This window comes from Abramis brama (genome assembly GCF_963993115.1).
Source record: "Abramis brama genome assembly, chromosome: 24".
NCBI classification, from domain to species: Eukaryota; Metazoa; Chordata; class Actinopteri; order Cypriniformes; family Leuciscidae; genus Abramis; species Abramis brama.
This window is the reverse complement of record NC_139986.1, coordinates 21,021,767-21,084,950: the sequence shown is the minus strand read 5'-3', so window position 1 is coordinate 21,084,950 and position 63,184 is coordinate 21,021,767. Positions and strand designations below refer to the sequence as shown.

At 39.0% G+C, this 63,184-nt stretch overlaps 2 protein-coding genes across 3 annotated transcripts; one reads left to right on the top strand and one right to left on the bottom strand.

Moving 5' to 3' along the window:
• The first annotated feature begins 4,443 nt into the window (after positions 1-4,443).
• On the top strand, positions 4,444-16,658 carry LOC311075726 (uncharacterized protein). Of its 2 annotated transcripts, XM_084103289.1 has the most exons (11): positions 4,444-5,557; positions 6,531-6,662; positions 8,362-8,446; positions 9,272-9,463; positions 9,574-9,642; positions 9,822-9,923; positions 11,385-11,510; positions 13,906-13,938; positions 14,080-15,164; positions 15,407-15,550; positions 15,743-16,658. In XM_084103289.1, exons 4-9 carry the CDS (start codon positions 9,344-9,346, stop codon positions 14,269-14,271), a joined length of 642 nt encoding a protein of 213 aa, XP_083959415.1. In that variant the 5' UTR covers positions 4,444-5,557; positions 6,531-6,662; positions 8,362-8,446; positions 9,272-9,343; the 3' UTR covers positions 14,272-15,164; positions 15,407-15,550; positions 15,743-16,658. The 2 variants fall into 2 exon arrangements, with proteins under 2 accessions (XP_083959415.1, XP_083959416.1); XM_084103290.1 differs by lacking the exons at positions 4,444-5,557; positions 6,531-6,662; positions 8,362-8,446; ... (1 more) ...; positions 9,574-9,642; positions 9,822-9,923 and having other exon boundaries at positions 15,743-15,951; positions 16,227-16,658.
• A 14,523-nt stretch (positions 16,659-31,181) lies between these two features.
• Positions 31,182-46,608, bottom strand: LOC311075005 (ephrin type-A receptor 3-like; the record flags this gene model as incomplete). The annotated part of the gene is made up of 4 exons (XM_084102058.1): positions 46,290-46,608; positions 35,715-35,779; positions 33,943-34,612; positions 31,182-31,252 (listed from the first exon to the last, which is right to left on the bottom strand). The coding sequence occupies exons 1-4, from the start codon at positions 46,375-46,377 to the stop codon at positions 31,182-31,184; spliced, it is 894 nt and encodes a 297-aa protein (XP_083958184.1). The 5' UTR covers positions 46,378-46,608.
• Positions 46,609-63,184: the final 16,576 nt, after the last annotated feature.

Below are 63,184 nucleotides of genomic sequence, written 5' to 3'. Positions count from 1 at the left end.
ACCTCCGCTCTGACAGAGTACATGTCTACATTCTGCTGTCACTTCTCTAAAAAGTGAGACATGTTCCCCTGCAAAGTCTGGTGTCTGGTGTAATATTAGCTGTCACATGAGTTTAGCAGAAAGTCCAGACATTATGAAAATACTTATTTGGCTCTCGCTGCTTTTATAGTGTTAAAACCACAATGTTTAGCTACGCTTGCAGAATATGAAACCAAGAGGCCAGAGCTGATTCTTAGAAAATATATTTTTGACATGATTAAAATACTCTTCCTGATCTGATCTGAACTTTGGTCTACATATTTGCAAAGCTCATGCATTGCTCTGCTCTTGCATCTTAAAGACAGAACAGAAACAGGTTGTGATTCGTGAATTCACAGTTAATTTCCTGGTCAAAACTGAGAGGCGTTTTTACACCTAACGCCACATGGAAACACGGACACACAGTCAGTGAACAGTATGAGTTTGACTCTCAACACGAGAGACGAGAAACAAGCGTATTATTTTACTCTCCACATATAGATGAGAGCAGTATTATTGCTGTTTGAGTTTCAGAGAGTCGTGTGAGGAACTACTGAGAGTTTCAGACTGATTTTCTGAACTGAACTGATGAAGAAATGAAGTTTCCACTGATAGTTTGTGTGTTTCTGCTGACGGGTAAGAGCTGAAGATCTCTACTAAAAGTGTTTATTATCTAACATTATGGTGTATGTTATCAGTGTACACGAGTTAAGCAGTGTGTGTGTGTGTGTGTGTGTGTGTGTGTGTGTGTGTGTGCGTTTACTTATATCACTTTTGGGTACATTCACCAGAATACACACCGGTAAACTGAGGACCACCCAAAAAATTGAGGACATTTTGTATGTCCTCATTTGTTTGACTATACAGTGGCATTCAGCATGCTCTAAAATGGTGTCCAGGCTTAAAATCTCACTTGTCCCAAAAAATCACTTTTAAGTGATTTGTGTACCTGAAGTGTGTATGCCCCCCCACTAAAGTGTGTATAACACAGCGCCCTCTAGGAGTACTGCACTTCCGGAAAAGATACACACTTCGGGGATTCTGACCAATCAGAGCGCAGGAAGCTACTACGAGAGCGGGAATTCATGATCTGACCAATCAGACGCCAATACGTCATCAACAAACATGGCGGAGGCAAAAAAAATCATGATTAATGAATGAATTGACAGAAAATTATAGATAAATTCCCAATAATTAGTATTTAAATAAAAATAGACTAATTTGCCCTGAGCTGGAGCTCTCGCGATTTATATGAGCATGTTTCTAAACTTTAATCCTCGCAGTTTTGCGCTCGCATCAGAGTCTGCTCTGTGTGTGTGTGAAGATCGCGCTGCTGCCCCGCACCCTATACAGAGACTATACGTTACAGCACGTACAGTAACTTACATAGGAGTTTGTTAATCATATAGGAACGAGTTTGAAGCGGGGAAGGGACAGGCACATTACGTCATGTGAATTTAAAAAGTACATATTTCCTTCCAAAAGCGGATCGAGGGACAATTGTTTAAATCTGTCAATATGTGTGATGATTTATTCATCTGAGTTTGTTCAATAAAAATACACAAGCCACAAAAAGATGTGAAAACATGCAAAAATCGCTTGCTTTTATGAGTGATTTTATTTGTTTTAAGTGTTTTCTCCTACTTTGCGCTCTGCCGTTCCCTGTCATATTATGAGCGATTTCCCTGAGCGGCCGCCGCCCCTCCCCCACCCACCGAGCTGGAGTCCGTTACCACAGCAACACATTCACTTACAGCAAACATTCTTATTATATTATATTATATTATATTATATTATATTATATTATATTATATTATATTATATTATATTATATAGAGGAGATCAGTTACAGCAAACATTCTCTTTATATTATATTATATTATATAGAGGAGAGCAGTTACTGCAAACATTCTCTTTATATTATATTATATTATATTATATTATATTATATTATATTATATTATATTATATTATATTTATTGTATTATATAGAGGAGAGCAGTTACAGCAAACATTCTCTTTACATTATATTATATTATATTATATTATATTATATTATATTATATTATATTATATTATATTATATTATATTATATTATATAGAGGAGAGCAGTTACTGCAAACATTCTCTTTATATTATATTATATTATATTATATTGTATTATATAGAGGAGATCAGTTACTGCAAACATTCTCTTTATATTATATTATATTATATTATATAGAGGAGAGCAGTTACTGCAAACATTCTCATATTATATTATATTATATTATATTATATTATATTATATAGAGGAGAGCAGTTACTGCAAACATTCTCATATTATATTATATTATATTATATTATATTATATTATATTATATTATATTATATTATATTATATTATATAGAGGAGAGCAGTTACTGCAAACATTCTCATATTATATTATATTATATTATATTATATTATATTATATTATATTATATTATATTATATTATATTATATAGAGGAGAGCAGTTACTGCAAACATTCTCATATTATATTATATTATATTATATTATATTATATTATATTATATTATATTATATTATATTATATAGAGGAGAGCAATTACTGCAAACATTCTCTTTATATTAACGTATATTATATTATATTATATAGAGGAGATCAGCTACAGCAAACATTCTCTTTATATTGTATTATATTATATTATATTATTATATTATATAGAGGAGATCAGTTACTGCAAACATTCTCTTTATATTATATTATATAAAGGAGAGCAGTTACAGCAACAATTCTAATGATACTATATTATTATATTAATTATATTACAGTTTTTCTCAGTTGCTTTGGTGCATTTCTCAGATCACAACTAAAATTCTTACTTGTTCAATCTCCACATTATCTACTTGTGCACCTCATAAAAGCAATTTCTCATTCTTTTGAACAAATTGCAGTACATTCATGCAGTTGATTATGTGCAAATGTATGCTGTTTCTTACATTATTAATTGCTTATGTCATGTTTATAAAAATGTATTATACTGGTTCTCTGTTGAATAGTCTTACCCCACAAAACATATAGGCATTAGTTCCATAAGTCATTAAATGCAGAATTGGTTGAACTAGTTGTCATAAACTGTCAAACATATTTTCTATACAATTCTATTAGACTTTTTTTGTCCTGAATTGTTGAATTGCAGAGGTGAGTTCTGAATTTCACTAATGAAGGGGAATGTAAAGCATTAGATCAATCAATGATCAACCAGTTCTCTATAATAGCTCAGAGTGCATCTCATGAAGCTTCATCTGGGATGCATACAGAGCACAACACGTTACACACTCTGAGAGAGGAAGAACAACAGGGTGAACAGCCGAGAAGAAGAAGAGGAGCAAGGATGTGTGGTGGAAGGGTAAGGAGGTAAAACAGAGGAACAGGCTAAGATTGTGTGTTTCAGAAGAAATAAGTGCCATTATTGTAGATCATGTTCTCATTCATGACCTTATGGCCGAGGCTGGATGAAGGGTGCAGCCGAATGTTGGGAGAACAACCGTGTGTCTTCAATCATTCAAGCGTTTGTAGACAGAACAGGTGTGTAATCAGACAGTGTTCACTCTACTGCACTGTACTGTTCACCATAAACTGTAGACTTACTGTAATGCTATAGGCTATTACAGAAGTCTACTTGCATTATACATTATACAGTAAATATACTTGATAGAGACACGTACATACAGTATATGTGTGATAGTCTTGTTTTTTATATCACAGTGCCACTGTACTGTAATCTTTTGTCAGACCAACAGTAAAAGTGCATATGTGAATCCTGTCCAGTCTCCTCTAGAGTAATGCGTATATGTGTGCTGTTTAAATTTATATGTCATTCAGATACAGTGCAGTATTTTGTATTTTCAATCATTGTCATCAAAATCGTAGCCATAGTTTACATCTGAAACTAAGCATTTTGACATTCTTGTTTGTGAACAATGACACAAGGATATGTTCTTTGATATTGTACTAAGGATTTTGAGCAAGTTACAGGAGTTTGATGGTAGGCTAATCTATTGTGTTCTGCTGTTTGTACGAAATGCACTTAGGTACTGGTGTGCAAATCTTAAGGATGATTCAATAAATGTACTAAAGTGACTGATAATAACTGTTAATAGAGCAGTTACAGCAAACATTATGTAACTGCTGTCTCTCTCTCTCTCTCTCTCTCTCTATATATATAGAGAGTCTCTCTCTCTCTCTCTCTCTCTCTCTATATATATATATATATAGAGAGAGAGAGAGAGAGAGAGAGAGAGAGAAAGAGAGAGAGAGAGAGAGAGAGATAGAGACAGCAGTTACATATAGTCATAATACAAAAGAAAAAAAGTGTTTAAAAGAATCATGAATCAAGCTGACACGTTTAAATGTTTGTTTACAGATGTATTTTGTTCTTACTTTGATTTTAAAAGCCATTGGATCTACACTAACCCTAACCCTAACCCTAACCCTAGCTCTGTCTCTGCCTGTCAGACTGACTGAGATCTGCTCATACTGTGATCAGCCGCCCTTCCCCCACAGCACTGACTCTGATCGCGCGCGCGCCCTTCCCCCACAGCACTGAGACTGATCGCGTGCGCGCCCTTCACCCACAGCACTGAGACTGATCGCGTGCGCGCCCTTCCCCCACAGCACTGAGACTGACTGCAGAGTGAAAGAGATGAGATGAATGAACTAACAGACTGACCAGTGACAGAGAGATAGGTAATCAGCAGTGCTGCTCAAAAGATGACAATCTGTTGTGGCTATGCGTTTTTAAAGCACTTTTACATTGTCTAACAGCTTCTCCGCCCTTTAATGTAAATACCATTCATTTATTAAATACATAAAAAGATAATGCTGTTAAATTACACGTTAAAGTTTAATTTTGAGCCTCGAAATAATCCACACTCCTTCCCCCTTCTTAACTCAAATAAATTCTGAAGTAGTTGTGGGACACTGATGAAATGACAACAACACAGACAAGTGCAGAACTGGAGATATACCAGCTCATATCAGCCCTGCTGTATATTTGCAGACATCAATTTACTATTTTGATTAATGATATTAGTAGAAAATAATATGCCTGTTCAAGAGATCTAGGTTGCTCATTTAGGCATTTTTTGCTCTTTTAAACCTGTGTTTGTACGCACATGCGCAGTGGTTCCTAGTTCGAGGCGGGTGGATTCGTTTAAAAGTGATCATGTGCTCTGTCCACTAGAAAAGACCGGAAAAGACACTCTGGAAAGACTCACTTCACCACAGGTTTTTTTGTTTTGTTTTTTTTTAGTTTGAAGAAAGAGTACTGTGATTAAAACTGTGGAAAAAAAGATTCTTGCCATCAGATAATGTTCTATTAGGTTAAATAAATGTAGTCACAATTTCAACGTGAAATCCAAATACGTAATTACGTCATTTACGCAAGTCTGCGACCGTGGATGTGTTTTCCCGGGAAATGCAGACACGTGACAATGGGACGCGAAACAGACGACGACAACCCCCACCACGCACGCATTAAAGGCTAAAGGTGAGATCTAGACTTGTCCTCAAAATGCATGATAACTAAATACATTGTGAAATATGAAAGTTAGTAAGATGTGTTTATTTTAGTTGTTTAATTATTTTTTCCTTAGGGTTTTATTTACTTCTCGACTGTATTTGAGTTTGCTTCTAATATGATGATTTGCTGCAATAAAGAAAAAGTTTATTGCCAACTTGTAGGCAATGGCCAGTAAATAGAATTTTGTTATTTTTTATATAATAGTACTTTAGATTCTGCAAATTAATCTAAACAACTGAGTCAGTGATAGTCTACTAGCCTATATCATTGTTTTTTTTTTTAATCAAAAGTGTTGTCAACTATCAACAGTAATTTGTATAAATAATGAAATAATGAATTCCATTTTTTTATATCATTATTATTTGATAATTTTTATTTTATATAATATTTTTTATTACATTATATGCCTGTTCTTATTATTATTTATCTTTATAGAGCTTTTTTGCCCAATGCCAGTACATAGACACTTTATAGTATTTTTATTGTGTGTGTCAAATCCAAAGCAGACCAAAAGCACATTAAAAATAGCCCCTATGAATCTAGCTGGTTACTGACTGAAAATCTCCCATACGCTCTTAAATCAAATATGAATATACAGTAGATTGATGTCAATTGTGGTCACAAGGCACACAAGAACTAATGGTTTTTGGCATCATTGACATTGCCTTTTTTATCTAAATGCCTGTTGTTGACTGGTCACATGTGCTGTCATTGAATAGAGCTCTGTTGATATAATATAAAGATATACTTTAGTGTTTAACAGAAAAAAACACAACACAGGTTTGGAACAACATGAGGTTCAATTGAAACAACAATTAATATAATTGTATGTTAATTATGTATGTTTTTGGGTGAACAATTCCAGTAAGATCAACAAGATTTTTTTAAATATGCTTATTTATTTCATTCACCTTATATTTATTTTATTTATTTTTTTCAGTCATTTCAAGAAAGAAATTCAGCATGCTGGGAAATAAAAGGCGTAAAAAACCTCTGCAGGACGCTGAGCATCACATTACCTGTGAAACCGACAAGCCTGGGCTTCGAGAGCAGTTCATCAGCAAATATAAAGGCAAGTATAAATTACTAAGCAGTTTAGTAATAACGTTAATCTACAAAACTGAGAATTTAATGTGAGGTGAGTCATATGGTTGTTAGGCCAACTAATATCCATGTTTCACAAGTTAAACAAAACCAGTTACATTTTTGCATTTCTGGTTCCATCAACCCAAAGTCAATGTTTATTTGCACATTCTGAACCCAGTTATGCATAATAAGCCGACAGTGCATGTGGTCATGTAAACGCAGACTAAGGTCACCATAAACAGCATAAGCATAAACCAATCGACACAGATAGATTTTTGCCCCTTATTTGCAGATTTGCCCGGCATGTAAACACATTAACCTCTGTGTTCTGTGGCTTATTGAAGGGAGCATGTGTGATGTGTGACAGGAAAGTGTCCTTATTTTGGATTAAAGCACATCCAGACAGAGCGAGTGTTTTCTTGACCCAAGAACCTCTTAAAAGTATTCTCATCTCGTTCAGAAGTGGTACAGTCAAAATCCTGCACCCGATACTGCATGAGAGGAGAATATGAGTCTGGAAGTTTTCCTCTGAAATTCTGGAATACTCTTGGGCTTTATTTAACATCACAACTGACATGACATATGAAATACACAGTCAGATAAACGAATGGTTAGGTTTTGACGTCATTAACCTGATTTACTTATAAAGTAGTGGTTTACGTGGTTATTGGTTTGCATGTAAACCTGGATAATGGATTATTTCAAGAAGGTGATTTTATTTTGTTATCAGCGTATCGGTGTGCATGTAAACATGATCAATGGGTTTTGGTTAAATTCCTGAAATAAGATCCATGGTTAGCACAAGATCAAGATATTTTCACGCTTTACTCCACAACATAAAATAGTAATACTCTCTTGTGTGTTTTTTTTAAAAGCCTTTACTTGTCTGGTAAAAGGCAGTTGTTAACAAGTGTCTAAATGGGAGACGGGTTGTCTGGGACATTAAACGTCATCAGCTGAACAGATTAACTCATCTAGTCACTTTCACAGCCTCGTTGTGTTTATAATCGCACTCTTGCAAACTATTCTAGGTAGATGTAGGGATGGGGATGTATACATCACACAATCAGTCAAACATGCATTATAATAATGCAGAAACATTATAAATATTACACAGGGAGATGGATTTTAAAGCTTTAGAGTTCCTGGAGGCACATTTATCAACAAAAAAAAAAAAAAACTCTATACTTTTATCTAAACTATAGAAGCCACATAAAACATCCATATACCACAAAGAAAAACTACCTGAAAGAGATGCAAATAATAAACAAACAGAATTGTCTTTTAAAATAATGCAACACAGTTGTTGAAGCTTCATCGTAAGGAAGTTGAAGTTGGTCAACCGTGGTGTAGTTTATAGATTAACTTTAGCTTATTTTCTGCAAATCCCAGTGGGTTTTTGTGGAGGAAACCAGGGGATGTTCAACTACTACCGGGTTGGCCTGCAAAAATAGGTTTGTGTAAGAAAATGTATGTAATTTTAACTGTATAATTTTAAGACTTAAAAGTATAATGTAAAGTATAAAAAGCAAATCATGCTTTGAGATTAGCCTGACTTTTGACTATTTTCCTTAAGTAATTTCCCTTTCACATCGTATAATGTACGTCATATGGTAGAGAACTTTTAGTAATAAAATAATAGTTGACATTAAAGAAACTGCAGCTAATGTATTTCTCCTCTTTAGAGCTTTCTTCCGACCGAACTGAACACTACACTGAAGCTGAGAACACGTTCCTGTTTGATTTTCAGTGGCATGGCAAAAATTGGTGGTGAGTACAGAACTGTTGGATTGATGTAGTAAGGATGCTAAAATATCTGGAACTGTAAAATACTTAGGATGTGTTCATACCTGGAGTTCTGTTCGCTTGGTTCGTTTGGTCCGGGTCCGCTTAGTGTTCAGATTGGCATTTCTATTGTCAAACCTGTTATGCTTGACCAGTCTGTCCTTTTTAGGGTCACATCTTCCTGTTTTTGGTTCGTTTACATGTCTCTGGGTCCATGTTACATTCTTTTTTCATTCGAACCGCACCAGAGTTCGTTTGGAAGCCAACTGAGACCTATTTATTCAGCATCTGGATCCTCTTGTTTGGTGGCACCAGGTTTCAGATGGCAGTGTTCACACTTATTCAAATTAACCACACTAACAGTCTAAACAAACATGCCAGGTGTGAACACACCCTAATAATTAAAATTCAACATGAACTGACATTAAGAGTACTGAGTGCAGTTTCCTTGAGTCATCTAAATTGGCTTTCCCTGTATTCCCTAAAGAGAACAAAATGATTAATTTTAGATGCCTTTATCTGAGAGCTGAGAGGATGTTGCAGTGCGCCATTTAATCTCATATATCATATAGATCAGTGGTTCTCAGACCCTCCTCTCTGCAGATTCTGTATGTCTCCTTCACCTGACACACTCAGATGAGTTCATAGAGCTGTGTTCTGATGATGAACTCCTCATCTGAATCAGGTGGATTAAAACACCAGACATACAGCATATGCAGAGTGGTGGGTTCCCAGGACTGGGGTTCAGAACCACTTATAATAACTGTACATGTCTAGCTAGTACTGAGTGGTCATTTTATGTCTTTATAGCATGGATGCATCTAAAGAAGACTCGTCCTTGGGAAGACTTATGTAAATGATGAGACCAGAAATACTTGCAAAATGAGAACCGTTGAAGTGAGCAGAAAACCTCACCTGTGTCTCTTTGCTGTACGAGACATTCTACCAGGGGAGGAAATCACTTACAATTATGGCGACTCAGATTGGCCATGGCGAGTCAAGGTACTATCAAGAAAATGCTAAAGAGATTAATCAGTAATTCTCACAAATCTCATAATCTTAACTCTCATTCTGATTAGTTACCATGTGATTGTGGTCTCATATTTCTCAAGCCTTTGAATAAAGCATCAGCAGAATCCACTGATAAAAAGCCAGCCAGCAGTTTGGGTCTGCAGAAATCGGTAAGTCCACTTTAAAACATCTGTATCATTATATTATTGACTCTTTCAGCGTAGAGTTGTGTGTGAAAGAAATGATAGATAACGTGTAGGACAGCTAGAGGAATGAACATGAACAAGTTTTTCTGTCCTTTACAAATATTCTGATTTTGATATTCACTGGTTTCTTTTCTGACATCCAGCCCCATTGTTCAGCTTCTGTTTCTTCTCCTGAATTGGACAAGGTGAACAGCAATGGTCCATATAAGCAGTCAGGCAAAGCAATAACATCAATGAATAAAACGGTAACCATCTCATACATGCAGCAACTATCTACTGATGTTTACTGCCAGCTAGTTGAAAGTGCAGTGAGTGATTTCTGAGAAACACTATTGATATTTGAAATCGACACCCAAACAGACACACCCCTCCCTTCATTGCTCGGCCCCCAAAATAATGAACACGCAACACAGGCAACCACTAACAGCTGGCGCTCAGGTGTTCAACTCGAAAAGATCTTTATCGCTGGCAAACCATAGGATGCTTTTTAAAGGTTTGGTTTTAGTTGATTGTAGGTGCATATCCACTTCATCCAGCACACGTGTGTAATAGTAGTGGGAAGTTCGGATCATTTTACTGACTCAGATCTTTAAATCTCGTTCATCAAAATGAACAAATCTTTTTTCAAGTTATTTCGTTCATTTCAGCAGAATGTATTTAAAATGTTACATGTTAGCCAAATTCCCCAAACACATCAAATGTTGATCGCATTTAGAATAAGAAAAAAATTGCAATGCAAGAAAAAGGCCATATTATGAGAAACAGTTAATTTATTTATTTGGGTCTTCAGGCTATGCATTCTGTTAGTTTACCTCACCTCCCGATCTAAGCCGTTCGATCATCCCGTGATCCTCATAAACTGAGCTTTGCAGTCTGTAGTACCAGATACAGTATTGATTAGTTCACGTTTCGAGTCTATCGACTTTGGGTTCAAGTCATTCGTGCATCACGTGACAGCCCCATATAGGCTGAGCTATGCAGTCGCTACCGGATACAGAATTGATTAGTTCATCTTTTGAGTTTTCGTGGACTTGATAGGTGAACTAATCATTTATCTTTCCGGTACTGACAGCATAGCCTCTGTGGGACTGACCGGAAGAACGAAAGACTTGGACCCGAAGTCTCGAGAGATGAACTAATCATTTCTGTTTCCAGTACAGAACCCATGGGATGTTGGGCATGTGCGGTCAGCGCAAAATGAACGAATCACTCTCTGAGACAACTCGGTAGTCCCGAGTCATATTAAAGATTCGTTCATGACGACCCGTCACTAGTGTATAAACGCTTCAAATGATACAAAATTGTATTGCCATTAGAAATGTACTTATGTACCCACACTTATGTAAAATGTACCCACAATTAAAACAAACAAACTAAAAATGACTTGGATGGTATGGAGTAAATGTAGCGCCTTACTACCAACCTCTGCTAGTTAAGTATAGTTATTGGTTCAGAGTTTAAATGTCTGACTCTGAACCAATGTAACTATTAATGTGACTATTGTCACAATTTGTATGTAAAGTTTGTATAAATGTTTGTTTAGAGTTTTTATTTTATTAATGATCTTTGCTTTGAAATGTGCAAAACATTTTTTGTTCACTCCTACAGTGTGTTTGTTCTTGTCTGAAATGGGTGCCACAGTTTTCAATATTGCTAATGTACATTTTATTCTTGTTTAAGCTAAATACCTCTTTATATATCTGCAGAAGCGGTTTCAATCAAGATTGGCAAAATTAAGACAACATCATGAAGATTGCTATGAACGTTTTAACAGAGCAGAAATTGAAAAGGAACACAAGATTGCTAAACAGCAATCACAAAAAGTTTGTTTGGTGAGTAATATGTGAACATAATCACACTATTCTGTGATCAACGCCTCAGTCAATTAACGGTTAATTATTTTATTATTCATTTATTTTATTAATTAACAGTTTGCTTAGTCCTTTTGCTTTTAGACCTTATATTTTTATTCAAATTATATTTCAAGCTGTCACAGTCATCCTCAGTCGCATCCACATCTGATGCACCCTCTTCATCGGCACCCTGTGCTTTGTCCACCTCTATAATGGCCTCATCAACCTCATGCTCTCCTGCCCTGTCCTCATCACCGTCACCAGCTCCTGCGCCACCCATGCCACCTTCATCCTCGCCTGGGCAGCCTTCATCATCATCATCTTCGCCTGGGCAGCCTTCATCATCCTCGCCTGGGCAGCCTTCATCATCCTCATCCTCGCCTGGGCAGCCTTCATCATCCTCATCCTCGCCTGGGCAGCCTTCATCATCCTCATCCTCGCCTGGGCAGCCTTCATCATCCTCATCCTCGCCTGGGCAGCCTTCATCAGCTTCGCCTGGGCAGCCTTCATCATCCTCGCCTGGGCAGCCTTCATCATCTTCGCCTGGGCAGCCTTCATCATCCTCGCCTGGGCAGCCTTCATCATCTTTGCCTGGGCAGCCTTCATCATCCTCGCCTAGTAGGCAGCCTTCATCATCCTCATCCTCGCCTGGGCAGCCTTCATCATCCTCATCCTCGCCTAGGCAGCCTTCATCATCCTCGCCTGGGCAGCCTTCATCATCCTCATCCTCGCCTAGGCAGCCTTCATCTTCATCATCCTCATCCTCGCCTGGGCAGCCTTCATCATCCTCATCCTCGCCTGGGCAGCCTTCATCATCATCATCCTCGCCTGGGCAGCCTTCATCATCCTCATCCTCGCCTGGGCAGCCTTCATCATCATCATCCTCGTCTGGGCAGCCTTCATCATCATCATCATCCTCGCCTGGGCAGCCTTCATCATCCTCGCCTGGGCAGCCTTCGTCATCCTCGCCTGGGCAGCCTTCATCATCCTCGCCTGGGCAGCCTTCATCATCCTCATCCTCGCCTAGGCAGCCTTCATCATCCTCGCCTGGGCAGCCTTCATCATCCTCATCCTCGCCTAGGCAGCCTTCATCTTCATCATCCTCATCCTCGCCTAGGCAGCCTTCATCATCCTCATCCTCGCCTGGGCAGCCTTCATCATCCTCGCCTGGGCAGCCTTCATCATCCTCATCCTCGCCTAGGCAGCCTTCATCATCCTCGCCTGGGCAGCCTTCATCTTCATCATCCTCGCCTAGGCAGCCTTCCTCTTCATCATCCTCATCCTCGCCTGGGCAGCCTTCATCATCCTCGCCTGGGCAGGCTTCATCTTCATCATCCTCGCGTGGGCAGCCTTCATCTTCATCATCCTCATCTTTGCCTAGGCAGCCTTCATCATCCTCATCCTCGCCTAGGCAGCCTTCATCATCCTCGCCTAGGCAGCCTTTATCATCCTCGCCTGGGCAGCCTTCATCTTCATCATCCTCGCCTAGGCAGCCTTCATCATCCTCATCCTCGCCTGGGCAGCCTTCATCATCCTCGCCTGGGCAGCCTTCATCATCCTCATCCTCGCCTAGGCAGCCTTCATCATCCTCGCCTGGGCAGCCTTCATCTTCATCATCCTCGCCTAGGCAGCCTTCCTCTTCATCATCCTCATCCTCGCCTGGGCAGCCTTCATCATCCTCGCCTGGGCAGGCTTCATCTTCATCATCCTCGCGTGGGCAGCCTTCATCTTCATCATCCTCATCTTTGCCTAGGCAGCCTTCATCATCCTCATCCTCGCCTAGGCAGCCTTCATCATCCTCGCCTGGGCAGCCTTCATCTTCATCATCCTCATCCTCGCCTGGGCAGCCTTCATCTTCATCATCCTCGCCTGGGCAGCCTTCCTCTTCATCATCCTCATCCTCGCCTGGGCAGCCTTCATCATCCTCGCCTGGGCAGGCTTCATCTTCATCATTCTTGCCTGAGCAGCCTTCATCTTCATCATCCTCATCCTCGCCTGGGCAGCCTTCCTCTTCATCATCCTCATCCTCGCCTGGGCAGCCTTCATCTTCATCATCCTCGCCTGGGCAGCCTTCATCTTCATCATCCTCGCCTGGGCAGCCTTCATCTTCATCATCCTCGCCTGGGCAGCCTTCATTGCCTTCCTATGCGCAGCCTTCATCATCATCATCATCATCTTCTCTTGCTCCACCCTTATCTTCACTCTTATCAGTGATTCAAAATCGCAGATGTCTGAGACACTCTCATTAAGGGAGGTGGGTAGATTAATTTGCTTAATTATTGGGATGGTCTGGCTGTATTGCACTTGTAGAACTAACAATAGATTATATGAAATTATATATTATTTATATTTGTTTGTATTTCTCCTCTTCCAGATATCCTCTTTAAGGCCATCAAGAAAAAGACAGGTATGTGACTTGCCATGTGATACTTTATATGCTCAATTTTTTTGGCATAATTATGACTTTGCTTGCCAGTATCCACAATGCGATGAAACATAATGTTACAGGAACCACTGCCTTGAGTAAGTGTTATATTCTCTCATTCAGTATTCAGGAAGTACCGTCTGTGACACAGACTACAGCGATGTCACAGACTACAGCGATGTTGACCAAACATACCAAAAATCAGCTCAGATGAATCGGATGGTAGTTCTTCTGGACATGACATGGTCAAAAATGGCCAGACACCTTGAGTTTGTCCATCGCAGAGGGAACACTGCAGCTGGCAAAAATGAGTAAAGTCCTAATGGCCATGGAGAAAGGAACACTGTCTGACTACAAAGGAAAGATGCATCTGTCAGTATGAACTACACGCGAAACTTCATCATAGTTCATAAAGGACACTATTTTCTTGAAACCTTTGCTCACTTCTAAGCCGACTGGTGTGTTTAGAGCACACAGAGGTCGAACTCTTTTCCTGCCCTGGGCATCATCATCTTTAGGTTTCAGAGGACAGTTTTTGATATGTTTCCAAAGGCTACGCTTGTTATAAGGCCCTTGGCAGTAAATGCAGTGAATAAATTCTTTGGCTCTTTGTCTATTTTTTGAACGGTAGTAGGCAATCATCTCCCCATGTCCTTGTCTCACCACATCTGTGTTGTGGGCAAAGTTGCCCCTTTTTCAAAGGAGGTTCAACTGTACTCGTCTTTCTTTGGAATGTTTTGGAAATGCTATTGCCTTTACAACCCCCACTTCGTTGCGATGGACAAATTCAAGGTGTCTTGCCATTTTTGAATATGGCTTAGAGCAATTAAGGCAATACTGCTTCTTGTACGCCTTGCGGAGTTCCGTCTTTGGTGATGGCATTGACTGAATAAAAGTCTTATCACCAGACAAGGTGTTTGTCTCTTTAGATTGGCATTTCATCTTTTTTGGTGATGGTACAGTCATAAATTGATCAGATGAACTACCTGCCTCGTTGGGAGATGTTGGATGTATCAAAGCACTTTTGACAATGTCATGTCCAGAAGAACTACCATCCGATTCATCTGAGCTGATTTTTGGTATGTTTGGTCACATCAGACCCCATCCTGTTGAACAAGTGCTCTCCCAGCTGCTAATGGCCATGGAGAAAGGAACACTGTCTGACTACAAAGGAAAGAAACTTGATGACATTGAAATTGACCCAAATGGTACGAGTATACTTGGACTGTCTGTGTGTATCTGTTCTTTACATATTTGCAAAACAATGTATATGTTACCGGCAAAGTGTGTAATCCGGAATTCTATAGAATGCCCTAGGTAATGTAGGTAGGTAACTTAGGTAACCATCAGGCATTCTATACAATAACGGGATTTCACACTTTGCCGGTAACATATATAATCATGTCACAGATGGTAAGTATAAGCAATAAAGTGTAAATTTTTTTGTCAGTGAATTATTTAGAGCAACTTGAGGCCCAAGGTGATTCCATGTCAAGTGATGAGGAGGATTACAGTGACCTATCTCAGAAAACAGCACCAGCAGAGACTGATCAACTTGTTCAATCTGATCAATCTGTTTCATGGGAGGATCAAGGTAAGAAAAATCTCTAAACTACACAAACAACAATAATCAAATAAACATGAATCAGCTCCATGCAGCAATATCCAGCCAAATGAAAAAAATATACACATTAGGACACATTAGTCTTGATTTGGTCTTTACTCACCAATTTAGTTGTAATGAGAATGTGTAATGAGTATTTACTTGTTTTTAACTATTTCATAGGTTCTTCAAACGCTCCAAAAAAGAAATGGGAGGACAGTGAGGTAAAAGCAGTAGAGAGACACATGATGAAGTTCATCAAGACATACAAAGTTCCTGGTAAGCAAGACTGTGAAAGATGCATTCACGCAGAGCCAGAAGCTTTGAAGCAGCGAACATGGACTGGTGTGAAAAATTATGTGCGGAACAGGATCACGACTCTTAAAGAAAAGGTGGTTTGTAGGGTGGCACAAACACTTTAACACTTTGCACATTATGCTCTTTTTGTAAGAAATGGAGCTAAATTAAAAGAAATGAGGATATAGGTGTAGAAATATTTTGAGGATGGAATGAAACAGAATATAAAGTGCAAAGTTAGAGTATAAGAAGGCTAATGAAGAAGTAGAGGATATTAAGATAGTCAATTTTCATTATTCAGTTTTCTTTGTTCAGTTGCAATGAAGTTGGATGGAATGTCATGTTAAACTTTTTGATATTTCTGTCATAGAGGGAGGAGAGAATGTTAAGAGGATAAAAAGGGAAGAGTGAATAGGTGTGTTGGACATGGGCCGTGGCTGGATGTAACCGATCGGTGAGAGTTGCAGTGTGCAGGCGGGAGGAGCTGAAAACAGACACGTGAGTCGGACACTTTCTGCTTCCCGTAGTGACGCAGAGCCAGAAGCTTTGAAGCAGCGAACATGGACTGGTGTGAGAAATTATGTGCGGAACAGGATCACGACTCTTAAAGAAAGGGTGGTTTGTAGGGAGGCACAAACACTTTAACACTTTGCACATTATACTCTTTTTGTAAGAAATGGAGCTAAATTAAAAGAAATAAGGATAAAGGTATAGAAATTAAAATTGAGAGACGCTCACGCTGTGTTTGCATACTTTACCACAGCTGAAGTGAAATAAATGCATTATTTGCCAAATACACAGATATTTCAGAGACATTTTCATGCAATACATGTACTGCTTAATACAGCATCTGTTTGTACAAGAATAAAGTTCAACATAAGCCTAAATACCGATGAAGTGGGGTCTACATTGTATCAGTTTTATTTGGATAAACATGACAATATAACAGCGTGACTACATGAAAGGGGATTTCACTGTTATAAAAACAGATTTGTGAGCATTAGTGGAACTAAAGGTGTGAGAATTAACTCTTAATCATTGTGTTGCAGTGGATTCGGCCAATCGTGGATCAGTTGTGTCGTCATCAGAGCTCATGAGTCGCTCTGGAGAAGCTGCGCTGGCTGAGTCCTCCTGCTCTCCAATCGCTCTCGCCGTACTCTGATACCATACGTCACAGTCACGGGGCTTCGCTGTCTGAAGTCGGACACAAGTTCTAACCGGCATGCACTGCTCAAGTCAGCCGCTGATCGGTCTGCGCAGCGCTGCATGAAGTCCAACAAGCCTAATGCTCTCCTCCCTCTTTACATCCCTTTACATTCTCCTCCCTCTTTACATCCCTTTACATTCTCTCCTCCCTCTTTTCATCCCCTTTACATTTTCTCCTCCCTCTTTACGTCCCCTTTACATTCTCCTCCCTCTTTACATCCCTTTACATTCTCTCCTCCCTCTTTACGTCCCCTTTACATTTTCTCCTCCCTCTTTACGTCCCCTTTACATTCTCTCCTCCCTCTTAACATCCCCTTTACATTCTCTCCTCCCTCTTTACGTCCCCTTTACATTCTCTCCTCCCTCTTTACGTCCCCTTTACATTCTCTCCTCCCTCTTTACATCCCCTTTAAATTCTCTCCTCTCTCTTAACATCCCCTTTACATTCTCTCCTCCCTCTTTACATCCCCTTTACATTCTCTCCTCCCCTTTTACATTATCTCCTCCCCTTTACATCCTCTTTACATTCTCCCCTCCCTCTTTACATTCTCTCCTCCCTCTTTACATTCCCCTTTACATTTTCTCCTCCCTCTTTACGTCCCCTTTACATTCTCTCCTCCCTCTTTACGTCCCCTTTACATTCTCTCCTCCCTCTTTACATCCCCTTTATATTCTCTCCTCCCTCTTTATGTCCCCTTTATATTCTCTCCTCCCTCTTTACGTCCCCTTAACATTCTCTCCTCCCTCTTTACGTCCCCTTTACATTCTCTCCTCCATCTTTACGTCCCCTTTACATTAGGCTTGTTGGACTTCATGCAGCGCTGCACAGAACGATCAGCGGCTAACTTGAGCAGTGCTTGATGGTTAGAACTTGTGTCCGACTTCAGACAGCGACGCCCGTGACTGTGCCATAAGGCATCAGAGTACAATGAGAGTGATTGGAGAGCAGGAGGACTCAGCCAGAGCAGATTCTCTAGAGCGACTCACGAGCTCTGATGATGACACAGCTAATCCACGATTGGCAGAGTACACCGCTTGACAACGATCACGTGCGTTTCATGTTTCTTCTCACACCTTCAGTTCCACTAAGGATCACAAATCTGTTCTTTATAACAGTAAAAGCTCTTTTCATGTAGTTGCGATAAATGTTTATCAAAATAAAACAATGTAGACCCCACTTCACTGGTATTTAGGCTTATTTTGAACTTTATTCTTGTACAAACAGTAGTGCATGTATTGAATGAAAATGTCTCTGAAATATCTGTATCTGGAAAATAATGCGTTTATTCCACTTCAGCTGTGGTAAAGTATGCAAACTTAGCCTGAGCGTCACTACGGGAAGCAGAAAGTGTCTGACATCACATTCTCTCGTCTGCACACGGCAACTCTCACCAATCGGTTACATCCAGCCACAGCCCATGTCCAGCACACCTAATATAAGGGATGAATAGAGGGAGTAAATGTAAAGAGGATGAAAAGAGGGAGGAGTAAAGCGGGTAAAAAGAGTGAGGAGTAGAGTTAGAGGATGAAGAGGAGGAGTAAAGAGGATGAAAAGAGGGAGTAGTAAAGAGGGTAAAAAGATGGAGGAGTAGAGTTAAAGAGGATAAAGAGAGGGAGGAGTAAAGCGGGTAAAAAGAGTGAGGAGTAGTTAGAGGATGAAGAGGAGGAGTAAAGAGGGTAAAAAGAGGGAGGAGTAGAGTTAAAGAGGATGAAAAGAGGGAGGAGTAAAGGGTAAAAAGAGGGAGGAGTAGAGTTAAAGAGGTGAAGAGGAGGAGTAGAATTAAAGAGGATAAAGAGGGAGGAGTAAAGCGGGTAAAAAGAGTGAGGAGTAGAGTTAAAGAGGATGAAGAGAAGTAGAGTTAAAGAGGATGAAAAGGAGTAAAGTGGGTAAAAAGAGGGAGGAGTAGAGTTAAAGAGGGAGGAGTAGAGTTAAAGAGGGAGGAGTAGAGTTAAAGAGGGAGGAGTAGAGTTAAAGAGGATGAAAAGGAGTAAAGCGGGTAAAAAGAGGGATGAGTAGAGTTAAAGAGGGATGAGTAGAGTTAAAGAGGGAGGAGTAGAGTTAAAGAGGGAGGAGAGAATGTAAAGGAGGAAGTAGAGAGATTTTGAAGAAGGGTGGATGGAGGAAGTACAGAGGATAGTTGGGCACTGAGAATCATTCCCACCTCCAAGTTAATTGATTTTTCATTGTTGTTCTTTTAAAAAAAAGAATAATTTGAAGTTCTGTCATTAACTGCAATGTGCACTTTCAACACAATGTGTCCAAGACTGTTAATATTAAAGAGTCATTTAATCGGAGTGTGTGTCACTAGAGTCCCCAAAGAGTCGTTCAATTGGAGTGTGTGTGTGTGTCACTTGAGTCCCCAAAGAGTCATTTAATCGGAGTTTGTGTGTGTCTCGAGTCCCCAAAGAGTCATTTAATCGGAGTGTGTGTGTGTGTCACTAGAGTCCCCAAAGAGTCATTTAATCAGAGTGTGTGTCACTAGAGTCCCCAAAGAGTCATTTAATCGGAGTGTGTGTGTCTCTCTAGTCCCCAAAGAGTCGTTTAATATGAGTGTGTGTGTGTCACTAGAGTCCCCAAAGGGTCATTTAATCGGAGTGTGTGTGTGTCACTAGAGTCCCCAAAGGGTCGTTTAATCGGAGTGTGTGTGTCACTTAAGTCCCCAAAGAGTCATTTAATCGGAGTGTGTGTGTCACTTAAGTCCCCAAAGAGTCATTTAATCGGAGTGTGTGTGTCACTCGAGTCCCCAAAGGGTCATTTAATCGGAGTGTGTGTGTGTCACTAGAGTCCCCAAAGAGTCATTTAATCGGAGTGTGCGTGTCACTCGAGTCCCCAAAGGGTCATTTAATCGGAGTGTGTGTGTCACTAGAGTCCCCAAAGGGTAATTTAATCGGAGTGTGTGTGTCACTCGAGTCCCCAAAGGGTCATTTAATCGGAGTGTGTGTGTGTCACTAGAGTCCCCAAAGAGTCATTTAATCGGAGTGTGTGTGTCACTTCGAGTCCCCAAAGGGTCATTTAATCGGAGTGTGTGTGTGTCACTAGAGTCCCCAAAGGGTCATTTAATCGGAGTGTGTGTGTCACTAGAGTCCCCAAAGAGTCATTTAATCGGAGTGTGTGTGTCACTCGAGTCCCCAAAGAGTCATTTAATCGGAGAGTGTGTATCACTATTTTTATTTGTATAGAGTTTTTTTTGACAATTACTACACTTTACAGAAGAACATGCCTAATGTCTTAACCCCAGTGTGTAGCCAAAGATGACTCTGATGAGGAAAACTCCTTAAGATGTTTTTGTGATAATGATTAGTTTACAGTCGATGCTAAATTAACTAGAGGGATGCAGCCGGTGGTCAGTGAAAGGTTCTCTGCCATGAAGTGAAGTCCGTTTTATTTCTATAGCGCATGATACAATACAGATGGTTTCAAAGGAGCTTCACAGACATAAAATAACTTGCAAATGTCAACAATTATGAAATGAATAATGTAGAGCTGTTTTACAGTTGAAATTAAAGACAATAGTGTTATTATTCAGCTCAATTCTGTTCATCTTTTGCTTCTGATAGTCAATCAGTCAAATCAATAATATTTCTGAATGTTAATTGTCATTCCCCAACTGAGCAGCCAAAGGCACTTGATCTCAAGCTACAAATCAGACAAAAAATGTAGGCTACCCATTTACAGTGATCTTGCAGAAAAGAAGAAACCCAGTTTACTCTCTCACACCTGTATCTCTGCACTAGCTTGATTTCACTGTCCAGTATTGGAACTTTGAATTGTAATATTCTACTTCTGTCTTCTTAGGATAAATAATATATAACATCTCAACAATGTCCTGAAAGTATACCTTAACCAGAGTATGTGTATCACCATGGTCCTCAAAGTATGACTTCATCAGAGTTTGTGTTTAATGTCCCCAAAATGGACATAAAAAATACTGTCCCTAAAGTGAAGGCAAAATGTCAGGTCTTTAAGGAAGGCTTTTATTGATAAAATCAAGTGATAATTGTGATGACAGCTTCTCCAGAAGTGCAGTCATATCTTTCTTTTGTCTCTAGACCCTTCAGAAAGGGGTGTCCCTAAAGGTAGGGTTCCCAGTCATACGTCCTCACATTGTGGTTAAGTAGGTATGTGTGTGTGTGTGTGTGTGTGTGTGTGCATCAGAGCACTTCCCCTCAGGGAAGCTGTGCCAGACTCCCATGTTGCCCCTAGAACTAAAAGCAAACCCTATATTTCTGCTAACACATCCCAAACATGTCAGTTCTTATCAGCCACAGCACAATGCCTCCAACATATTTCTCTTTTCAGAGTGACTAATACTGAACTTTAGACTGTGCTAATGGAGTGTAGAGTGACGGCAGTTAAAGGTGGATGTAGTTTTGAGAAGTGTTGCTTGTAAATTTAACCACGCTAAGTGACTCAACCTGTGCTGTAATTAATAACTCAAACACTGAGAAATGTCTTGGGCTCCAAGGAAATTTCATTACAGAAGTCATGCTGTAATTCCTATATACACCATCCCAGAAAAATAAAAATGTATCATTTCTTTTTCTCTATTTTTTAATAAACTATTCAAATAGGAATAGGCCGGTAAATGTGATAAATGTTTGATTCTAACTTGCAACATTTCCTGCTTCCATTTCCTTAGGATACTATCATAATATCAATAAAAGTGGCATAAAACATTATATTGTAATGGTAACATATTATATTGTGTTGTATTTAATATCTATGTGATGAAGCAGTATTATATTGTTAATTAGGGATAATTGGGACATATTTTCCCAGTTATCTCATTAGTAAAAAGTGTTCCACTTTACCTGAATTCACCCTAATAATATTTCATTACAATATAATGTGTGTAGGGCTAAGTATTGCAATGCACGAGCCAAAAGAATCACATTAATAATCATTATGAGTAGAATATGCATTACATTGCACACTTTATAATTTACACTCAATCACATCAACCTCCTCAATCCATTAACAGACACTCTGATTTACCACCACATTAAACTTTAGTTAATAGCCGGAGATGTTTCATGATCAATAAGACAGCTGTCCCTCTAAATTAATGAATCACTATCTTTCAGTTCCCCACCAACCAATCAACTGTGGTTTATTGCACTGTTATGAAGCTTAAAAGGTCAAATGGGTCAAAACCTTAGCGGAAGAGTCATTTAATGTGATATAAAACCATGCAAAATGCTGTTTTCTTTCTGACCAGAATGGTTTCTTCTTGCTATTTAATATTTCCAAGCCTATTTTTTGGTCCAAAATTAAAACTACAAAACATTATGTACCACAGGTAGGCTTTGTACAATGACAAAGACAAAGACAAAGATTTATCCACCTATCTCAATCTAACACCATTGACACCACCACACACACATACGGCTACACACACACACACACACACACACACACACACACACACACACTGTGTAATGCTTCAGTAAAGATAAGACCCTCTCAGCGTGAGATCTTTCCGAGAGATTAAAGGAACAAGAATTTGCTCTAAATGCTTTTACTTCAATCTGCCGAGAGGCAGTCGAGACCAGCAGAATTAATACTCTCTTAACAGGAAAACGTCGTTTTTTTCTTTCATTCTTCCATAGTGTTAAATTACTAAATCCTTCCTTTATCAGTGTCACACTGACTGTGTTTTGTTATCTAACAATGTTCTCCTTTTATTTACAGAGATGTCATAATCCACATGACCACAGATACATTCAAAGCCATCATTGTTTTTTAATACCAGAGCTCAGAGCGTTGCATAGTTCCTGTTTTTCTGCTGTATATAATACAAAAGGAGAAGATACACAGATGTGGAAATACACACAAAAAAAGCCATTTTCCCAAATGGTTACACTGCTGTACTAACTAAAGCTTTATGCTAACAGGCTTACTGAATTCTGGCACAAATCCGGGAGTATTCACTGACCTAAATAATTCTGAGCTAAAATGTACAGTTTTCAGGGTTATTAGGTGAAGTTCTGCTGCATTGGGTATAAAAAACCCCCATGATTCCAGCGTATTTAGCTAAGACCTACAGAAGGAACAATTGTTGAACGTGTAACTAACCTCTGGTGGTCAGTGTGAGGTAAGAGGTGTAAAGTCCCCGTGGAGGTTTGGAACGAGGCCTGAAATGAAACAGCATGTGTGTATTGTGGTTTTGCAACCTCTCGGTGCCCAATGCCAAACCAGAAAGCCGTTGGAAAGCCTGGCCTTTTGTGGAACCCAACTGGTCTAGTGTCTCATAGCCAGCCAGCAACAAGGCAGATTTCAACTACGCCTGCTATCCACAAAAAAACAAAAGTACGATAGAGGATATGGAAATGCTGGGAAGGAGAGATCCAGAAGATGCAAAATGCCCCTGAGTGGAGAGCTGAAACGTTCCAGATTAATTGGTCTATCTGAGATCATTAAAGCCTGAAAAAAATCCTCCAGCAAGGTGTCTACCATAATGAAATCTTAACATAAGTGAACGCATGATGGTTAATGCTGGTTTGGTGCTGGTATAGCCATGCTATTCATTATTCACAAATACATTAAAGATGGAATTCTCACATCTAATTATTAATGTACACACACATACACAGTATTTATTAGTATTTGATAGTGTTTTTCCCACGAAATCAAAGTCATGAAAGCAAACTTGCAGAAAACAACATAAAAATCAGGAAATGACATCAGGCAACAAAATGTTAACACAAATTATTGATGGGCGAAGAAAATAATCAATGTAAAACAAAACATATTAAGAATACCTTTGCTCATGAGCAGAAGACAGAGAAAAGTGGAACATCTCAGAGATCTAAAATGGCTCCCTTATCAAATATTTACATTGGTGTGATTGGTGTCCCCTTGGCCCTAGATAATCAATAGCTTTTATATATGATACCTTCAGACAGAAAGACAGAAAGAGCAGCACCATCATGGGAATAAAGAGAGAGAGAAAGCAAGCGAGAGAAAAATGAACAGCGGAGAGCTTGTATTTTTTTTTTTCCTTCCTGCGAGGCGGAGGTTGAGAGACATGTTTGGAGAGTGTGTTTAATGCCCTGGTCCATGGGGACGAATGGTTGCTATTAGTGTATTTCTCATTCTGTCTGCAGTCTCTGGTTCATATTGAATGAGGCAGATCAATAGACATCAACCCACCACCTCAATAGAGACCCTTCTCCATCACATCAGGGCTCAGGGACAGCGCCTAACTATGGTGAGAAAGTTCAAATGAAAACTAAATGATATAAAAAAAAACTGAAAAAAAAAAAACAACAACCAAAAAACAGGATAAACTGACTGAAACTAAACTAAAGTTCAAGGCTATCTAAAATAAAATTAAATCTGGCAGCCTTAGAATACAAAAATATTAAACTAGATCAAACTAGAAAACTCTTTTAAAAAACTAACAGTGAAAGTGGAAAGTGGAAAGTTTGAAACTTGTGAAACCTAAACCAAACTATTATATATTGTATATTTGAAAAGAGAGTATATTCGAGAGTGACATCCCTTCTTCCAGCGCTTCAGGTGCCCTTTTCAATTTAACAGCATTGCGGACCCACTCAGAAAAGAAGAAAAAAGGTAGGGTCAGTCAAGCAGTCCCCAAACCCACAGAAACCGGGCCTTCTATTACCTAGGGAGAGAGGCTTATGTACTAGTTTCCATGGCAACATAATTTTGAAATGCTCCCTTCATTGATTGTGAATCAAGACTTAAATAGTAGAACTCCTAGGAGAATATAGCCTAAGAGTGAAGTTTGATCCACCCACAGCAAAAGGTTCATACTAACTAAAGCAAAGAAAATTGCTTGAAAATACAATAACACATCTCAATCTCTTTCAATAAACTTTTAATTCTATAGCCAACCTTCAGAGGCATGTTTCATGTGCTTGGCCTTCAAATGAACAAATATGGGCTAGCTATGGGCTAAAATATGGACTAGCTTACATTTGAAGTATAATCATAAGGCATTCTCTTTAAAGCATTTACAACATGAAAATTGATGATCAAAATGGCGCTAAAAACGTTGGCGTTAGTGATCAGTGAAGCTCAGTTTCTTACAGTTAGACTTTGCTCTTTGCTCACCTTAAAGTGGATGCTCGACTTACTGATGCTAAACAGCCAATATACATCAATGTCATACCGTCATTTTCCCTATGACATGCTAACCTAGGCTAACAGTTAGCCTCTAAGGTATTTCAACACATTTGTCTTTGGATATCCACATTCGCATTTCTGTTGGTAAGCAAATGACCTGGCTGAGCCCTTCGACATACAAGAATAAACAAGGTTCTTCACATTAGCAGAACTCGATCTCACCTACAGGAATGGAAGTGTTCTAGTGATTATAGCGCTCTATTGATTTAGCGTCCAATTGCACAGCAGAGACTTTTTAAAGTCTTTTCAGCCATTTTTACCCTGGCCATTAGGCATTGTAGCATTGATTTTTGGAGAAGGAAAAAAATCCAACCAATCCCGGCTGATGACAGAGCTGACTGGAGAACGGTAGAGCCAGACTTTCCAGCCAGAGTGCTAAAAGGTTGTTCGCAGTATTCACACAGAATCAGCCTGTTTGGGGCCTGAAGCACTTCTTTAACCCCTTCAACAGGAGTGAGTTGATCCCAGAAGCAATTGAGGAAATCAGACTGCTTTTCAGAGGTCGGACCCTTTCCCTTTTCCAATAACCATGGAAAAATGGTTGCACAAATGGCACTCACGTAACACACTCACATAACACAGCATTTACCTGGCCTTCAACATCCGAAATACCTGTCCAATTACCTCAGAGGTGTCAGGAGAGGGTTTAAACATCTCTACTGCTGGATTTCTCCTTTGTCTCAATCTTCTCTCAATCTCCCTGGAGTGCCCTTCCTTTCCAAAGGCTATTTCCTGCTTTCCATCCATCATGCACATCGTGACAGAGCCAATCTCCCAGGCTTTGCTGGTAGGCCTAGTTGGAACATCCTATCAACCTAGTGGCATATAATGTCCACTTGAGCCGGAGACTACTTAATCCCATGAAACAACCGAAAGAAACCAGGTGGACAACTTTATCACGACCCGAAAGCGGAGCTCTACAATTTTCCTCAACCATCAATTCCGCCTACAGCAGATTTTCCAACTTTCGAGAAGAATCACATAAAACAGAAGCACTTGTGAATGATTTGACTGCGCAGCCTATGAAAAAAAGCACTTGTGGAATAACTAGTAATGAATAACTGAGTACTTGTCCATACAAAATTTCCCAGGTTGCTGCTTACTGACCCAAGTCAAATTTGCTCCATTTGGTCCTTAGATATGGTTGCTTCAATGTAAGTCTATTCGAATTTTCACTTGCTTTACAGTCCAACAGTAAAAATTAATTTAAAAAAATAAAAATAATACAATTAATAAAAATAAAAGTAAATGTACTAAATATAATACAGTACAAAAGAAAATATAACATAATACAACAGTAATTGTAGTGCTTCTAAGGAACTAACGCACAACATTTTTTAATCTTAGAAAAGCAGGAATGACATATTTGGATGTGGTTTGCATCCAGACTGTTCTACTCAAACTTACAGTATACTCAATACTTCAGTTTTCCTGCAGACTTTGAAATCAGTGGGGCTGAAATGAAAAGCAGGTGTGTTTGGAGACCGGCGGTCTTGCTGTTATTTCAGTGGGGTGAGATACAGAGGGAACAGGGGGAGCCTCTGACCGCAGCTCTTGGGTGGAGAGCTATAAAAAAGAGATTATCCATGCACGCGAGAAAAGTAGCAATAAAAACGAATTCTTCTCCACTTACTCGTGCCTTTTTTCTTGCTGTCTGTTCTAGCACACAAACTATAGTCTCACTACATCAATTTAAAATCATAGGAACCTTAAACTTCAAGCTGAGTCTCCAAAGCAAATGCATTATTTCTGAACATAGAGTGGCCATTAAAATAGCTGCTGAAGTCTCCCTCTTACTACTGTTTTCCTGAATAAAACAGATTTATTCATATTGATCTATTTAAAGAGCCTCCAAATCCCTTGTGGATTTTTGAGAGAAGCTGTTGATCACTCTAATCATACAGGTTGATAGCAAAAATCCTGATTTGCATGGGAGATGTGAGGTTGTGCAGGTCTGTAATCATGAACTGTAGATCAGGTCTGTAAACCAGCCAGCGCCAGACTTAGAGACAGCACTGGAAACTGGCTCCTCTTAAGAGACAGTCTCTCGTTTTATTGGCAACATTTCATTACACATGTGTAAATGCTATTGGGTATCTCATTCCTGTCTCTCCTGTTGCTCCGCCTGTTTTTTAAATGTGGGAATAACTTTTAAATGTCTGACATGATTGTGTTCTAACAGAGAGGGATTTGTCCGTTAAAATTGCATGTGAAAAAACATTTTAGCTCCAAAAACTGGTTTATTTCCACGAGAAACAGGTAATAAAAAAAGTAGCATGGGACTTCATTTTATCCATTGGGAATTGACTGGATCATAAAAAAATGAGCTTTCCATACCAGAATGAATCCAGACCTGAATTAGATTTTGATAAAACTAGTTATTCAATAGCTTGTGCTGCTTAAGGAAGGAATATATATATATATATATATATATATATATTCCTTCCTTAAGCAGCACAAGCTATTGAATATTATATTATTATATTATTATATATATATTTTTTTTTTACATTTGGAATAATGTTCACTAATAAGTCATTGACAATAAGACCAGGAAAAAGCATTCAAGTAAATAGGGTCCATACTGATTCATGTTGATTTCAAGTCTGAGCCAGCCAGCAGACTGTTTCTCCTGGTCGTAAGGCCCTCTTGTCATCTGCAGTCTGACAGATGAATTATTAAGAGAGTTTGGAAAAAAATAAAATAATGCAAGACAACTGCTGGATGCACGTGTCGTTGCATCCACGTGCCTTCTTCCTCTTCAAAACACACAGAAAAAAATATGTCTGAGTGCCATTAAGAGACAAAACAGTTGTAGGAACAAATCCCATTACAACATCACTGTGAGGCAACATTAGCAAAGGACACTCAATAGAAGGTAAACATTGTAGTGAGAAGTGTAGAATTCCCATTCTGAACAGAAACAGTTTAAGACGTTTCTTTCCCCATTTTAAGTGTTATTTTGACCACGCTTTGTGAAAAATCACACCACTATTAGTCGTCATAATGCGAGTTGTGAACATCTCTACAAAAATAATGATGTCAATATTTCAAACGGGAATGATAGGCCTATTGTGACTTTTAAACTGCGGGTGAAAGGAAGAAAATATGAAGAAATGTCAAGTTTCCTTAACATTTTTCCTTTTCAATAAAGAAAAACTGTGAAGCCAGCCTGTCAGTTTTACAGACCGAGAAATACAACTTCTACTAAACGCATGCAAAAACATTCATAAATTCATCCTGTAGACAGAAAAGGAACATTCAACGATGTGCTAAATTCCCTGGATGAAATTTTAGAGTTCTGTAAGCTGTCAATGTCCCTGTATAATTGATGGCGTGCCGAGTCTTTGATGATTTGGCTGTGGAGACTCTATTCCAGCTCATGTCTTTCCGACAGGGGTCCACACCCAAGACCCAGGAGCAAGAGAAGAAAAAAAACACCGGCTACATCTGGTAGCCATCCTGACGTTCTCCAGCAGAGCTCACAACGGTCGTGTTTTAACTGCTTTCTGAGAAAGAAATCTCAAATATCCCCAGCACCTATGAAGACTAAGACTAGCTACGCACCATGTAGGGCTAATTGTCATTAGTGACACCATCACAGTGTTTGATTTGCATGTCATTTCTATTTTACTCTGCCCAGATCTCAGCATGCCAGCAATCTGAAACTCACTGAAACTGTTCTACAGTTTCCTAAGAGACAACTGCATGGCAAAGAAAACAAGTATCATGAATCGTCTGTGTTTTGACAGTTGGACCGTGAACCTAAATTGCAGATTGGCACTTTGCCATCCACTGACAGGTTATTCCATGTTGTTTACTATCAGCTACTAAAATGTTATTGATCCAAACAGCAGCTGGAGGTAAAGAAATGGGCAGACAGTATGATGGAGGGCTGAGATGGAGAGACGTTTTAGTCGGCAGCTGACTAACTAGATGCCACTAATAAAAGCAGCATAATTTATTATTATTATTTTTTACACATTGTAAAGTAATTGTTAAAATGAAATTAATCACTAAATATATTTTTTTAATATATGGTAATTATGTAGTGACCAAAAAAAAAAGACTTATATTTTAGCCTTTTCAAAAATATCCTTTTCGATTACAACTCTGCACGCTCATTGATTGATTGATTTTTTAATTAATACATTTTTGTAAAGAGTTTTGTAAAGAATTTCATATGCAGGCACAATTTATATTTCTCCACAAAACTAATATCAAGCATTTAAGCATATGGTTATAAAGGAACAATGTCAGTGTCCTACATATGAGCAAGCATCTTTTTCTCCTTTAAAAATTTGTTCCAGAAATAATGTTATTATCAAGGGTAAGTGAAATGGCTATTGCAGATGTCTTGCGCTGTCTTCGCCGATAAAAGCTTCTCGGTTGGAAGAAAAACTTGCACTTGATGCAGCTCATACACACACACACACACACACACACAAACTGGCAATGAGTAGCTAGCAGAGAGCTAGTAATATGCTACGGAGAAAACAGCTCAGTTTACCGAGTTGGGCTGAATGTTGAACAGGCAGCTTTATGCTTCACTGATCTGTAGGGGCTATCAGTAGGTACCAGTGACGCTTAAATGATTCAGTATATGTATGTCCAGAGTGCAGAAACTGTATATCACGCTTCATGTGTTATGGGACCTAAATATCCACAGGCATGTTTTGTGGTTGGATTCCCTGGAAGTACCAACTAAGCAGTTTCTTTTCACCAAATGTTGTTAAAACATGATATCTCAAGGGTCCCTCCTTCTATATATTATATAATATGATATAATATAACATAATATGTAACACACACACATACAGTACATACATACATAGTGTGACCATATGTTCACACTTTAGATTAGGGTCCAATTCTCACTATTAACTAGGACTTTTACCTCAAACTCTTAATTACTGCTTATTAATAGTTAGTAAGGTAGTTGTTAAGTTAAGGTATTGGGTAGGATCAGGGGAAGTTTACACAACACAGTTTTCAACTGAAAGCAGAAAACTTTTTATGCGTTTTGGCCGTTCATTTACACGACAATAGCGTTTGGGGGGCTTGAAAACAAACGCTTTTAAAAATGGGTTTCAAAGTGCAAGGTTTTGAAAATGATGCCTTTACTGTCTCTGTGTAAACAAAAAAAACTTGAATTTGTGAAAACGGTGACGTTATGTGCATGTGTATTACATGTTCAAGCATGCCTATTACGTGTTCGTGGGGTGTTTCTTGACAAAGTGACATCGCCAACTACTGGCCTGGCATGCAAAATACAGCCTTTTTAGTCATTTTCGCAGATCCATGTGAACGGAGATCCATGTGAACGAAAATCGTTTCGACAGCATTTATCGTTGTCATGTAAACATACACTAAGGGATGTAGAATATGGTCATGCAGAATAAGCCATTAATATGTGCTTTATAAGTACTAATAAACAGGCAATATCCAAGTAATATACAACTAGTTCATAGTGACAATTGGATCCTAAATTGTTACCATATACATATATAAAAGAAAAGTCATGGGGCTTTCGAATATTGTTGTGGACAATGGCGGGGATTGGAGTCAAAAAGGTAAAAAACCACTGCTCTAAACTGTTCTGCCCATAAAAGGCAAAATGACTTCCCAATTTCATAATGCCCATTTACAGTTTAGCTAACAAAACAGAAAAGATGGTTTATGTGGGTGAGCTGAATGGTGACTGTGTCCTTGGTACATTTAACAAAATCACCGTCCGAAGATAAACTCCTGTAATTCCAGCGTCATGCTGTCACCCAGCAGGCGTGCATCACATGGTGGGGATTACAGATGTGGAAATCAAACTAAATGTCTAAGTATGTGATTACTAGAGCCCCTATAAAGACGAACAGCCGCAATGTGTGGAAAGCTCAGGTCTCTTAACCGTGTTAACCTCTCCAATCTACACTCCAAAATTCCGTTTTGGAGCACACACACAAGCTCATCCCTTCAAGCTGCCTCCACTGTGAATCTCCGTTGGGGTGCTGACAATCCCATGACCCAGTTTCTCAGCTCAAATCCTGTGGAGGAAGACACTCCAGAGCTCCTCACAGCGAGATTACCGTCACAAAGAGCTCATTTCTGCCATTCCTGCCTCAATGAAAAGCACTCCATTCAGCCACACTGTGTGAGCTTAGCGCTGTAGAAAATACGCCTCAGGAAACAGAAGAGAGTGCCCATCTTCAGCTGACATGCTAACAGTCGAGGGGCCATCGGGTCAGACCTTATGCCAGACCCAAACTCAGAGTCTGGTGTGCACCACCAAGCCACTCGAAAACCATTTACATCCAACAAAAGGGCCGTGATTGTAAGCCGAAGTGCTCCATGCTGAGAGATACGGATAAGGTCTGAACAGCCATGGTAAAAAGACTTGATACAAGAGGGTTTATTATCAGAGTTTACAACACACATTCACAGTATAAAAGGTTAAGGGAGGATATAAAAACAGAAAAAAAGGATGAATCTACAGACGGCAAGACAAAGTGTTGAACAAGAAGAGATGGGGGGGGGGGGGGGGGGTTCTGTTGGAGATCGTTCGAGAGCTGCCACAATAAGACGAAAGGAAAAGAATAGAAGAGATAAATATAAGAGGCAGTTCACTGAGCCGAGGTTGTGGGAGAAGACGTCCGTCTCTTTCTATTTTTTACTCTCTTCTATCACGGTGTTGTGTGCCGACGGTAAATGGTGAGTGGGATAAACTGAGGCGCTGTTGGCAGATTTAGTTGACAAAATATGACAGGAGAGAGAAAAAAGGAAAAAGAAAAGGATGGGGGAATACAAAAAAGGACAGAATAGAATAATAAAAAGGAAGAAAAGACAAGAAAGAAAAAGAAAGAAAAAGGAGAGGAAAGGAAGATAATAAACAGAGTAATTTCAAGAGGGTCCTCGTGCCCCAGTTTTCTGTAAGACTTCTGTCCTTCTACTAATGCTGTTGTTCAGTGAATATAAAAGCCTTCGCAGCATGAAAAGTGGAGAAAGCCAGCATCAGCAAGTACTTCCAGAACCCACAGCGAGACCGCAAGGTGAAAACAGACCACGAGCTGTTTCACTTTGTCTCATTTCGCATGGCAATGCCCTGTTTCTCATGGAGCTGTCGGAGCCAGAGAGCAATGAATGTTTTGTCAGCTGACCGGGCTCGTATGAATTAACCAATCTCTTATTGCAGTTAGAGTAAGTCTTTTATTTTGAGGTTATTTTTGAGTTACAGCCCAGTCTCCATCACTCACAGTAATGAATAGCTGTTAAAATGTTAACCTTTTTCCAGTGCTGGTGAATGTTTCTTGCGGCACTGAGCTGTGCCACAAGAAATTATATTTTTCCTGAGCGAGTTTAAAATGGAGTAATCTGAATTGAAAGTAATGAGATAAACTGAGTACTATGACATAATATTAAGACAGTTAATAGCCCTTTATACCACCCTGATTCTGACTAGCAATTAGTAAATAAACAAATTCCAAGAGGGTCCTCACACCATCGTTGCTCGGGCCCTAATTAACAGATCCAATAATTGAAATGAGCTGTAGGACTCTATTTGCTGTGGTCCAAACCAAAGGGCACTGAATTGGTTGTGATGGATTTCCCACCCCCATCTCTCTAGCCTACTTTCTAGTCACTCAAAAAAAGTTCCATGTAACCCTGTCCAGACCCCCTCCTTCCTGATCTACACTTTCACCCACAAGAAAACAGTCCAGAATGGCTAAATGAATATTTAAAAGCTGCAGCCTTCTCAGTCCTGGGGTGGTGTACATGCAAGTTCCTCTAACGTGGGCTGAGGAGTGATGGGGCTTTGAATAACCAAAGGCGAAGAGAGAAACAAAAGCAAAAAATAAACAATTACAGTGTAGCCCTCATCTTGGCTAGAAAGCAGGCTACATTAATAAAGCCATTAGTGCCTTCTGAGATTAAAAGAGCAGTGTAAACACCTGAGTCTAACCCTGTTTCCATGAACATGTGGTAATAAAGCGTGCAGTCTACTTCAATTTCAAGTGGGATAACTTAATGTGTCAGGTTTATTTAGCATTTTCTCTTCATAATGAATCTTTTGTTTAGAACTATTAAAGAGACCAAAGTGCAAAACACTACCAGAAGGATTGCTAGTTTTTGATTGAGGTATGTGGTTTACACAAAAGGTTATTGCTTCATTACACAATAATGGTGGCAAAAAAATGTCTTTCTATACATCTACCTTCTATCTATCATCTATTTATCTGCATTCCTACAGGTACATCTATAGCTCAACTATATCTATTTACCTTCTCATCTATCCACCCATATATATCCATCTATCTACCTACCTACCTATCTATATCTATCCATCTACCCATCCATATCTAAAGCTCAACTAAAGGATCTGGCCCACGCTGTCATATTTCAATATTAATCTAACAATAATCCTTCTTAAATCTCTTCCATCCAAACATCAGATTGGAGTAAGACATAACCTTCAACCCCATCTGCTACAGTTTCTAACTGTGTATCCTCAAGTTTCTGTTTCACAACCAATAGCTAACACAGCAGGACAGCTGAGAGAACATATAAAGAACCTCTGAACCTCTGGACATGCTTGCCATTTAAAGCCACTATTGTGGTCGCAATATTTGTTTCAAAGAGAATTGTTTCCGATCAAGAGCATGTTTACCCAGTTAGCCAGAAAAAATGTGATGTATATTCTAAGGCCATCATTTGAGACAGTAAAAGAATTAATACTTACGTTGGCAGTGTCCATCCACCTCCTCGAAGCCTGGCCGGCACACACAACGGCCGATGGGCACCAGCCAACCTCCGTCAGCACTGCAAAACATCCGTGGTCCCTCCAGCTCTTCCGCATCCTCCACACAAGTGCCACGCACTTCCACCAGCGCTGAATCGCCGCCCGTCACCGTGTCCGGGAACCGGGCAAGATTGAGCACCGCCAGCGGACATCGCTTATAAAAGACTCTCACCGACACCAAAGCAATGCAAGCACCCAGGTCCTGAAACGCCAGGTACAAGCCTCTCTTACTGAGACCACTGATGTCTCGCACTTCCGTATTCAGCTTCATGACACGATCCCCGACGTCCGTCTGCGTGAAGCTCTCGTCGGCCGCTATAGTGTCGATCTTCACATACTGGCTCTCGCGGATGTGGCGCAAAGGCGCTGCGACTGCATTATTGGATTCATGGTAGTACACATTAAACGTCTCCTTGCAGGTTCCAGGGACGCCCGGCAGGCTGTTGCAGTCACGCAGAGTGAATTTGATCTCCACATAGACACGTTGAGCGCCCTCTCGCTGGATCAGTCCAGTGCGCAACCAGTTGTTCTGATTGGCTTCCATTACGTTGCACACCTGGTACGTCCTCATAGGTATGTTCCTCTCGTCCATAACACTGATCTCCTCCCACTAACAAACAGACCAAAAGTCGATCAATTCAAAAAGACAGACGTCCTTCAATGCTTTGGTAATTGTCCTGTGTACTTTGGCTCTGAACTCTCTAAGCTCTTACAGTGGGTTTTGAAAGATTTTGACAGATGCATGATGGGCGCATTACGAGAAAACGCTTCATTTAACTTTCATCAAGAGGAAAGTGCATCTGACAGGCAATCAGCTCAAAGTTACAAACTGAATAGTCTCAGTTGTTTTGTTCACGCATAATTCAACTCATTGCTGATGCAGAGAAAATAATATAATTGTGCCTTGGAAACTTCCATTTTATATACGTGAAAATCAACAAAGGCTAACGAAAACCATGAAAAATAACATGGTTTGTTGGTTTGGCATTGACGTCAGTAAGTTTGTGGGTTAAAAATAATGGCACGAAAAGCAGCAATGTTCAAACTGTCTTAATGTTTTTCACACAACATAAATCTTTCATTTCAGAATTGTAGCATGCACACTGTTGGAAATGCCAAACCTTGAACTCTTCCCCTGCTTTATCAGCAGCACACAAAAACATAAGATATTTCTCTATACAGGCACTCATGAATCTGAGCGTGACTACTTGTGCCAAGGCCACTATTACAATCCATCTTCATCTTGTGAAAATGGATTTGAATGAATGACACAAAACCGTGGGATGAGAACCAGCTCCCACAGAGGAGATCGTTACTCAGCGGGTTGGCAAGGTTGTTCAAAACAAGATACTCTCCTACGACCCCCCACAGGAAACTCTAAAGAGTCACAGGCTGTATTTTTACAGAGGGGAGAAGTGGACCATTCAGGGTCGAGAAGATCAAGCACTACACTTCGGGGTGTAACAGCACTAGTTGGGGATGAAGTAGCAATTGAAAAATTGGGCTGGTAATTGAAAGGTTTTAGGTTCAAAATACCCCTACAAGGGAAAATCATTAGATGTTACCAAGATTGTGTGCCATTCAAAATTCAATTGAGAATGCTTTTTAAAATCCAAATCAATTACTGAATTTGAAATGAGGTAGCGACTTGAATATAAAATGTACAAAAAATTAAATTAAAAGGAGCTGCACAGACTTTCACAGGTACTCACCCCCTCTGATGGATACGCTTCCCAACCCAGATCACCTGGGGCGGACATAGAGTCGAGCAGAGTAACTGTAAAAGAATGAAAAGAACAGAGATAGAGTTATTTAAAGCCACAGTGGTAGTATACTTATCACAGAACCACATTTTAATCATTTGTTCAGATTTTTCACAAACAACGGTGGGGTTTTTACACAGCATGATGCCATGTAAAGCATGAATCATTCAAGTCTGCAGTCTTTCTGAATAACGTAATAGAGCTCTAGAAATGTCATAACCACTTGAAACAGCCTAATCAACACTTTGCATTTGAGGTTATTCATTCTAGTTTTATTAATATGGCCAAGGCATAGTGGATTTATTTTATTGACCTAAACCTCAACAACTTCTAAGACAAATCCTAATAATCTAGTCAGGTGACATTACATCAGTTGTGACCATGAACACGTGATTCACAGCTCCTTACGCAGTCTTCTTGAAATCTGTTCTCACATCAATATTTTCAGAGGTTGATGGTGCTATTTATAACAGTCTTTCAATCTCCCAATGGTCGGAGCCCTGAACTTCCCACTTTGAGCTCCGTTCCAAACCAATTACATCCCTGGCAACCGGGGTGATTAATTCTTAATCACATCCAAACCTCAGATGTTCCTCCTCTTTCACGCTGAATATCAACCTCTCCCGCTCCTGGCACATGTGTGTGTGCCCTTTTGTGATGATTTAAAAAGAAAAGGAAGAAGGAAAATAGGAAAATCAAAGACCATCTGGATCCAAATTCTAATTAAAACTGACTGCCAATGGGTTTGTGTGACATGCAAACAGTGTGCATTTTTATATTGCGCTTTGATGGTTGGTTGATGTGGAAACAGGGATTATGTGTGGTTTTATGGGTTGTATATAGAGCAATTGGGCAAATTTGATGACTTGACACTCGAAGAGAAAACCATATGCTGAGTCAAAGCAGGATATTGCTTCTACTTAACTGAATACAGATTACAATGCCATTAACCGCTGGTGCTCGTGTGGCTGTTTTCTGATGAAGGGGTAAAACCAGACAGGCCAATATATCAGTCCAAACGATCTGGAAATCATTCTGCTCTGCCTTTTAAAGACACATTTAATAAAACAAACAAATTAATACAGCCACAGGCCTTGCACAGCCCAATAATACAAGCAGCAGGCAACATTTAACTCACAGCAAGGCAAGATTTATTCCACCTGAGACATCAGTTCTGGCTCAGAGAGCATTCTTTAAACAACTGCCACACAGGCCTTGATGAAATGACTAGCGTGTTGTGTTTTGGACACCAGGCTGCTTAATCACAAACAACTGATCTGCTCAAACTTCTAAACCAGCAAGATGGTGCAAGTTGACTCTTGAACAACCAAGGACTTTGTTTCACAAGCTTAACCACCAAGACTACTTGGCCAACCAGTTGCACCTGAAAGATCAGGTGCAAACAACATAACAACTGACAAGGTTTTGCAGGTAAACATATAACTGTTGTGTTCGCCTTTCAGCAAGATAAGTGCCAAAAACAGGCCCCAACTAGAATAAACTAGCATGAAAATTAATCCTTTACAGAGCCTGGGCTCAACAGTTGGGAAGGTAGTGCAGATTTTTATTGTCACAAAAAAATAACCTATAATTTATGAATTTAAATCTATAAAACATGACAAAACATGATTGCCATACTTGTCAATAATCCATTCTTACCGATGCTACCAAGATTATCACAAACAATTTAAGCAACTTCAATATTGTTATATTCAATATTCAAATTCAATATTATTATTACCTGACTGACAAGTTTAGCTAACCTTACCAAGTTGACAAGCAGAGTACGTAACAAAATATCACAGAAAACTAAATGTTTAAGGAGTCTATTTCTCTTTCCCACTTCCTAGTTCAGAGATTCTTTGTCATTCAAAAGGTGAAAGATCCCTTTTATCTACCTCTCAAAGAAAAAGAGAAGGAAGTGCTTCACGAAGTTGGTGTTCCTGCTACCCTAAGGAAGGATACAATCAGGCTTACTAAAAGACAAGACACTACCACACACAAAAACAAAACAAACAAAAAAACACGATTTTATAACAAAAACCCTTTTAGGTAAAAAAGCAGTCTACATTATGGCAAAAGAGATTACTATTAAATTCACTTTTCAATCACTATTACAGGACCAGTGTTGTAACCACCAGAGACCCCTCAAATATTCAAATTAGTGGTTGAATTATATGTTTCCTTTTCACAGGCCCACTATATTTAGACCCCATTATCCTGAAAATGGTAACAGTCTTGAACAGGTCCAGGCCAATACATGTGATGTTTACAATAACAGCTGCTTAGACAGAGAATGGGGCTTTTCTTCATCATTAGCTCTCAGCTGGCAACTCTGGATGTGGCCAACGCTGGAATCCCCTCGGGGTGGCCACGAGATTTCAGCACCTCGGGGCAATAGATGAGATTAACCATTAGGCCAAACTCTTAAAACAGTGCAGTGGTCAGCAATCACAGCTCCAATGTATACAGGCAAGGGAAGCAAAAACTGAAAATGGAAAAAGGATAAGAGTAGGTCAAGAGAGAGGGAAAGGATAGACAAGCTGCTGGATAGATGCCCTCAGGGAATTGAAAAGGACAATGGGGTCACTCTCACTCATGCATAGCCACTGTCAGGTACTTCTCAAGTATACTACTTAATAGGTAAATCAATCTATGAGGATGCTATTCTTAACTCCTTAATTTTATTAATAAAATTTTATAAGATTTAGAGCTATTGTGCATTTAAAAAGTTTAAAAGCTGCTACAACTCAGCTTACAATGTGTGTAGTTTCTGTGCAACACCAATTGAAAAACAAAATTGCAAAAATCAGGATATTTTACAAGTACAGGTTTCCTTACACAGGTCCAAAGGGAACAAGCAATGGTCACTTCAAACAAGTAATTTAAGCATTTATGGTCAGGTTCTGCCCTTCGGAGTGAGTAGGGCATAGGGATGCTCACTTCTGATTGGAATTTGCCCTTTTGCTGTCAGGTTGATCTGAATTCTCAGTATTCATAAAATAGCAAGTACTTTGATAACCTACTATTTCCGTCGAGATTTCAAAGTGTGCATCAGATGGATACATTACTACTCCATGAGGCCACGGGATAGGAATTGTGAATGGCAGTGAAAGTATGCAATTGAGGCAGTAAGTCACTTGACAATGACAACATGGCGGATGTAGTAAGTCAGGATTTCATTCTTACTATACAAACTCATATTATATAAAACATACTTATTTAACATTTACAAAGTAGTTCTTCAACAAATGTAGTTCAATATCTAATGCAGCTATAGTGTTAACACTTTTCACCAAAATCAACCATAGTAAAGTTTTCCCTAAATTTTAGGATAGAAAAGTATTTTAAAATCAACAAAATTACACACTTAACCTTTAAGTCTTATAAGCCTTCCACATTTGTTATGTGTTTCACTGGTATGGGTCCAAGAAAATGACTCTGGGGTGACTGAAGCACAAAACACAGGGCTTGCAAAGACCGATATCTCAGTTTCCACAGCATCCACTCCAAGCACGGAAAGCATATCTATTGTAAGAGATTGGTATCGTACAGCTGTCTGGACAGAAGTGGTGGAGTGTATTTGAAATGCAGTCAGCAGTTCCTGTCAGTCACTGCTCATGTGGAGTCAGAGGTCTGCTCTACAGGGAGGTGGTGAAAGAGCCTCCATTCGGCCTCAACTGACTGATGAGACCTGCCACAGAGATCCAGCCTGTCCGGCACAACCATCACACTCATCTGACTCAATGCCCAAAAGAACAGCCATCCAGTTACAGCCTGACACCCATGAGTCATCTCATAATATCCACTGACAAACCTGTTTAACACATGTGAATGAAGATGTTTTAGTATTTTCTAAGCAGGCATATTTATGTGCATCCAAGCTTAGGTTATGTGGATGGATTTTTTTGTTTTTAATGCTGCCTTCACATGCTATCGGAAATGATGGTAAATACAAGTTTCATGGTTGGAAATAGGACATGAATGGTCTCTCAAGTCAAATACTTATGTCTGGAAACTCAAAGATAATTTTGATACCCGAGTTACTGAGTTGGACTTTGAACATGGCGGAGGAGAGAACTATTGCTGTAAGTGACTGTTAATTAGTTTTATTTGTTTTCCCACAACATCAATAATCGCTTTCTCTTGCCATTTCAGTCATGTATATTTACATATTTAAATGTGATGCATGTTGCATGTATTTTAGACTGTGAAAACAGTATTTATTTTGACCAAACAAGCTGACAATCTAGAAAACATGATCTTTAGACAGGAAGCACATCAGATTGGGAATTACATTTCCCAGTCTAATAATGTGTGTAATGTGTGTCAGGCACGACTGACTGGCCATGCCAAGGTCTGTTTAATGATGAGAGGTGTAAACAGTCTGCTGTCAAGACATGGCATGAAATGGTGACCCGTGTGTGTTAGTTAGTGGAAGACAGCAGGGAAGACACTCTTGGGATGCCTCATTAGAAGCACAGACACGGACCGGACCACACCTGCCGCATCGGTGAGAGTGGATGTGTGTGTGCACAAAAGCATTAAACTGCACCCATGCTGGACATCAAATCCCAAGGGCATGAAACAGGTTACAACAACACAACAGCACAAGTCATAATTAGAGAGATCAGACCGAGCCGCACCTGAAAAGGATGACATCACCTTTGAGCTTGTGGTTCATAACAAACCTTTATAATTAAGACTGATTAAAGAGATTATAGTTTCTCAAAACACCACTGATGAGTAAGATGCTCACTGGAGCTAAAACCTACAGTTTGTCAACCAAAAACATTAAATATTAAAATACAAACTAGATTTTAGAGAGGTTTTTGCCCACTGCTAGGGTGGTAGCTGAAGCATGCTATACAGTCGCATTTTAGATGCTTGCTACGTGATTTCTAAGCCCAACCATAAAGTGAAAGTTCACTAATAATTACAATTAATTTATTCACCCATGTTGTTCTAAACTTGACTAAGACTTTCTTTCTTCTGCAGAACACAAAAGAAGTCATTTAAAAAAAAAAGTGTCTCAGTTTATTTTTTGTCCTTATAATGAAAGTAAATGGGGTCCAATTTCTTTGTATCCTGTTAAAATGCTGTTTTGTTGTGTAGATAGACACTAGGGGTTGCACAGGCAAGTCGACTAGTCGAATTTAATGCTCTGCCATGACGTTTTAAGTTTGACGTCGTATAGATGTAAGTTAATCGCCGATCTAAATGCACTGCTGCATTGTATCGCACACACATACAGAGAGTAGCTTGCACACCATGTGCAGATCGCGTGCACACAGAAACATTCAGTAGCGCAGAAATATATTGTCAATACTGTTCTGTGATTTGCGCAGAAATGTATTGTCAATACTGTTCTGTGATTTATCAATAAAAAAATAGCTTAGAAATTAAGAAATTCTAGCATATATTTCTAAGTAACTAAAACCCAAAGCTTCACTATTAATAAGAGAGACAGCCAGGTAGAATTAATTCACATGCAATCGCTCTCTCATTAATGTATTCATTTATATAAAAGTAATCTTTACCGTTTATCTGTATCTGATTTAGAATGAGCAGAAATCTGTGAGAAATTGAATGATTCAAAGACAAGAGAACTGATAAAAATAAGCTGTTATGTAGGAGTGATAGCCTTGTGGGCAGCGCTGTGTCATATGCCATAGCTGTGCACAAGGCAACCCGAGTCTCAGCTCGAGGTTCAAGCTTATTTGTTCATTAATGACGCCATCAGCGACTAGTCGACATCGACTTGACTTTAGATTATTTTTAAGTTGACATTTATGTAATTAAAGTTATTCAGCCCCTATTAGACACTACAGTTTGAGGCATCAATCATATCCATAGCATAAATAGTTCAAGTTAAGCATCAAAGTTTAATACTAAGGTTTAGGGTTTTGCTTAAATCCCAAATTTCATAAAACAAAATGTAATTTATTTTAACATACTTATTTAACTTCAATCAAAGGAAAAAAGCTTGTCGTAATATGCATGCAACAGCCGTTTTCAAATTCGGAATGAGTCTCTGAGCAATTAAGCCTTGCATTAACGAAATGCAGGGGTCCAATCTAATAAAACCTCACAGGAATCATAGCGCACAAGCTTCAAACCCCCAGGAGAGCAGACTATCAGTGATAAGCGTAGTGCTGTTAATGAGATACGCACAACAGAATTTACACCGTCTCAGACATTAAAAAACATTAAGGCCGAGTCCTGTGAACAGAGAGTAGAGAGCATGTTAATGAAAGTGAAGGAGTGGGCCGCACAGTAAGGACAGATCAAAGCTGCTGTCGGCTAAAAGGGTCTCGTGCACATGAACACACAAGGGATCTGTTTTAATCAAGTCTCATTACTTTACCACAACCAGAATGTCCTAAATGCAAAACACGCAAAGTCCTCATACAAATGGGCGGATGATAAAACACAATGACCTTTGACCCCTGAAGGAAATGTGGGATGTAAGTTGATGTTCTGACTCTGATTGACAAGGGAAAGTTTTATATTAGATTGAAATGGAACAATTATATTCTAGAGATTTTGATAAATGTCTCAATGTTTGTTTGTCTATACATTGAAAGTCAGTGAGCTCTAATGTTGTTTTGGACTCCTTTGACTTTCAGTGCAAAGACAAAATAAGGGTTAAAAGATATAAGGGTGAATAAATAATGACAGATTTTTCTACAGAACTACACCTTCAACAAGACAAGGAAAAATAGATTAGGATTACACTTCACCAGCTCTGCGATAAAACACAGATGCAATAATGTCACTGATACGCTCAAGTCGAGGTAAATAGAGCAATAATGAATTGTGTAATTGAGGACATTCACATGGCGTGTTACCCAACAGAAAGCACCCAGCTCTCTAGCCCGATTCAAAGCATTCGTGTGCTTCCATCATGAAATGCCACAGGCCTCGAGACTCATTCTACCGCATGAGGCGTCTGGTCTGCAGGAGTTCAGATGCAGCCGGTGGTGTTAAGGTCTAAGGTGTGCCATTCAGAGCAGCAGGAGACAGAAATAGTAATAGCTCTCATGTTAATTGTTTTTCAAACAAAGGATTACATGGAAAGATTATCAATTAATAAATACTTATTTTTGTGCAGTTCCCAAAACAATACTATGCTATATGAGCTCAAAACACCTTAACCATAGTGTATGATTTGTAAACTAATACATTTTATGATTGCATCACATAACCAGCTCCAATTTTATGGATTTCTGATGTAGTCAACTTGCTCGGTGCCAATCCTGTGAAACAAGTCACAATAAAAACGAGCTTGAAGACACATAGTTGCTTCAGGAAATGCATTTTATTTTATGTTTGCTTTTGTTAAAACTATCGGTTAGGTTTAGGGTAGGGTAGAGTTTAGTGTAGGTGGTACGTAATTTTTAAATACAGAGAGCATTAACCTTTTAGCACTACTTACCAGACATTTAATTTACATACAACAACCAATGTGATAAAATGTTGCCAGATTCACGTTCATCACTTTCAGATAAAACTGAACACACTTTTAGCACCACTCACTGGACATTTCTCTTTCAAAGTGACGTGAAACATGCAAGAAGCAACGTAATATCTTTTTTGCAGAAATTTTGCCACATGCACATATTTCCAATGAGCCTGGGTTGGAATCAATACAGCTTGTCTCTGAGATTTATATTAGCAAAAAGAGCTTTTAGACACCAGATCGGACCATAAAAAGTCATATGACCATGCAAAATTTGTTTTTGTAATACTAACTCTAAGTTTCCAACCCAATATCTTAAACCGAGATGTCCTATAATTTAAACAGCATGGCAGATACAGAATGACAGTACTGTTGCAACTAATTAAGATCTTAAGTAAAGTAAAGGCCTACCAGTCTTGAAGTATCCATGTATAAACCCTTCTTTTTACCAACTAGAGGGGAAAAATAACCAATATCCTTAGAAAACAAAAAGAAGGCCACAGGTTATACTAATCAACAGACTTCCTCAGACAACCCTCAAACAAGAGAGATGCAAATTCAAGCTTCTCTCTAAGTCAGTAGCTAAGAGATGGTTAGAGGGAGAGTGAAAGAACGAGAGCAAAACAGAGCCTCTGAGCACAGCTGAATTGAACATAAAAGTGTGTTTTCTCATGCTAATTTCCCTGCCGGAGTGCCAGGGAGGGAAACAAAAGCAGACGAGAAACCGTCACTAAATGCTGTAAGAACGTGCACAAAGGACGAGCTAATGAGGGGGACCTTAGAGCTAACTAGAAAAACAAGAGGGCAGCAGAAGGCACTTATTAAAAATAAAAAGATCCTTATACAGTGTAAAAGGTTGTCACTGGTTCATTCCTGTGCTATAAATTTACAATAGTTAAACAACCCTAGATCAGTGCTTCTCAACTCATTTGGATCCAGCTTCCAGATTTTACAATTATACATCAACTCTGCGCCAAAACTGTTTGCTATACAGAAGTAAATGTATTAATATTACCATAAATTGCTTATGCCCAACAATATGCAAAATTATAAACATGTTTGGTTTCCAAATATCTGTATTTTGGTGGATTGTGCTCTTACCAATAATTCAGATGTTATGCATCTGCCTAATTTGGCTAGCATCTACCAAAGCCAATTTATTTATTTTTCTATCAAAACTATGCTCAGTAATATATAATTAGTTTATTCGATTATATAATTTGTAATTTTTTGTATTTTTGTACAGTCGTTTCTGTGGGCCATTTTTGGTCTACGACCAGCCAGTTGAGAAACACAGTTATCGATAAACAGTTTTAGGCCTACTACATGTGGTGCAAGATTTAGCTTGTGTAAATGGACCTTTTTTTAGTGATTTTAAAAATGTTTCTGCAACATCTTGGTCTTTATTATCTCCAGAGGGGTGTAAATATCCAAGCGCTGCAGTAATGTCTAACAAAAACTGAAAATGTGCTGAGGAAGTCAGTCATTTGGACCCTGAATAAAAAAAACATGTAGTCATTAACATTAAATATGTGCTGATGTGTTTTAGTTTGGCCAGAAGACAGATATCAAGCATATGTCGATATGGGACATGTCTACCATCCTTAATGTAGAAAATGCTTACAAGACACAAAAACTGCAGAACAAGAAGTTAATGAACAGTTCATCAACACTCGAACACAGATGTAGATCTGCTCACAAGTCGCAACACAAACATTCACAGAACCCTGTTGTAAAATCACCTCAGGGATACCACCAGCTGGCGGTTAGAGGAAGTGCACACCTCTATAACATTACTGCAATTTACACCACCACAAATGACAACCCAATGTGAAGCTGAAAGATGTATTTAAACCTAACGATTATTGAGACAAACTAATGTAGCAACAAAAGAAAACCTCGCACAACCTTATTTAGATTTGACTCCCACTGTCAAATTATAATTTCCCAAAAGCCTCCAGTAAGCCAAAGACATCATGTCTAAATGCTCTGCACAAAATCCTATCTGATAGATTCCGCCTAAATGTGTATTAAACCCACCATTGAACCTTCCTCCTGACAACAGCACAATGGGTGGCTTAATCCTAATCTCATAACAATATAGAGTAAACCCGTTTTAATCCAGTGAGGTTAATTTATTGTCTGATTTTTGAAGGCTCAGAGTGAAATAAGTCGGACTGTGTTGTAAACTGACATCCTGCATCCTTGAACATATAGTCTAAAAAAAAAATCATGTCTGTCATTTAAGATGCTACACAGCATTTTAAATCACACATTTTACTGGGTCACTTGACAAACAAAAGGGGAAAAAACAGAAAAATAAAAATAAAAACCTATTTCTTGCTGAGTAACTTTGTCTGATGGCAGTTTCAAAGTGAGATCACTCTCAGGGGTCAAATTTGATGTATAGGTCTGGAGAGGTTAGAATAATAAAGTGTCTGTGCTGTGGGAGCCACTCTCTGATCTCTCCTAATTAATTGTTTAATTAAGCAAATAAGTGTCTCACGTCAATTTGTCATTGCTCACGGCATTGCCTGTTCAAACCATCCCTGGCAATGCTAAATGCACATCAATCGACAACACATACAGTTTGATTTAGCCTGAATTGTCTTAAAGAACCGACAGTTGAATTTTATTCAACGTTATTTGTGTGTTTCTATACGGTTCTGTGACAACCGTTTTGGATAATTTTTTAAAACAAAGTACCAAAAACAAAGTCCTAAAAATAAGCTTTTTGGGCAGCATTAGATCATATTTTGGTCAAAAACACATCCTTGTTTTCATTCCTTTCAACTCAGCAATGAAAAGTCAAATTAACGGATCACTCACAAAATAACATTTGTGTTGCTCCTAAGCAGATAGAAGTGATCATCATTCATTTATTAATGTTTTCTCACTCTAAGGCATGTTCTGTCTTTAAACATTAAATTTTAATGCGATTTCCCCGGGAGATAAACAACTGTAGCCTGCATGCATTTGCCTTGATTCATTTGTGATTCAAAGTCCAACGGAATACATGAACATCCAAAGCGCACGAATATGACAGCGACTGTATGGCTTACCTTCATTATCCGGATAATTCCTCAAGGCTTGACACAACACTAATATGTGAAAAGAAGCAAGGAAAGAGTAAATCCTAAAGTGAGCCATTTTCAGGCGGCTCCACGCGCCCGCATCCCTGTGCGTAAACTTGGGCTGGTGAGCCTGTGGCTTGCGCTGGAGAACTGAACTGAGCAGAGCTGAACTGAATTGAACTGAGCCGGGAAAACAGCGCGCCTGCTTGAAGGAGGATCCGACTCCGGCGTGAGATGCTCTCTCTGCCCACAGCGAGCTGGATGAAGGAGGCGTCACGCGTGTGTGACCGTGGCGTCAAAAGTAGGCGTGTGTCTGTGTCTGTGTGTGTGTATTAGAAAGGAGATCATTATAGATAGATAGATAGATAGATAGATAGATAGATAGATAGATAGATAGATAGATAGACAGATAGACAGACAGACAGATAGATAGATAGATAGATAGATAGATAGATAGATAGATAGATAGATAGATAGATAGATAGATAGATAGATAGATAGATAGATAGATAGATAGATAGATAGATACTGAATAAGCGACAGTGGTGAATGACTTCAACTCAGGTGGACACCATGCACGATCACATGACTCTTTTCAACGGTGCAATGGAGGATGAAGGCTCAAACCAATGTTATTCTGACCTTTAAAGATGGTGCGGAAAGCAAAAGTTTGTATTATCATTTCATCCATGTCAATTTCCGGCCTAAGCTTTTCCGGGTCAGTACATCTATACAGTAACTTGGGTTGTTTCACTTTTAAAAGAAGATGTAAGCTGGTCGTCAAAAAAATGTAGTCAATAAATCGGAATTGGGCAACAAGACCTGCAGTGTAAATGCAGCCATAGATAGATACCTAAGATACTTACAGTACATCACCCATTGTCAGTGGTAATTACTTATGGACATCTACTGTAGATCAGGGAGTTTGGTTTGGGTCAAAGTCACTTTACACTAAAAAAAAAATTAACTAGGAAGGTTGTGCACTTTACATAATATATTTATGTTTAGTTTACTTATAATAATTGTGTTTGTTGACTTGAAATGTTTTTTTCTATTAAGGTCCACGTAATTATGTCTCAACTTAACAGTACAAAATCCTAACATGTTGTCTAAACACAAACCATTTATGTTAAGTAAAAATTTCTTACATCCAGAAGGTGGCAGTATAGTGCGACGCCAACTGCCATTTTGCCCTAACTTAATTTGATTGTGTTCAATCTGCTTAATATGTAAAATTTAAGTTTACTTAATCTGTTTTTGTTGGATTACATGAATGATTTGTGTTGCATTAACTGAAACTGGGCAGTGCTTGTTAGTTCCCAGCATGCTTTGCATATGGTTGAATTAAGGTTAAAAATTAAGTGTTATTTTATGTTTTTTTGAGAAAATGAGAAAAGGGAAGACTTGATAGTGTGTAATTGTGTTTAATGTTCAATTACATTCGAATTATTAGAACCATTTAAATTACAGTGGGTTACCATTGTGGAGAAGTGTGGAGCATTTTGTTTGGCTGTGGACTGATTCAGTTACTTTTAACTGCTTTGGTTGAAGGAGCATGTAAATCTTAGCATTTAAGATGCTAATATGTGCTACTGTTAGCAAATAGCTAGCTATAGTCTATCAATTTAATTATGTGTCACTAAAATAAATGAAATATTAATAGATGAATGAAAATAACAAACACATAAGTTGAATGCAAATTAAGTAAATTAGTTGGTCCAAAACATTGCAAATTAGTTGGGCTGACACTATTAAATTAAGCTGTGTCCAACCATAGTAAATAAGTTGAATCAACCTTAATAAATTAAGTTGACCCAATGTAAGTACATTAAATTGGAATAACAGAATTGCATAATGCTGAAATGAAGCAAGTTAATCATGTGGAAATCATTTCCATGATTTTTTTGTTCATTCAAAGAGTTATTTTTTTGAGTGTACTGCCCTGATGTTCACATGACCACGCAAGTCATATCACAGGCATGGGGACGCAAACTAAACCAACACAACAGAGAACATTGGATCAAAACCTTAATGTTTGGTATTTAAAGATGAAGGTCAAATCAATAGTCTAACTGCTCTTGGAAAAAGGCCACCATTTTCCTCCCTCTGCCAGCTGGTTCCTCCCACGCAGGAGCCCTCAAAAGCTCCATCACCTATCAAAAACATGACATCAAATTTCATGTGGCTGAATGTGATGGCAGGGAGCGTAAATGAGATGTCTCTGCTGTGTAAACCCTCTCCAACAATGGCTGACAGACAATCAGGCACACTGCCCGGGGTGTGTGGAGGAGTGCCGGGGGTGTTTATGATGGCTCAGACAAGCCTGTACACACTAGAGCTGAAAAATAAATGCAGTGAGGTTTCTTAGTGCCACTATCTTTTTATCTGCATGTTTCTATCTTTCTCTTGCTGTCTATCACACTATTGTGACAGGCAGGACAGTCTGGAGAGAACATGTGCATGTAATGCATTTGTGTGCTTTCCACAAAAATAAACCTCCCTTGCATGCTTTTTCTTTTGCATGTAAGGAATAGTTCATTAATACCCCTTTTCCACCAAGGCAGTGCTGGTGCCGGTTTGGAGCCGGTGCCTACTCGTGAACCAGTTCTTTGTGTTTTGACAGCCAAAGAACCGGTTCTCGGCCAGGAAAATTGGTTCCAAAGTGGCACCAACTCTTTGCTGGACTAGAACTGTTCTTTTACCACGTCATGCTTACGTCAGGGGCTGTGGACAGGGTTATTGTCGAACTTCTTCTCGAACGTCTATAGTAATCCAGACGAGCAGCACAAATGTGTTCTAAACGTCTTCTTCTGACCCCAATATAGGATCGCAAAGCCAGGAGAAACATTTGCAGAAAGACGATGTAGTCCGCCATTGTAATTGTTATGCTTGAAGTTGGCACAAGCGTTTCTAGGGAAACAAAGACGTAGCCTATGTCAACGTACATAGTGACGTAATGACGTCGTTTGCTGGGCTCTCTAGTCAGTGGAAAAACAAACAGGTTCTGAGAAGGTTTGCAAGTTGAACCAACTTTGAACCAGCACCAGTTCCGAACCAGTTCTTTTTTGGTGGAAAAGGGGTATCCTTCACCCTCATGTCATTTCGAACACTTAGTACTCTCTTCTGTAGAACACATAAAAAAACTAAAATATTAAACTGGTCATTTGGTTCTATGTGATTACAATGAATAGGGACTGAAGCTTTCAAGCATCATAAAGCAATTAAAACCACTATGAAAGTCTTATAAATGTGCTCATAGACATCAAGACTTTTGATGCCATTCAGTAGTGCCCAGTGAGAAACTCATAATTCACTCATAATTTCCTTTTCTATGTATTTGAAAACCACCATATGAGTCAATAAGTTCAAAACAAATTGGTTTTATGCAATGGTTTTGCATAATTTTTAAGCTTGAAAGCTCCGAAACAACATAAAGATGAATAAATGATGACATAATTGTTCTTTTTGACTGAACTGTCTCTTTAAATGTTGTATCTCCTTACTTTAAAATAACCAAGGACCTGCTGAATTTATAAAATTACCCCCCTGCATGCATCAGTGATCTGTTAAATGAACCTTCCTGTTTTGGAGAAGATGCGGTCACGACGTGTCTTCCACAATGTCTCACATGCACCACATCCCCAACATAAACCTGTTTCATTATTTATCAGAGGAGTGAGAATCTGTACCCATCCGAGATCTCCAATGCCCGCTCTTATTAATGAAGTGGGAGGGACTTTGACAGGTGTAACAGGGCTGACAAATACATATCAACCTTCAACCTAAGACCTCCCATTGGTTAGTGCAGATAGCTCGAGTCTAATGAGGCTTGCTGGCAAGCTCCAGAGGCCAGACAGAGCACGAATGATCATGTCAGCTGCAGCCGAGAGCCACATGCTTTCATATTTGTCTATCATGGATGTGTAACCATGGTGGAGGAGGCATAGGAAGGGGGGTTCACGGTGGAGCTCTTGAACTTTGAGCAGGGGCCCCTCCGGATCTCCAGAACCCCGCTGTTGGTGCATATGGGAAGAGCATTTAATATGGAGAAAAATACCTATGAATGGTATTCAGTGGCCTAACTGTGATGAATGCATTCTTAGAAAAAGCCGTTATCCTTCTGTAGGCACCCATACTTGGGCTATGAGTTCAATGCACTGAAGTTTTTGTTAGTGAGATAGTTGTGGTAAAAAAAAAAAAAAAAAGCGATTGTTAAACAGTTTTGTCAGTGTTAAACAGTGATTTAAGTGTGCAGTTAATTAAAGAGGGTTTTCATATATATTTAGATTTAAATATAATACTACATATAATTTATATATATACTGTATATATATATAAATCAATGTATTTTAATACTTTATATAACAAGTATACTGTATGAATAATAAAATCCACGGAAATCCACACACACACACACAACAATAATAACCCACAACGATTAAGCATTTTGGTGATGCACAAGCAAGTTAATTTCCTTTTTAAAAAAAATGTATACAAAGTTCAAATTAAGTAGTTTCGCTTTCAACATTGGCTTTGTTTCAGAATACTATTGAAATAACAGAAGTGAACATTCTTTATCATTAGATTGCACTTTCATTTCCTGTTTCTTTTATTTCATTCAGACTCTGACAGTGAAACTGAGAGTAAGACACTCATGCATTTAGTTATACAACATCCACAATCCTTCAGGTAGTGCCAATGAGTTAAATAAACACAGAGGACTGAACTTTACTCAGCTCAGCCATGCATGTGGCCTTACATTGCTTGCTTTACTGAACTCTCACTGTGTTTGGCCTTTCAGAGTGATTCATTCAGGGGGCGTTTACACGACACTGTGTACTGAAAAAACTGAAACCTTTTTATACGTTTTGGACGTTTGTTTATACGACAGCAGCATTTTGGGGGCCTGGAAACACAAACTTTTGAAAATCGGTTTCAAAGTGCAAGATTTTGAAAACAATACCATCATCATCTCTGTGTAAGCTACAAAAATGTGAATTTGTGAAAACGGTGATATCATCGGCTCGGTACGGTTCGACTCGGCGCGGAACGGTTCGGCTCGCTTCGCTTTTCCACTGCGTGGTACGACTCGACTCGGTACGGCACGGTTCGGTTCGCTTTAGCTCGGTTGCTTTTCCATTGCAGTTAGTACCGCTTCAAACTGGGTGGGACTGATCGTTATAGTTGCCGCCTCTACTGCCATGACATCATCGTAAACGCGCCACATTTCAAACGCACAACACAGGGGATGGTGCTCTTGATTCTCGGCATGTGGATGTTTTTAAATTAAATTAAACGTTCTTATAATGGTTTACTATATGGAAGGAAAATTCTTAACGTGTAATTAAACGTTGCGTTCATATTCTGGGCTCATCTGATTTTTTGTACATAGCATAGCCTATTTTGTTATGATTTTAGTATCATAATGATTAATAAATGCACGCACAATTATCCGTGAACTTGATTTGAACAAATGCCTTTCAACTTGTGTGTGCAAAATTCAGAATTAAATGAATGTGCAGCAATCTTTACAAATAGAGAGTCTAGGCCTAATGTACTGTTTTAAACTAGCCTACTGCCATTAAAAAAGCGCATTTAGTTAATGTTATGTTATTTTTTTCCATCTGCCTATGTTGATTATGAAAAGTGAACAGCACGAGTAGAGAGACATGGAGCGAGTCGGACATAATTTTGACCACTTCGTTAAGTTTTGTTTTGTAGAAAGCCTTTCTTTAAAGTGAATTTCGTTTTGTATAAATTGTATCTTAATTTTAATATTTTTTTCATCAAACAATTACCTGGATTGAATAAATAAGAGCAAAATAGACAATTTAATCATTGAGGCGCCCGAGCAGTCAGTTGCATTGTACGTTAACTGGAGCGCATCTCATCCTCATAAACACAAAGCTTGAAATGTCTTTAAACGAAATAATTCAAAACAAAAAGAAATAGGCTACTCTCTTATGTAATCCATTATGTGCATTTCTCTCTATAGGCGCGTTTACTACGAATATGGCGATCGTCAACTTCATCTTTGCCATGCACAGACACTGACAGAAAACACTATTTTATAAATAAAAATCAGTGCACGCGTTTTAATAAAATTAAAACTTTAATTGTGATCATTAAAATAATTGAATATTAAATATTTTGTGGCCAAGTTTTGCTCATTTATTAATATTATATATATAGACTATATATAGGCGTAATTTTATTAAATTGAACAAGCGCAAAATTCAGCATTCAATCAAATATTCAAAAAGACTTAATAATAATGTTATTTCAACATAATATCTCGTTATTTCGACATAATGTGCGTGCAACAAGCAAGATGTGCATTTGTAAATCCGGGGATGCGTGCATTGATTTTTATTTATAAAATAGTGTTTTCTGTCAGTGTCTGGCAAAGATGAAGTTGACGATCGCCATATTCGTAGTAAACGCGCCTAGAGAGAAATAACATTATTATTAAGTCTTTTTGAATATTTGATTGCTGAATTTTGCGCTTGTTCAATTTAATAAAATTAAAACTTTAATTGTGATCATTAAAATAATTGAATATTAAATATTTTGTGGCCAAGTTTTGCTCATTTATTAATAATATATATATGTGTGTGTGTGTGTGTGTGTGTGTGTGTGTGTGTGTGCCCTCAGCACATGCGTTAAAAATTATCCGGCGCCGCCCCTGACTGCAAGAAACAGTTTGCAATAAACTTTTTAACTGCAAGAAACTACAGCGTTGGCTGTTGTCTACTGGCTATTTAAATCTAGCGGGTTTGTCTCGTGCATGGTCTCGTGTCGCAAATACAATGACACTGGTAGTGACGATTCTGTCTGACCAATCAGTGATCTTCAGTGTTTTCACGTCACATTTTAGTATCGGTACGGTACGCTTGGAACCTCAACAGAGGTGGTACCATTTAAAGCGAGCCGAAGCGAGCCGTACCGTACCGTACCATGCAGTGGAAATGCGCCATAAGTGAGCCGTACCGAACCGAGCCGTACCGTACCATGCAGTGGAAAAGCGCCAAAGCGTGCCGTACCGAACCGAGCCGTACCGTACCATGCAGTGGAAAAGCGCCAAAAGTGACATCACCAACAACTACAGGCCTGGCATAATACAGTGTTTTTAGACGTTTTCGAGGATCTGTGTGAATGGGGATCGTTTTGACAACGTTGTCGTCTGTACGCGAAAAGCGCAAAGATGTAAAGATGAAAGACGCTCTATGTATTTTACTAGAAGTAGTTTAGCCATAGTGCATGTTCAATGCAACTTTACCACATAAGAAAAACCTGCAAGTAGCAACTTCCAGAAACCTGTAGCAGACAAGCACCCCTTTCTCTTTCTCTGCACCAGACACTTTTGTAGAGCTGCACAAAACCAAACAGAAACAAAAAAGCTCTTTTGTGCTGGCTTGCGGTGCATCAGGGACCGCATGCTGGCTGATTGACGGGGGTCCAGGCTCCACCCACCAGAGGTGAGCAGGAGTGTGGGAAGAGGCAAGTGCACAATGCTTGCTCTCCAGAGGGGCGGGAGGGACCTAAGACCCGTCCCCCGCTCCATGGCAGACAGGGCATGGCTTTCTTTCAGTAGACTGAGCCCTAGGGTCAGTATATGGGGCCCTGTAGAAGCAGATCTCTGTGGAGCGGCACGGCCCTCGTTTAACCTGTCCCAGATGGCTGTGCTCTGTAGGCACCACACAAGAGTCACAAGGAAGTTCAGTGTAGGACTTAGAGAGCTGCCAAGTTCAAAGGATAAGTTCATAAAACAAATGTGGAAGTGGACTTATATACATTATATTTGGGAAGTGAGAAATATATATGTTGGTGTTTCCAAACTTTTGGAGGGCGTATAATATGTATATACATGAGGACATGAGAACACATATTACAAATATTAAATATATACATATGTCCTCCAAATATGCACACAACTGTTCAAAAGTATGGGGTCAGTAAGACCTTTTTTAATGTTTTTGAAACAAGAGACCATGTTTTGTGTCATTACAAATATATTTACTGTCATTTTTTATGTATCCTTGCAGAATATAAGTCAATTTCTTTAAAAACAATCTTACTGACAACAAACTCTTGAATAATTTTGAGTATATACACTCTCAGAAAATAAAGTACATAATTGTACCTTAAGGGGTACAATGGCTTGTCACTGGGGTTGTACCCTCAATACTGCTGGCACAATATTGTACCTTAACTTTTAAAAGAAACGGTACATATATGTACCTTTTAATGCTTTTTGACCCTCAAAAAGTTACAAATATGTACATTGAGGTCCAATAATAAGCCCTATGGGGTACGTTAGTGTAGATTGTTCCTTGGGGGACAGAAATGGACTCCTACTGTACCCCTATTTCTGATAGTGTATAAATACATATTGTTTATATTTATGTTGGTCCATAGGTTGCGAGGTGGAGCCGCTGTTGATCTTATTTGTTGGTCCAGCACATCCTAAAGATGCTCAATTGGTTTGCGATCTGGGGAATTTGGAGGCCAGGGGACACCTTGAACTCTTCATCATGTTTCTCAAATCATTCCTGAACAATGTGTGGCAGGGTGCAATATCTTGCTGAAAGAGGACACTTCCACCAGTGAACACCAATGTCATGAAGTGTCACGTGTCAAATTTACATCCACATGAATGGCCGGACCCAGGGTTTCCCAGCAGAACATTGCCCAGAGCATCACACTCCCTCCACCAACTTGTCATTGTCCCACAATGATTCTTGGTGCCATCACTTCCCCAGGTAAACGGCGCACACATATGTCCATGTGATGTAAAAGAAAACGGACTCAAAGGACCATGCAACCTTTTCCAACACATTTTTGCCGCATTCGACGGTGGACAGGTCATCACAGGCACTCTGATTGGTCTGTGGTTATATAGCCCCATTCGCAGTAGAGTGTGATGCACTGTGTTGTGACACATTCCGGACAACAGACCGGATAGCCTTCGTTGCCCTCGTCCATGAATAAGCCTTGGGAGCTAAACACCCTGTCGCCTGTTTGTGGTTTGTCCCTCCTCGGATAACTGTTGGTAATTTCACACCATGCTGACCAGGAGCAACCCACAGGCCTTGCTGTTTCAGAGGGACTCTGACCCAGTCGCCTTGCCATAACAATTTGGCTGTTGTCAAAGTTGCAGATCTTTATTCCTGCATCCAACACTGATTGTATGCTTACCATCTAATCTACCCAGACCTTAATATGTGGCCTTGTTATGAGATGATCAATGATATTCGCTGATCATAGTTTTTTGGCTCATTATTGTGTATATAATATATATATATATAAACCTCTTAAATTTTTCCATCACTTTTTCTCTGTGCTTCCTCAGACACTTACACAACACATCCCTGGAAGAACAAAACATTGTCAGAGTTGTTTATTTTGTCTCGGAATATGTCTTCTTCTGCAACACTTTAGAGGGCACTGGATGTCTCTTTTAGATCACAGAGGAGAGAAAAAGACTCCCATCCCTCTGGCGTGGTTACATAATAACCAAGAGAGAATGTTTTTTTCAGCGCCAGCTCTGTGATGTTGCACATCACTCGGGTTTGTTGGGTTTCTGCTTCCATCGTCCCTGTCAAAGAGGCACCGACAAAGAATCCCGCTTCTCTCCATTTCAAGGCACAGAAACGGATCAATCCGTAATGCTTCGGTGCGGATTAGTCTTTGTAATTATTTGAGATCTCATTATCAAACAGCTGCTCTGCCTAATTTAATCAATATTTAGTGATAAGGCTTCCCGCATGCATTCAACTGCAAAAGCGGGGCGACATTAAACAGGCTATAGCTGATTCTTACCGTCTCTTTAAGTAGGTCAAGATGCAGGGTTTTCCTTTAGAGTTATGCAACTTCAGGCTTTTGGACTACAGTGATTCAAAATACTCAAGAGAACGAGGGATATTTTTAAGAAAGCATACGCCTGGATTGTGAACATCACATTTTTATTGCTGCGGCAATAGGATTAGATAAATTGCTTTGCATAGCAGATATTTCTTTTGCATCCACACAGCTTTTATTGTATCTAGCTAAATTAACTCTTATCTTTAACACACGTTATTTGACTTCTCTTTCCTCTTGGGATGACAGTGTTTTTGGCCGTATGTTGACTTTATTAACACCATCTCTTCCTAAACACACGGAGTCCCTTGACAGAAGCGCAAATCCTCAACATATAGACTGTTTCCTAATCAGAAGCACACAGCTGGGCTTTCTGCCCCAAAATGTCGCTGGTCTGCCATGACCCTAGTTAACCTTTCTATTTAAAATACTGAAAATCCCTTAAGCAAACTCCAGTCTCCTATCTCTTCGGCGCAGCCTCTAAACAGCAGTCTTGCGAAAAGGACTCAAGAAAAAGATATAAAGAAAGAAAGAAAGGAGCTAAAAGACACCAGGATGTGAATCTAACCCTGAAGGTACATTACATTTAGGAGTCGTTTGTACGGCAATCACACCAAAATGTTGTCTAAAGATGCCTTTTAGTCAATAAGACTGAAGCTATGCTGCCGTTTTGGATCAGATCCTGAAATTAGACATGGGATGTAAAGTGTTTTATTAAAGATGTTTGATGAAGGCCAATGTTCGCTCCAGGACGTTTGTGAGACATGGATGAACAGAGCGCAGACGCCTCTAAGTCTCCGAGTTCCACCTGAGTGACCTGAGAGAAAATGATGGAGCGGCCTCATCTGTGCTGTATTATAACTGTGGTCTATGTGAAAGGTCTCTGTATCGATCTACAGTACATAGTCGATATTCATAACCGGCAATGATAATACTGTCTCTCCAGAGCCCGAGATGTCAGAAGGGATAAGGTCAGCCTGTGTCCGTCTGGTGTAATGCACTGCAAAAAAAAAAAAAAAAAAAAAAAAAGATTTTTTTAGTCAGTATATGAATTAGAAAAAAAACTTAATATAATAAATATATACATAATAAAAGTAATGTGATATTGTATAATATTTAATTATTTAAATTATTATTATAATGGATTTTAATAATATGATATAAAATATCATCACAGCAGACGGGCTACAGCAGCAGAAGACACACCGGTGCCACTCCTGTTAGATAAGAACAGGAAACTGAGGCCACAATTCACACCAAAATTGAACAATTGAAGATTGGGAAAACGTTGCCTGGTCTGATGAGTATCAATGTCTGCCGCAACATTCAGATGGTAGGGTCTGAATTTGGTGTAAACAACATGAAAGCATGGATCCATCCTACCACCAATGGTTCAGGCTGGTGGTGCTGGTGGTATTTTCTTGGCACACTTTGGGCCTCTTAGTACCATTTGAGCATAATTTAAACGCCACAGCCTACCTGAGTATTGTTGCTGACCATGCATCCCTTTATGAACACAGTTTACCTTCTTCTGATGGCTACTTCCAGCAGGATAACACGCCATGTCACGAATCGTGTCAACGTGGTTTCTTGAACATGAAAATGAGTTGACTAAACTCAAATGGCCTCCACAGTCACCAGATCTCAATCCAGTAGAGCAGCTTTGGGATGTGGTGATTCGCATTCTGCAGCAAATGTGTGATTATATCATGACATTATGGACCAAAACCTCTGAGGAATGTTTCTAGCACCTTGTTGAATCTATGACATGAAGAAATAAAGCAGTTTTGAAGGCGAAAGAGGGTCCAACCTGGTACTAGCAAGGTGTACCTAAAAAAGTGGCCAGTATATAAACTGGAAATGGTGGCATGTGGTGAATATCATGGTACTGTAAGATGACCATATTCATACCAGGTACTCTTGGTATTTTAAATAAGTTTTGCAATCATAGTTGGATGATGTAAAGCCATGTATTAATCTCTTCATTTCATTTGAGCATTGTCTCATCACAAGACTTTCTGTTACGTCTTACCTTCCGGTGTTGGAAATAAATCTTTTGACCATGTGTGCATTTTTTTTTTCCTGTGGTAAAGTGTCTATGACCAATCTTGCGAGTGTGGCGGCCTTTTTGTCCCTGTGTCAGGGAGCAGGTGTGTTTTCCACCGCATTACACACACCTCTGATGAGAGCACAGCGAAGCAGCAGGTGCCTAATTTCACCCTGTCTTCCTCCTACATTCGCTCACATCCTTCAAAACACTACACACACTACTTTCATAACAATCCCACAATTTCACACAGCTAAAGGACATATAAAGACGGAGAGAAAAAAAGAAGATAAGAAAAAGTGGTATAGAGTTGAATGTAAAACTGAGAAGTGCTCACTGTCATAAAGAAACTCACCACAAACCAAAAGCAGAAACCATGAGTTGCTTCAAGTTCCTGTCCAGAAAGACATCTTCTCTGAAGAGGATGTTACATAAAAGCATTTATTTTTAGCACTTAAAACTGTATAAGATGAATATGAGCTGTATCATTGTATCAATTAAGTTTTATAGCATGCCTATGTTTTATTTTCTTTGATTTTGAAGGCATTTCTTACAGGAGAAGTGAAACAACTTCAAATCAGGCATACAAAAACTATTATCATTTGTGAGCTGTAAGTCACAAATTACATTACTTTGACTTGCTACCAGCTGAAGAGAATTGTTTTATATCAAATGTAAAAGATTCAAGCTATGGGGGATATTTGGTGCATCTCCTGTCATTTAACCCCACCTAGTGTTCGATGTTAAAACAACATAAAGGTAAGTCCAAAAATCCAGGATTATTAATGAACCTGACAATTAACTAAATGCCTGAATGCACACTGTGTTCTGTGTATTTGTGTGTTAAGACGCCAATACTTCTTTCTGCTTCTTCTTTTGAATCTCTCTTCAGAAGATTCGATTCCTGCTTGTTGAAAAAGAGTGTCAGCTGTTCTTGAAACAGACCTGAAACAGTGTGGCTTTGTGGTCAAAGCATTCATTCTTTTATTATTAAATTACATATGTTATTTGAAAACATAATATCATAAATATACATGAAAGTATTTTTTTTTTTTTTTTTAGTTAGTTATAGTTTACTTTTTTGCCCTTTCTTACTATAAATAGTGTGCAATACAGAAATCAAATTCCCAGTTTTATATTTTTTTTAACATTTATTCAATAATAATTCCAAAATAATAATACATTCATATGCAATATATATTTATTTTATGACATTGTATGGTTTTTTTTTTACTATAAAAATTTTGAATAAAAAAAATAAAAAATACATTCTTGATAAAAAATAAAATAAAAACTTCTCAAAAGAGAGTGTCAACATTCAGCATAAAACAGTCATATATTTGACTTATTTATATAATATATTTAGGTTTATATCAGTTGGCACACAATGAACATAAAAGCAACATAAAAAAAAAAATAATTAAAATGTTTTCTTCTGTTTGCGTCCCTTTCATCTTTTTCTTTTTCCATTTTGACTTGGTGAGGCTTTTGGATCAGAGTTTTGTTTTGACATTTTTTTCTGGTCCACCATTTTCATAATACCTTTGATCCACTCCGAGTCTGGTTCATAACACAATGCTTTGCCTCTTTTAGTCCTCAAGCTAGAGAGATAACAAAAGGGGGGTTGAAATGTTTAATTCAACATGACTTGAGTGCTAGATTACGTTTTAAAGCACTGTAAGATCCAGAAGATGTTAACTTTGTTTTTAACTGGTTCAACTTAAGGTCATGTAGAGAGAGAATCTGTTCACTTACACAGTGGCATCGATATGGCAAACTCCTGCTTTCTGGACACTGTAATCCACCACTCTGTTTTTATGTATTCTCTTGTTGTTAGTCTTCAAACAGCAAGTTTCTGCAAAAAAAAATGTAAACATTAAACGGTCTCAAAACTTCATAAATAGTTTCCCACAGATTTGATTAAATGTTCACATTGAAAATACAGTGCCGTTTCCCACCTTCATGACTGGGTAGCAAAATAGGAAAAGTTCAAACTCACCTGCAGTACGACAGAGCAGAAACAGCACCAGGCAGAACGGAAGATAGACAAGCGACCTCATCATAGCTGTGCAGACAGAGACTGACTGAAACTACTCTTTACACAACCTTTTTATTTCACACTTTCACTTCCTCTGCTCTTTTATGCACACACACACAAACCTCAACCCCTACAATGGGGAAAGTGCATGAGTGAGAGAGAATGTATAAGAGAGAGGCAAACCTCCATCCGATGAGTGGAAAAAGACACTAGTGATGATATCTCGGTCTGGGTCTTCACCCACATAGCTCGCCACAGAGTGGGTGCATGCAGGCCTACTGTAGATAAATGGAGTTCCATTGCAAGAATAGGCCTACGTGCCCAAAAGAATTGCTCAGTTTTATGACACGTGAGAATGCATACAACTTTAGACTTGCTTTATTTACAGATGAAATGCTTCACATAAAAATATGTATCTCGTGATGCTACTCCATCAAAAAGACCATATAAAATACCCCAAAATAAAGTTATTTTAAAAATACTGCCAAGTCCCTATGGGGTCCCTATGGAAATTTAAAGGATTAGTTCACTTTCAAATAAACATTTCCTGATAATTTACTCACCCCCATGCCATCCAAGATGTCCATGTCTTTCTTTCTTCAGTCGAAAAGAAATTAAGGTTTTTGAGGAAAACATTCCAGGATTTTTCTCCATGTAATGGACTTCAATGGCAACCAACCATTTGAAGGTTCAAATTAGAGGATGGATACCCGACCCGAGCCGGGTTCGGACAAATATTTAGAAATTATGTTCGGGTTCGGTCACATCAGCGCGATAAGGCATTGAACATTTTAAATTTAAAACAGCTTTTAATGTAGGTAGCCAATGTGCCTGATGCTTACACTTGATGCAAACGTTCATTTTTGTGATTAAAATACATGTAAAATATTACCATAACATCTGTCTTCCTGTGTGCGGAAATTTGTTTATGTAGCCGTGACAACGAAACACGTGCATGCGCGTCTGTGTTAAGTGCGCTTGTTGCTCCGTGCGCGCTGATGCACTCTGTTGACATTTCCGAATGCCTTCCTACAGTTGCTTAATAAAAGCCGGCTTTCCACACAAACACACGTACATGTGTCATTAGTATGAGAAAAAAATTTAATTTTAACTGTCGGTCTCGGGTCGGGCTCGGACATAAATATCTTTATGCCTGTCGGGCTCGGACAGAAAAATTCGGCCCGATCCGCACTCTAGTTCAAATGTCCGTCTCAATGCAGCTTCAAAATCTCTACACGATCCAAGCCGAGAAATAAGGGTCTTATCTAGTGAAACGATCCGTCATTTTCTAAAAAAAAAAATGTAATTATATACTTTTTAACCACAAATGCCTGTCTTGTACTATCTATGAGATGCGCCACACATTACGTCATCACGCTGGAAAGGTCAAGCGTGACATCGTTAAACATCCAGGATATGCACACGTAAGGACCATTTTAAACAATAAACTGACACAAATACATATAAATATGTGTCACTCAACATACAATAACTTTGAACGGTCCTCCTACTCCAAATTTGTAAACAATGGGTCGGTACTTCCGACTACGTCACACGTGACCTTTCCGACGTAATGCGTGGCGCATCTCATAGACAGTACAAGACGGGCATTAGTGGTTAAAAAGTATATAATTTTTATTTTTTTTTGAAAATGACAGACCGTTTCGCTAGATAAGAACCTTATTTCTCGGCTGAGATCGTGTAGAGACTTTGAAGCTGCATTGAGACTGACATTTGAACCTTCAGACCGTTGGTTGCCATTGAAGTCCATTATATGGAGAAAAATCCTGGAATGTTTTCCTCAAAAACCTTAATTTATTTTCGACTGAAGAAAGAAAGACATGGAAATCTTGGATGACATGGGGATGAGTAAATTATCAGGAATTGTTTATTTGAAAGTGAGCTATTCCTTTAAGTGCCATAGCCACTGAACTGTGTTACAAGTGTTGGAGACTCAGATGCTGGCAAGCTGCCACATGCCCTTTTGGCAACTGCTCTCACAATGCCGTAACCTACCCAGCGCCCCAAGTAAATTTGAGGGGTGGCATGGATTTGACTATCATCACGTATCATCCATCCATCACCCTGGTTCAGGCGCATTAATCCACGCCTGGCTTTTCTGAATGCCAGCAAGCATATGAGTTTATTACGATGCTTTTGCTCAAAACTCACTTTGAGTGTTTGTAGTACCTTCCTTTTGTGAGTTTGCAACCTATTGTGAATTTTTGACATTTTATGTGAAGAATTGCATCTGTAAAGAACACACACGGTTTTGGCTAGAAGGGATACAGCTATGGCCGGAAGTGACGCAAAATCTCACCATAAAATAACAATAAATTTAATTTGCTACTTATCAGATTGTGTTTTATTAACATCTACACCTATACCCCAACCCTAAACCTACCCTTACAATAATGCAAATACAGTAATTAATTGTTGTTCAGCATGACAAAAATTATGCAATATTGATGTGCGCATCCCCAGTAAGCCCTGGTAGGACAATCATACAGTAGCTGTATCCCTTCTAGCCCCAACCCTGCAACGCTCTTTTTTTTTTTCCTGTCCCATGCTTACGCTGTCTTACGCTGCTCGACTAAATCTCATGCCAAATAAGACAATGGAAAATAAATCTCAATCTGCTAATATAATTAGACTTGTTTGGTTTAATACAGTGACTGAACTGATCTAAAGCGATAAAAATAATCTCTTCTCGCACTTTGTAGTCACTACAGACCAGGGGCCGTATTCACAAAGCATTTTATCTTACCACTAGGAGTACTCCTAAATCGCACTAAAAGATTTTAGCTAGGAGTTTTCTCTTAAAAGTTATTCACAACGCCTTTCAGACCTACTCTTAGTAAAGAAAAATGACAACTCCTAAACTAAGAGTGAGTCTTCGTTGCTATGGATGACGTCATTACTCATGCACGAGCTGGA

What these genes read in the sequence shown, in the direction of transcription:
- LOC311075726 (XM_084103289.1), top strand. Translation starts at nt 9,344, where the DNA reads ATGAGAACCGTTGAAGTGAGCAGAAAACCTCACCTGTGTCTCTTTGCT. An exon ending in GTTTGGGTCTGCAGAAATCG is followed by an intron (nt 9,643 to 9,821) that starts GTAAGTCCACTT and finishes TCTGACATCCAG; the next exon opens with CCCCATTGTTCAGCTTCTGT. An exon ending in GGCCATCAAGAAAAAGACAG is followed by an intron (nt 13,939 to 14,079) that starts GTATGTGACTTG and finishes TCTCTCATTCAG; the next exon opens with TATTCAGGAAGTACCGTCTG.